Source organism: Zosterops lateralis (assembly GCF_965231275.1).
Source record: "Zosterops lateralis genome assembly, chromosome: 18".
Taxonomy (NCBI): domain Eukaryota; kingdom Metazoa; phylum Chordata; class Aves; order Passeriformes; family Zosteropidae; genus Zosterops; species Zosterops lateralis.
In genome coordinates, this window is record NC_139778.1 from 1428976 (window position 1) to 1489846 (window position 60871).

Here is a 60871-nt window from a genome sequence, read left to right on the forward strand (position 1 = left end):
GTTGAGGACAAATCCACAACAACAAAAACCATCTTTTCAAACCAAACCATGCAAATGCCAAGAATTACCTATCATCTACCTATCTACCTATCTGTCCAACTGCTTTGCAGCCAGATAGTGATCTTTATTTTACTTATGTTTTTTAGGGATTAGTTGATTCTGCTGAGAACACATAAAGGTGATGAGAGTTTCCTGTGCAGGACAAGAGGATGCCCCATCCCTGGAAGTGTTCATGGCCAGGCTGGGGGCATGGAGCAACCTGGTCTAGTAAAAGGTGTCCTTGCCCATGGCAAGGGGTTGAAATTAGGTGAGTGTTATGTTTCTTCCCAACCCAACTCATCATAATATTAAAAATCTCTTCAGTATCTCCTCATGCAGTTACCAGGCAAACCCAGTTTTTCTGAATCCCTCTATTTAGCCTCTTTACCAGCAGGTTTTTGCATAATGGTGGATATCCTAAAGTTCTTCCTTCCTTGAGTAAAACCACTGGATAAAATTAATCTTAATTAATTTCCCACAGCTAGAAATATGGCCCACCCCTGGATGGGCTCCAATGCCAGGCTGGATGGAGCCTCTGAATTATCTGGTCTAGAGAAAAGTGTCCCTGCTCATGGCAGGGGGGTGGAACGAGATGATCTTTAAGGTCCCTCCCAACGGTAAACACGGGATGATTCTATAATTCCCTCTATGATACATCGAGTATCATCGAGAATTCTCAATCAGCAATCAGCAGAGCAGGAGACAGCACACACTATTCACTTTTATATCCATTAAACATCATCTCCCCGCGGCTGCAGCGCCCGGGCAGCGGCCGCGCCCCGGAACCGGCTGTGGCGGCCGCGTTGTCACCGGCAATAGCGTCCCCCGGGCCTGTCACCGGCAATAGCGTCCCCCGGGCCGGGGCGGGCGGCGGCGGCAGCGGCCGGGGCTCCGCGGGGCTCCGGGGCCATGAGGGAGGCCATGAGGGAGGCGGGCGGCGGGGACATGGCGGAGCGGGAGCGGCAGGAGCGGCTGAGGGAGGCGGCGGCGCTCGGCGATGCGGAGGAGGTGCGGCGGCTGGTGGAGCTGGGGGTCGGCCTCAACTCCCAGAACGAAGTCAACGGATGGTAAGGGCCCCCCCTGCCCTGCCCGGCCCCGCCCCGGGTCTCTCGGGGAGCTCGGCCTGGGCCGCGCCGCCGGTTCACGGTTCACTAACCGGCAGCGCGGCCCAGGCCGAGCTCCCCGAGAGACCCGGGGCTGAAAGGAGAGGAGGGTGAATTGAGGAGGAGGAAAAAGGTCCATCTGCCTCCGAATAGTCCGGTATGGGGCTGTCCCTATTCCAGAGAGGATAACGGGGTCACAGACACGGTCCCCACTGCACCTCCTGCCCTGATTGTCCCTTCTCCAGGTCACTGTGGACATACTTTGTAGTGTTGGTTGTGATTTATTTATTTTTTCCTAGCCTGAGACGGTGTGGTCTGCCAGAACACAAAATCTCGGGCTTTACGTGCTCCTGCCTAAGCAGAAATATTTATTATTAACTGAAGTTAGAGAATGACTTTCTCTTTCAAGCAGGGAACTTATTCCATACAAACACTTGGGATTTGGCATCTCGTTCAGATCCACCCGAGGACACCAAAGCAAAGGCAGTTCTGCAATAGACACTTGTACAAGTAACACCGTAGACATAAACACACACATCGGTTTATTTGAAGGAGGATTTTACAGGGAAATTGCTCAGGCACTTTTGGACACTGTTTTCTGCAGGTTCAATTCAGTGTGTATTTACTGTGCTGGTTTGTGCTTGAAATTGTAAACTTATTTAAAAAAAAAAAGGAACAACTTGGCCAGCGTGGACAGAGCTTGGAGCAGCTTGGGATAGTGGAAGGTGTCCCTGCCCCTGGCAGGGGGTGGAATTAAATTAACTTTAAAGCCCCTTACAAGCCAAACCATTCTAGAATTCTATGACATTATAATTAAAAATAGGAAAAATAAAATTAGGAAACGAGCAGGACTTATAAAGATGAAAGTTCAATCAGCAGTTTTGAGAAGCATGGAATGCTTAACGACTTGAGCTTTAAATTGTGATTAAAATTAAAACTTGTAAAAATTTAACTGATTCACAGGACACTGAATTATCTTAGCGAGATAAAAAGCAATCTGTCATCAGAATGAATTTGTATTTAAAGCTGGAATCATTGAAATAAGTCTTGTAATAAAATGAGTTATTTTAAAAAATAATGATCTGGTAATTTTTACCCATGGCAATAAATGGCTTTTCACTGTTAAGTTTGTACAATTAAATTTTTTTGCAGTGAGCTTCTTAGTATGTGTGATGCTTAGAGGTGCTGTGCTGAGATCTTACATATCTTCTCTAAAAACTAGACCAGCAATTTTTGTGCTCAATGCAAATACTACCTTGTCTGTCTGATTTTGTAGTCTATTTCTGTAAAAAAAATCCCACCAAACCAAACTAAACCAAACCAAACCAAACCACCCAAAGTGGAAAAAGCTTTTTGGAGCTGGACTTCCAACTAAAAGTTTTTCTTTTCTAAGTTTATTTATCTCTGCTTAATTTAAATAAATCTTAAAAAAATAAATAAACAAACTTGGAGAAGGGTTGGGCATGTTTATTTTTCTGAAGAATTTCCTTCAGCTGGAGCTAGAGAATTAAAATAAAATATAAAAGCAAGAAAAAGGTCAAACATCACTAGAACATGGGATAGGAAAATATGGTACAACTCTATAGCAAGTTGTATGTGTGAGTCTGTAAGTCCTTAATACACACACTAAATAAGATCTGAACACTAAGCAGCTTTTAGGATTTTTTTTCAATATGTTTCTCTAGTCAGCAAGTGCAAATAATAATTTGAAAATACAGAAAAGGGATTAGTTCCGTGCATCACTTACAAATTGCAGAAAATTAGTTGTCTGCAGATCTGATCTGAGTAATTACTGATGCAGCAAATATCAACTGGGCAAAGAAAGGTTCTTAGAAACTATGCTTGCAATATTTTCAATGTCATTTACTTGCCAGAAAGTGCAAACACTTATGCATTAATTAAATTATGCATTAATTAAAGAGCACATATAGGATCCCAGGGAGATGCCAGGAATAGATCCCATGTACACACATACAAACACAAGTATTCTAAGTACAGCCAATTCTTTAAAAGGTTAAAATATCATACACAAACCTTATATTCATATTTATTTTTCCAGTAGCCTAAAGGCTGTAGCCTAAGAAATGATAAACTGAAAAGATCCTGAACTTTAAAACTTCTACTGCAGTAAAGAGCATTGGAACAAAGGGAAAATGAGATCAGCAGGTGCCATTGCACTCCCCATCAGGGTGAATTTCCAAGGAAGTTTGCAGCTCAAACCTATTTCACATGTGCATAGTGTGTTCTCCTCCTAACAGGCAGCAAGAATGAGTGGAGAGGAATCTGCCCTAACTCGGGGTCTGACCCAACCTTCACGTTTTCCATGTGCAGGACCTGTTTGCACTGGGCCTGCAAGAGGAACCACGCGGCTGTTGTGGCTTATCTGCTGCACGCTGGGGCTGACAAGGACATCCTGACCAAGAAAGGGGAGAGGCCAGCCCAGTTAACGTCCAAGAGAGAGATCAGGAAGATGTTGGGAGGTAACCTATAGTGACTGTGCCATTTCATCATCAAAGATTAGTAAAGGGTGTTCAAAGCATGTGTGGTCCAATCTTTGTTTTGCATGTGAAGATCCACATTTGCATGTGGATTTTAGTATTAAGACTTGCTTTCTAGAGTGTTTACATGGTAAGAAAACAAAGTTTAAGTAAAGGGGATTACCAATAAATTCCATACCCAGCTAGCCAAACTTTTTTCTAAACACTGAAAATTTAGAAAAACTGTATTTTGAGGAATGCTCTGTGCCAGGTAGATGCAGTTTCCAGTTTTCAGAAGGACAGCAGGAGAGAAATTACTCGAATTTATAGGAAGCTCTTGGATGAGCAACACCTAATTTTCCTTATGTTCTGTGTGGGATAAATCAAAAATCAGCAGCCCAGATAAATGGCTCATTAAAGGACATTGGCTGAGCATCTCTATTGTGTTTTGTAACTGCTGGAACAGAGCAGGTTTTGCTGCTGGAGGTGATAAGTAATTTGAAATGCAGTCGATTAACAACCTCTTGTCTCTCCTTTATACTCCCGTGTCTGGTTTTGTTTTCATTGTTGTCTCTCCAGCTGTTGAATGGGTCATGCTGCAGCTCTCCCAGTACTGCATGTTCTCTTCCCTTTATCCTCTGCCTTAATATCAAACAACATATGACCCTTTGTTTTTCGTTGCCTGATACATTATGAAGATGACAGCATTATTCCACCAAGAGACCACGTTACAATTTGCTGCTACAGATTAAAACAAGCCAAAAGAGAAGTTCTGCAGTGTTTAGAAGGAGTTGGCGCCCCCAGAATTACAAGAATCAGACTCAGCTTTTATGTTTGTATGGCAACACCTAAACATTCTGTTTATTGTAGGAACAAAAGACACGATGCTTCCTGATCCACCTTCTAATCGGTGATGCTTTTAGCACTGCATTTCCTCTGTGTAAAAAATAGGATTAAAAAAAAAAAAAAGAAAAAAAAAAAATAAATAAACCCCAACGCTCAAGTCAGTCTTGGAGAATGTTGTTTCTTTTTTTTTTACAGTGGAAGATGAACTCACGGACTTAAAGCAAGATTCAGATCTGCCAATCATCCCCAATTACCTGGCTAACCCACCTTTTCCATATGTTTACAACACCTCAAGTACCAGCCTTCCAGATCCTGCCCTGAATGGGAATCTCTCACACTTGGAGCCACACGACACCAACTCTCCATCCGTACCTGACTCGGACAGCTACAGACGAGCACGAGTAACCCCATTACAGCCCGGGACTGCTGCTCCTGAGGCAGCTCCCAATGGGGATGTCCCAGCCCTGCCTCGAGGCTCTGCTGGGCCACCCCACCCAAATCCTGTCCTCCAGAGAGCTCCTGCTTACCAGGCTTCCATGTCTTGGGGCAGGAGCCCCTCGCCAGCAGGATCCAACCAGCCCCTGCCCCAGCAAGGGAACGGCTCCTGCACGGGGCCTGTGCCGGCCTTTCAGCCCATTTTCTTCACAGGAGCTTTTCCACTCAACATGCAAGGTAACAGCAAACATCTCTTCTGCCTTTGTGTTGGTGTTCTGTCACCTTGGGCAGTGCAGACTAATCCCGTGTTTCCAGAGACTTTCAGATTACCACGCTTAGGCATTCAGGAAACATTTGAAGGGAATGAAGTGTGCTGACAGCCTGGTTTTGCTGGAACTGTTACTAAAATACTGATGTAAACATCTGCTGTCTCAATTGGTATAAAAGCATACAGACACCAGTGTAATCTAATTTTCTAGATAGCACAGTCCAAGCTGCAAATACAGATCATCAGCAAACAGCCAGTGGGCTCAAGAAAACCTCCCATGGCTCAGTCTGCACTGAGCTGTTCTGCAGGGAAACTTTGCCTACCCAGAGAGGGAAACCTGGAAGTCCAGTTACCATTCAGAATTTTGTTCTTCAAGTAAAAGACATTCTGATACCATGGGGTAGCAATGGGAAGTGAACTGAGAACAAGAAATACCAATAAAAGCAATCTTGGATTGCTCAGGGAATTGATAACCAGCATAAGCTGCTGTTAAATCAGCTTAAATCAGTTAAAGAGTATTCATGCAATGGTTCAGACATGCAGACATATATTGCATTAGATTTGCTATGATTTTTCATACAATTTGATGAAAATCCATGTCATTAAAACTGTGGTCATAAAATTCCAGGTTTTGCTTTCTGAGGATTCACATATTTTTACCAGTGACACAAAAGAGGTTAATAGAACATAGAAATACCTAGAAGTTGTTAGAAAGACATTGTTTCCAGTTCTTTATATCTCTCTTATTAATGTGACTTTTTATTTCTAATAGAACTGGTGCTTAAAGTGAGAATACAAACCCCTAATCTTAGAGAAAATGACTTCATTGAAATTGAACTGGACAGACAAGAACTGACCTACAAGGAGCTGCTCCGAGTGAGTTGCCATGAGCTGGGTGTGAACCCTGAACACGTCCAGAAGATCAGAAAATTACCAAATACAATGTTAAGAAAGGTAAGAGCTCTATCTTTTGAAGTGCAGCAACTTATAGAAGAGATTTTTAGGTTATAAACGAATAATTTGTTGATCATCTGCCTAGGCCCATGTTGGGGAAAAAAAAAAAAAAAGAAAAATCTGCTCAACTTGAAACACTCAGGACTTGTTTGGGATTTCTTAAGTAAAAAAATTCTCAAATATCTTGATCACTTCCTTTCATAATCATTTGGTGCTGGATTAATACCAGATTTTATGACTTCAGTGTAGAATGCAGTACAACACAACAACACTGTGAGCTGCCAACAGCATTTAAAAGGCCTTGCAGAGTTCAACCAAGCTCTGTGAGTTCAGCAAGGCCTGGCTGCAGTCCTTGCACAGAGGTGTTTGTCAGGATTATTCTGAGTGCAGGACTCTGAATGTAACTGTCCTTCTTTCAGTGACATCTCCCCTGCAGCCAACAGAGAAGGGACCTGCTGACCTGTTTCACCAACTAACCACTGAGTTTTCTTTCACTCTCAAATCCTTGTAGAGCATTGTTGGTGTCATTCATGGGGCAAATCTGATTAGGAATAGATTAACAGACTTCACTCTGCTGCATCTTCACTGACTACAGAATGTCTTATTCTGTGTTAGTCAAGGAGTGGAGAAAAAAAAAAAAAAGACATAATTCTGTCACTTTCCAACTTGGTTATTGTTGAAAGAACTTTTTATTTTCATTCCTAATCACTTCAGGAGCCCTTCTGTTCCTGCAGTGATACAAACCTGACTCTGCAGTCCTGTTGGCAGCAGAGCACTGGTGCAAGGCCTGCCTTGCTGGGTAGTTCTGAAGGAACAAGGGTTAAAAAAAGAGGATTTGGGTGGCATACAGTAGATCTTGACAAGTGTAATCCCGCTAATCACTTGCACTCACTATCAATGTTGCATTTCTTCTAAAAATAGACTTAAGGGAATAGCTGAGTAAGACCCCAGCAACAGGATATCTGCTTTCCAGTTCACTGTAGAGAACTGTCCTAGTTATGAATAAATACATACCTTGTGTTAGTATGAGATTATTATTTTAACTTACCTCTGCAAAATGAACAGACACTATTGCCTAACTCCTTATTGTATTTTTTGAAGGACAAGGATGTTGCAAGGCTACAGGATTTCCAGGAACTGGAGCTTGTTCTAACAGTAAGCGACAAAAACTTATTTTTCAGAGTCCCAACACTTTCTGAACAGAGTGGGTATAACAAGAAGGCATCAGAACTTACCTACTAATTGAGGAATAAACCAAAAGATTTTTATCTTTCGTTTTACAATTATGTTTGAAAAATAAGGGCTAATGATGTGAAAAAATCTATTTTGTTAACCCTGAAATAAACTGAAGTGGTTATGCACATTTACAGCTTCTAGTTAATCTTAAGAACAGTGAGTGATGTAAAAGTAACTCAATGCACAGGAGGTATTGGTAGAATTATCTGTTAATGCAACACTTCCTTACAAAAAGATAATGAAATACTGCAGAGTTAGCAGCTCTCAGGGAAAGGCTTACCTTAAGCTGTTCTAATAATTTGTTTGCTATAAAATAGCAGAGGTAATCAAGCTAAAGAACCTGCCATGAAGCCCATTTAATATTTGTACTGAGTCCATTACCATCAATGTTCTCTTTTTAGATCATGTTTATTAATCCTATCTTACTTAGAGGGAAAAAAAAAAACAAACCAGAAGGGTTTACATCTGTGGAAGCACAAAACTATGTCAAGTTTAAATTCTATCAAGTGACTTATTAGGGTGATTTCTTAATTCCCTGTTTACACTTTTCCCTATTTCTCAGGTTGAAAATAAAAGTGACAGTAATTATCCAAATAATAAATATGCTCTCAACCAAAATCCCTTTTAGTGTTGTCTGTCAATATATACATGAGCAATTGACATGTAATGACATGTGCAATTGAATATATTATTTTTGTTACTGTGTTGACATTTCTTCAATGCTGCTTGAATTTCCCCTTTTAAAAGCACAAAAAATGTAATTTTATTTTCCTTTGACCTCTACATTCCTGAGAAAAATTGCATCTTGAACCTATAAAGTTACCTGTATTAAAAGAAACTAGTGAAGTACCCAGGGTTTTTTGGGCTGATAGCCAATCTTGATGTTCCTATGCAATATCTTTTCTTTTTCTCACTGTGACTTGTGTTTACCCATGTAGTTTACTGAAAAAAAAAAATCACAATTACTTAAAATTCAGAATTTGACTACTTTTGCTGTGAAATTCTCAAATAAAGAAATTGGAAAGTATTTAAGAGCTGGATTTTATCTGATTTTTTTAGGATTTTAGTATTTAGTCACTTGAGTTTGAGGAAGAGGTAGGCCAGGTGAAAAGGAGGTGCTGTAGATTAGATGAATAAACTACAGTATGAGGTGCTGTAACAGGCAAACAGAAGCTAGTCTGAATTTTTTTCACCTCCCTCCTCTTTTCCCCCAATTTCTTTGGAAACTGCAGCTGCCAAAGGGATTTATCTTTAGTCTTGTCTCAGAGTTCAGAGCCTGAGCAGTGTCCGTGGGGCTGCTGTCCTGGGCTGAGTCCCTGTGCCTGGAGCTGGGACCGAGCACAGCCTTCACCTGTGCTGGGGGCTGCAGCTGCTAAGGGACAGCAGCTGCCTGTGTCACTGCCTGTGTCACTGCCCGTGTCACTGCCTGTGTCACCACCAGTCCAGTGGGAACTGTCCCCAGAGCACCCCAGGCTCGCTGCCCTGAGCTCATGGAAGTGCTCAGAGCACAGGGACTGAGCACAGCAGAGGGAGCTCCCAACCCGCATCAGGAGCACAGATCCTGCTAACAGCCAGTTCTGTGTGCCCACACAAGCTCAGTTTTCCCAGGTAAATACAGAAAGGGTTTGTCACACTGAAAAAGCCTTTTTTACAAAGTGCCAGAGGTCAAACGTAGTCACAGTCATTGGCAATGTCTGTTTTTATACCACATTGCTGGTGGAATATTAAGTTCTCTGTAATGGAATAATAAAATTGTCATTCCTTACGTCACCCTGGCTGCTCTGCTGCCTTCTCCCAGCACTGGATGGTTCAGGCATTGGCTGAATCCAGGAGGATTCAGTGTTAACCAGTAAGACTTTGTAGAGAAAAGCTCAGCTGTTGGGGCAGTAACCTTGCACAGATGCTGATCCCCATCTCTGCATTCCCAGGAATATTTTTATACCTTGTGCAGTTTATACCAGGAAGGTACTATTAACACTCCCCAATCCCATCAGTGTATAACCAATACATTCTGTGTTGTGATAAATAATTCATTACCTTGTGCTCTGCTACATGAAATGTTAATTTCTAATAAATGCTTGGCTGCAAATTTGGGTTTCTATTTAAGAAGTATAATTTGTAAGAATTAATAAATTATTATTTTTGTCTTCTCAAAATTTTTCTGCGCTTTTCTTCTGGTAAAACATAGGAACTTTTTCTTGCTGGGTGGTTTTCTGGAGTGCTTAGTGGAAAACACAAAATGAAGCAAAAGAGGTTCTAGCAGATTCTAGCAGCAAATGCTGTTTGAGGAGGTCAGGTTATCAGTAGTAAAATAGATTATTATTTCTGCAAAACAAACCACCCATTATTTCAGATGACTAAGTGTTGGACAAGATAAACTAAATACACACTTGTCTCATCATGCACGTTCAGCTTAAGTGGAGACTTAGTGACTTCCTACCCAAAGAAATACAGCAAAATTCTGATACTTCTGGTCCAATTGTGTCCCTGTGGGGTCTACTGAGCTGGAAAAAGCCTATGTAGGTAATGTTTCACATTAAACCATTTGTAGGTTTAGCTTTAAATACATGTTGCTTCTTAGGCTGAAGAGGAATTTTATAATGCTGAAGTGACCCTGGACAGGGATCTCAAAAGTCCCAAGACTCCCTTGTCCCTGGGGAAATATTGAAGGGAACAAGTTGGAACCACTCAGAGGTTACACAGCATTTCACTGTTACTCAGCTGAGTCACAGCTTAACTGGGCCTGTCTTTTCACTTCCATGAATCCTTATGCAGAAAACACACAAATCAGGTGTATTTTGTACCATTGATATAATTTACTAATTAAAAACCTGAATGCAATACATAATTATGCTGTGGTACATACATTTTCTTGGCAGAATATTTGTCATTCTTTGGGAAAAAGCACATAATAAAATAGTTTATGTATATAGAAAATATTTAAAAATATAAAATTCACTTCCTGGTTCTTATAATTGTAAAATATTTCCTTCACATATCACAAGTTTAGTCGACTACAAAAACTGTTTTGTAAATTACAGTACATTCACAAGTCACTTTTGTGGCAAGTCATTAATATTAAAAAGACACCAAACCAATACTCAAAGGGATCTTCTCTTCATGCAAGTCCAGCATCTCTGGCCATACTGTGGAAAATACCCTTTGCTGCTATGAGGTTTGCAGGTGTGTCAAATTCAGCTATGGTCCCGTTGTCTAGAACAAGAACCCTGTACAAAAAAAAAAAAAGATGGTGGGAGGGGAAAGATGTGTCAGGAAGTTCCTCAAAAGGAATGTGGTACCTGTTTGTGTCACAAACTTCTCTAATCTTTGCCTTGCTTTTGTTTTCCTCAATTATTTTCACGTTAAAACACGACAGATGATAAACATTCCCCCTGAGCTGCTGCTTGACTACAAAAGTTACAGGGCAGTCACTGTCTCCCAGGAGGAAGAAGAGGGAAAAAAAGCATCTGGAATTGAAACTACAGTTCCAGAAAGCCAAGGAGATAAAAGCTCATGAAGAATATTAATATATTTTCAGGTAATTAAAATGACATGCTGTTAGTGAAGAAGTTACAGCAGCTGCTGGTTTAACAAGGCTCCATAAGCTTTCAGACAGTGCCAAGAGTGGCCCTGGGCCACTGCACAGCTCTGGTTTCTGAATACAGAACCTGTTTTCTATGCAGCAGAGGCAAAGTCAGGGCTGGAAATTCTGGGATTATGTAGCCCATGATTGCTTACACACTGCTGGACAGGAGAACCAGTGTTCACGTCTAGAGACAAACCAGATCCCACCAAGTGCTACTTCACATCCCCAGCAAACCCATGAACCTGCCATGCACTGCTCAGAGATTTCACCTGGTGTAATCCATGATTGTGTTCAGCCTGTGTGCAATGGTCAGCACGGTGCAGTCCTCAAACTGTGTCCGGATGGTCATTTGGATGAGGTCATCAGTCTCCAGGTCGATGGCGGCCGTGGCCTCGTCCAGGATCAGGATCCTGGTTTTGCGCAGGAGAGCTCTGGCCAGGCACACGAGCTGCCTCTGGCCAACGCTGCAGGGACAGACAGACTTCACAGACACTTGTGCTCAGCAGGTCACCCAAAAAACCTGAAATATTTTACATGCTGCCTGGTCTGTCAGCCCCAGAGCTCACACGTGCAGGCTGCAGCATGCCAACACTAACGGTGAGAGGATCGCTTACTGCCAGGCAGGGCCACCAAATGTGCCTTTTATCACTCTGACAAAAGCCAGGGCAGCTAATGAAAACATCTCTGCCCAGGCTTTCAGAAACACTCACAGTTCTGATAACACTGAGCATATGCAAACTTGGGAGAAAAAAATAAAAAGGAGAAGAAAATGTTGTAAGACTGCAAGTCCTTTCTACCATAAAAAATAATATATATACATATATTGTATTAAAAATGTATATATGTATATATATACACACATATATATATATATTATTTATATAAAAATATATACATATATTTTTATCTGAGCAACCCAGTCTCCCCTGTCACAAACATAGCCCAGACTCAGTCTCTGAGCATCTGCAGGATGAGGAAGGAGCTGAACATTCATCACAGACCATCTGGTGACACCACAGCCTCAGAAGCCAATGAAGCATATCAAAGCATGGCATTTTATCATCCCCAGTCATGTCTTCATGGGCCTTCCACATAGTTATGGAAAATAAACACTGCTGAAGTGTCAGGCAGAGAACTCTTACTCAGCACAGCTGTAATGTTATCATGGCATTTCCCTTCCTACCAAAATGTGTTTAAGGGACTGCCTGTCCCTGGTATCCTGTCATCCTAAAACTTCTCTCTGACAAGATGGGATTTGTGCTTGGGAGAAGAATTGGATCATTTGTGGCAGAGGCAGAAGAAAAGGCAAATGTTTGAACATTGGTGGCTTTCCTGGAACAGAAATAGGTGGCTGAATAATTTCAGATATGACAGACCAGTGTCAGGCTGAGCTCAGGTGTCACCCACTGTCACAGCTCAGTGTTATGTCCTAGTCCAACATGCCTTACCTGAGATTCTCTCCACCCTCTGAGCACTCATAGTCCAGCATGGATGGCTGACTGCTGACAAACCTCTTCAAATGAGACAGTTCAAGTGCTTTCCATATTTCATCATCTGAATACTTATTAAATGGATCCAGGTTCATCCTCAGTGTTCCAGAGAACAGAACAGGATCCTGGATATAAAACCAATTGTCATTAGACAAGTGCTTTAGCTGTTTTAAGTATAGGTACTATGGGCTGCTGCTTCAAGGTGTTCACTGCACTGGAAGGAGGCCACCTCCCAATCCCATCCTCTCTGAAAATACATTACATTATTACAGTTCAAGCTCAGCTTTCAGCTCTAAAGATGGTTTATCCTAAATCCTGTTTTATCACCCAGCTTGTAAGGTGGCAGGATGAGACCAGTTAAAGTATAAATGGTTTGTTTTTCTGAAACAATTTTCTGAGTGTAACAAAACGTTTTCCTCTTTGGATAAAGCATTATTTATGGTTTGTTAAGCTGCTAGAAAACGTTCCTTTATTGTGACACACATAAACCATACCTGAGGAATAATTGTTAGCCTCGATCGAAGGTCATGGAGACCAATTTCTGAAATTTTCACACCATCAATTTTAATTTCCCCTTTTACAGCTTCCAGGATCCTAAAGAGGCAGAGTGTCATGGAGGACTTCCCTGCTCCAGTTCTGCCAACAATTCCAATCTACAACAAATTGCAGGTATAACAAAACACACAGTTAAGAAGAAAACAACACCCAACAAAAAACCTCCCAAACAACCCTCTGAGATTCCTCTAAGAGGTTTGACTGAAGATCTGAATCGAAGAAAGAATGTCCCATCCTTCCCTAGAAACCCTGGCTGCACTGTAAGGTACTTATTGCCATTCCTGTAATTGGAATGATACTTCATATAAATATCACATCATAAATATAATGAATAACACAGGCCTAGAGCCATCCTACATAACTCTGGATGATCTGGAGGACCCATGATAGGTCCAGTCACTCAAGGACAAGAAATAAAGGCTCTCTAAGGGCAATTCCTACTTCATGGTAAGCGTGTGTATTTCCATGCCAGAAGGATGCTGTCATCCTGTCTGCTTAGAATAAGGGCAATTCTGGTTTTCAGCAACAGACTGTTCAGGAAAAGACTTTCCCATGCTAATCATTCTGTCTCCAGCAGGCAAACCTCAGAACTTTCCACCAAAGCACAAAGAAATGAATCTCCCAGAATGAAGACTATTTCCTGATTAAGGAAACAAAGAACATCATTTCCTTCCATGCCAAAAATTTCACGTGGGAAGTCAAAGAGCAGAAAAAGCTGGAATTCCTTCTCCCATCTGCACTACTCCAGAAAAGCACTGAATTTTTGTCACTTGTGCTGGTGCCTCCTACAGAGCCTGATGCCAAATGAACTGGAAAGTCCAGAAAAGTCCCAAAAGTCCCATGCTATTCATTCTGCTGCTTTCCAGCAGGAGGATGCTGGCCCATGGACAGCTCAGGTGTCACTGCTGGCCCATGGACAGCTCAGGTGTCACTGCTGGCTCCTGCACTGACATCCTGATCCACTAGACCCTCTCCTCTGCTCCACAGCTGTCACTGGAGGCCCAGAGCAAAGTTCCAGCAAACATTCAGCTGGTAACTCACCTTTTCCCCACCATGCACTTGGAGGTTTAGACCCTTCAGCACCAGATCCAGCCCCTTCCTGTACCTCACTGAATAATTCACAAACTCCAGCTCTCCCTTGGATGGCCAGTCTTCTGGAGGCCTCTTGCCCTCAATGATCCAGGGAGCCTGAGGAGAACAGAAGTCAGAAATGCCTCACATAGGTTTGAGAAAAAAAATAATTCAAGCTCAGATAAAAGAATTTTATTTGATAAATGAAATCTCCATGATCAAATAAATTTATAATAATGGGGGAAAAACATGGGGTGATAAGTATTCACCCATCTGTCTTTGTTGTGATGTCAACAGGAAAAATCTCTGAGCAGAGAAAAAAGGGATGAATCCTCAATGGATATGAATATTTTCCTATCAACTTTAACAGTTTTCTGCCAGCTCAGGTTCTGATTTATAACACATATCACACAATTTGTCTAGCTAACTTTTTCCTTCCAGGTAAAATATTTGATCTCCAGAACCTTTTACTGCAGCTCTCCTCCATTTCCTAATTCTTAGTATGTACACAGGACTAACAAACCAGTGTGTCCAGAGAGCAGCTGTCCTGGCACAGCTCCATCTGCCACTTTCAAAAGTCTTTGGCAGCAAAGGTAGGAGATTGGATGATTTCCTGGATTAGCAGTACACCTCTCATGGGAGGTGAGGACTGATTAAGCTGATTAAATAGAAGTACTATTGAAAACTTGTGTAAGGCCTGATAATTGTACTGCAGCTCTGCTCATGAGCAGGACCATGGCACCAGCCATGCAGGTGAGACTGTGCATCAAACACTTCAAACACAAAGGGACCAATATTCTGATGTGAAACTCATCTCCTGTGCTACAGCCACTCACAGCAGCAGAAAATGAGATGCTAAGCACAGGCTGCATGACAGCAATAACAATTTGGAGCTGTGATAGCATAAATTACAGTTCAGAGCATGACATTTGTTCAGGTTAAATGATAACTCTCAGAGCAGGAACCATCTCTCAAGAGCTTCAAGAAAGACCATGTAAATGTGTGCATTAAAAATTTCAGCTTGTTTCTGAGCATGCTGGGCTCGTGGTAGCTGACCTCTGTTTCAGTTTCTGAATATTCTTTTATTCTTTCCACAGCCACAATATTGGTTTCAAGTTCAGAAGTCATTCGGACCATCCAATTCAGAGACAAGGTCACCTTGGGGGAGACAAGGAACAAAATATCACCCGCAGAGGAACAACACATGTAATAGAAACACACAACAAAACCAAAATGAATCTTCAAAACAAACAACCTCCCCCAAACAAAACCAAACAACTCCCTCAAAAACAACAACCCTCCAAAAGAAACAAAACCCCCACAAGAACAAAACACCAAAACCTCCCCAAAAAAGCCACAGAAAAACCTAACACAAAAAACCCCAACAACAGCAGACACTGCTATTAAGACATGGATTCACATTTATGTTACGAATGAGATAAATTACTTTAATTTGCATTAAAGTTAATACAGTTACTGTGACAAGAAATATACAGATTATCAAGTGCTTAGGTGAAGAAACATATGATGATGTTCTTGCTGATTAAACACTTGGATGGAAGTCATTCCCCAAATCATGTGTTTCACTGTAAAACTGCTAACAGCAACTTTGCAAACTGATGGTATCTAAAATGCTTCTGGCAAGAGCGAGGTCATTAAATCTGCTAAATTCTCCACAGCCTGGGTCAGTACAGTTTGCCTTGTCTAAATATAAATCCTACTGATCTGCCTGTAATTACCTAGACACACCAATGTGCAGGATTGATGGACATCACATTAAGCCCTGCTGCTCAAATGGTCTGTTCTTTGATATTTTGACACTTCCTGGGTGTCCCATGTGCCACTCCTGAGGGTACTGGGGTGCAGCACAGCCTTGATGCACTTAAAGAGCCTCCTTCATGTGAGTTTGCTGATGATTTCAGCCCTCAGTGTGAATCTCTGTTTTCCAAACATCCCACTACTCATTTTAATTATTTCCTTATAAACTCCAGCTTCAGCAAGCACTTAGATTATTGCTAATATATCCACATTATCTACAAAAATGTAAACCCCCCCAAATAAAGCTGTAACATGTACCTGCAACGCATAGGACACTGACAGTCCCACCAGGCCAGCATTCAGGCTGTTCCTACCAATCACAGCAAAAAGGGCAGCAAAAAGGACAATGCAGTTCCCCACAAACTCGACTCGGATGCCCAACCACCTGGGAAGAAGGCAGGTATAAGCAGATCAGGAAAAAGTTGCCTGGAACCAATTTTACAAACAGAGTTATCTAAGTGGAAACAAGAAATGACGTTTTACCTGTTTGACACTATGCCAGGATAATAACACTTCTGATTTTCATCTACCTTCAGATCACTGGTGTCCACAAAGGCTTTCCCTCTCCTGTAGGCTCTGATGACACTGGCCCCTGACAGAGTCTCTGAGAAGTGGGAGTAGATGGGGGATCTGCTCACAGACTCCAGGCGCTTCAGCTGGCGCGAGGTTGCGACGTAGAATCGCTGCCATTTTTCACAGGAAATTGAAAGGTTCATGAAATACTTCCGCTTTTTTAATTAACAGTGAGGAATTTCTTAGGTTATGGATTTAAAGGAGATTGCTACTAACGCACTTCAACCCTCTGAAATACTGTCTATAATTAAGAAGATTATCAAGAAAGTTACCTTTACATCATTCCACAAAAGAGCAATTTCTGTAGCCTTAAAGTTGAATTTATCTATGCCTCATTAAATTTAGTTAATATAATTTAGCAGAATGAATCTATTTGTAGGAGACTTATTTTCCAAGAAAACAAATTGTGCATTTGCATCTCTGCACCTCCATTATCAGGTCTCTATTTACAGTCTGTAAAATAAGCTTGATTATTGCTCAGAAATCAATAAAATTGATGCTTTCTATTTTCAACATTTTAATTCCTCACTACCTTGAAAACTTATCAGTATGTCAAAAATATCCACACTTTAATATATTGACATGCACTGCAGTGCTGCTTCTAGCAGTAGGTTTATTTTTTATTACTTGAAAGCTAAAAAAGTTTATGTCTATTTATTTCTCGGCCACATCTTGCAGGAAATTTCTTTTTCCGAAAGAAGTAAATCATGTTTTGTTTAAATGAACACACTGAATACTTCAGCTATTTCCATTTTTCCCCCAAATCAATGTTGTTTTTCCCAAGAAGAAAAGAAGTGGAATAATTGCAATAGTCATCATAATTTTTTCCAGTTACCTGAACAAAGAAGTAGAGAACTGCCAGTGGGACTATGACCACAGTGAAGAGCGGGGTGCTCGCTACGATAACGATCATGGTGGACAAGGAGGTGAAGAATGTCCCCAGGAACATGAGGATGGTGGGTGGGATGACCTCGTCGATGACGTAGATGTCCTTGGAGAAGCGGTTGATGATTCTCCCGGTCGGGGTGGTGTCGTAGAAGGACTGTGGGGTGTGGAATTTGTTCTCCAGCAGCGCAGCGTGGAGGGTCCGGGCAGCCTTGATGCCCCCCATGGCCAGGGTGAAGGAGGAGATGAGCACTATGAGCCCTGGCAGGTGAGGAGCAGGTGTTATCCCGTGATGTCCACGATTCACAGCTCCCTGACCCTTGGCAGTTCCTGTAGTGCTCCAAGCTTGTTTTGCTTCACTTTATTCCCTGCCCACCCAGTCTTCCTATGCACATCAGCATTGCATCCACTACTGCCTAAGGCACAGGAACATCCACAGGATTCACCATCCTGTCTATGGAAAACAGACACACAACTATCTTCCTGCTGTTTTCCACAAGCTTCCACAAAGTTCTAATGCTACAATTTCACTCCAACTCTTCATCCCCTTTTGCACTGAAGTTTTCATGTTTTATTTCCAATTTTCCTCTCTCAAGCTTCCACATTACCTGTTCAACCCCCCACACCTCCATGCTTCAAAACAAAATTTAAAATCTTGGGCTGAGCTCAGACTGTAGCTCCAGGTTAAATGAGTTCCCTTGCTTAGGATACGAGTTGGGGGACAATTTTCATAGAATCAGAGAATGGCTTGGGTTGGAAGGGGCTTTAGGATCACTCATTTCAAATCCCATCACCACTATCCCAGGTTGCTCAGAGCTCCATCCAACCTGGCCTTGGACACTTCCAGAGATGGGGCAGCCACAGCTTCTCTGGGGACCCCTGTTCCAGGGCCTCACCTCCAGCACAGTAAATAATTTCTTCATAATATGTAATCTAAACCTACCATCCTTTTGGACCACTAGCAGAGAGCTCTCTGACCTAACCCCTCATTCCTAAACATTGGGGCATGATGATTTTACTTGTCCTCACCTTGCAAGAGGCCCAGGGCAGCGTAGACCCCAATTCTCATGGCACTGTTCTGCTGAGTCCCATTTATTACTGGCTCGTTGGTCCAGTCACTGAGCCACACGTTGGCCCCGATGGCAGCAGCATTTTGACAGCAATACAGGAAACAGATCACCAAAGAAATGACAGGGCTGACAGCCTTCATGTACTGCCAGAACACTGTTAGCTTTACCTGCAAAATCACACACCAAAGATGGTTTGCACAACCCACACAAGAAGGAATTTAGAGAGAATTACAAGATAGAAAAATTCTTCGTGAGAGGATCTGCTGACAAAACTAACACACTCTGACATCAGCCTAACTCAAAACTGCCCGAACTCCTAAACACCACAGAGAAACGTTCATCTGCCTGAGCTCCTTGTCAGGGCTTTCAAAACAAGTCAGAAACCTCTCTCTGAAATACTCCTCTCCTCCATGTTGAGGATCTGGATTTCATTACTTTTGTGGGGTTTTAGTTTTTAAGACTATGCCAGAGCGAGGAGAAAATAAAAAAAAAAAAAAAAAAAGGAAAGAAAGAAGCCAGATCAAATAGCAGCAAAAGATGGGTAATAAGAATAGGAGCCAAGATTTTCAGGCAGAAGAAGCAACTGGCAGGAGTACCATACTCAAGACTGCTTTAAATGGCCTATTTAAGAAAAAGTGTTGAACATGTCTCCACTCTGTGTCTTCACAGCAACTTAAATGAGGTACCAAATGCTACTGAACCCCAACAAGAACATAAACAGATAACACTTACTGCAGTAAGTAAAGGTGGTATCTTTAAGGTAATGCAAAAAGACAGAGAAACAAAGAGAGACTCAAGACAAAACTCAGTCCTTAGAAAAAAGCATAAGAGGGAATAACAGAAAGAACAAGTGTTGTTGATTAGGGACTCTGAAGGCTGAAATAATCCAGAGAAAAAGCTGGTTTGTGCCATGGACATCAGACTAAACAGGACACACTGAGCCTTCTGAAGTGGAGGGAAGGGCCTTTTTTCAAAATCAAACCTCCCTGCTCATCTTCCATCTGCTGCTCCTTTCTTTTACTTTGGCATTCCCATTTTCTTTTTTCTTGTTCCCATTTCTCTCCTTGGCCCTACTCAGGAGGAATACAGCCTTTTGTACCTACAAGCACAAAGTGCTCTGTAGTGGGGTTGGCAGGTATTTAGGCATCCTTTTTTTTTTTTTTTTTCCTTTTTCCTAAGAATATAGGGCAAGCTAGGTGCCAAAATCTCTGCCAAAATCCCCTAATCTGAATGAACAGTGGCCACCAGATTAATGCCTAAAGCCTGCAGTTGTGATTTATACAATGCATTTAACAGAACTGGATCAAATGTTAAAATAAAGGGAATTTTCTTTTTCAAACAGAAAGAAAAGGTAGAAAAGGGGAGGGGGAAATCAAACCATACCGTGCCTGTTTCAGTGGTTTCAGCCTGAATAAGTTTCTCATTAGCATTTTTCCTTGGAAGAGGAGGCTCTGCTGGCTTCTTCTCACAGACTCTTCGTTTCGTTGACATTTTGTTGGGACATTCTCCTCCCTCAGAAGACACTACACTAAGTTGCCTAGTTAAAAACAAGAGTCATTAGCAGAAAAAGGGCATTTTGTGGCAGTGCTGAGGCAAGGCTGGGATGTAGTGAATTGGATTTATTCCCAGCTCTTCCATTAAGTTCCCATGCCAGCCTCACTCACAGCTGTGGGTGCTTCTAGCACCTCTCTGCATGTTCAGGGATGCCAGAAATACAGGATCTAAGAAAGGCTGTGGAAGAGCCTGAGCTCTTTGGGAAAGGCCTTTAGAGGCTTCATGGCAAAGCAGATATTTCAAACTAAATCCTGAGCTTCTTTGTTTTCATATCAGCAGTAGCTGGACAGCACCTATGGGTATGATCATAAAAACCTCCAAAGATTTCCAAGGCTCCCAATGCAAAGGGTTTATTTATCACACATCTGGCAGCAGTTCACTGTTGTGTGGGTAAATACACACAATGGCATTACCTGAGAACCAGAGAGCTGCTTTTAGAAATTGGTTCAGTCCAGACTGAAAAGAAGACTGAAGGAAAAGTCTATATTAGATGTTTGATCTTCCTTGTGTGTCCACATTTATTTTTAAAAGGATATTAAACCAATTTATTTATGAGAGGAAACTGAAGCCCAGATGGAGAAGCATCATTGACATCTGAAAGATGTTTTTTAGCCTAGACAAAAGACTAGAAACCCAAGGACCTGGTTTTTACCTAAGGAACTGTTTGCGGACCTCGTTTGCCACCGGCTCATTGTCGGCCAGGTCTGTGTGGATGCTCAGTGTGTCTTCAGCCAGCAGCACTTCCTCCTCCTCCAGCACTGCAAGACAAGATGGCACCTCAATTTTCTGCCACAGAAAAGCACAGAGAAAGGTGGCTATACAAAGGAAGAGCCATGAAAAACAAAACCCACACAGGAAAATCATAGTGCATAAGCTCCCTCCTAGCTTTACTTATATCCCTTCTGTGCATCACATCTCCTAACAAAATTGCAAAGGTCTTGTGAGGCAGGTTGGCTGCCAAATGTATTTATATCACATCCCTTTAACTCATCAGAATGCCAGGGAATAGTGTTAGAGCTGGTTCTAGCTCAATTCATTTATAGGGCACGTTCTAGGCATGATCCTGGGCTGGGGGAGTCACATCAGAGTCCTGCAAGCAACACAAGATTAAAATGTCATTTGAACTTTTTTACACGAAAAATGCCTCAACTATATATATTGAGAAAACACACCAGATTCTGGGTAGTCCCTTTGATAGCAAGCTCTGTTTGTTCTTGGCTACTGTTGAGCTTGACCTTTCTAATTGTAAAATAAATTCCCAAGTTTAAAATAATTTCAAAGACAAGAATTACTTTCTTCTAGGACAAACCACAAGAAATTTTGAAAGAAATTTGTGAAAAGATTTCTCAGCAATACAGACCTGGCCACAGACAATAATTTTCATGGTAGTACAGAAAGGCAAATGCCAGGTTGCCATGAAGAACCAGGGGACACTTTACAGAAAAAAATATCTGTAATACTTTTGACAGAGAAAGACATGTTTGAAGAAAAAACAATACTGTACTTGTTGGTTCATCCTCTTCAATTTCTTCATCTAGTGCATAATTCCGGAGGAATTCTGCAAAGGTCTTGTTTTGTTTCAGAAGCTCTTGGTAAGATCCCATTTCAGAAATTTTGCCATCTACTAGGACAATTATATGGTCTACCTGAGGTAGGAAACTGATGCCGTGGGTCACCAGGATTCGGGTCTGGATAGGGAAAAGGAAAAAAAAAACACATATCCTGTGTTTGCACTGTGGAGACTGACAGTACTTAGCAAGCCAAATTTTTGGGACAAAAAATGAATTATTGTGTCAAGGTGAAATGCCCAGTTGAAATAACACTATCCACGTTAGATAAATCAGCTTTGAGTTATGTACATGAACTCACTTTGCTCCTACTGCTGACAAAAACAGAGAGGAAAGTAAACACACTGAATTATCATTCTCTTCCTTCCCTTTTGCTGATTTTCTTTGCAGCCCTTCCCTTTTGAGCTCCAAGATAATCTGAGAGGATGGTAGCAGGAGTGGAAGGTGCAGCAAAGCCACTGCAGTTTGGGTTGTTGTTGCCAAAGTCTGCTGTGACATCCATCCATATTTGGTGCAGCTTCCTGGCTGTGCTGCCTCTGAGAAACAACACCACCAGCAGCCTGTGCACGTTCCAGCACACGCCTTGTTGTTTGGAGATATCATAGAGGAGATATTTTAAAAGACAGGGCAGGTTTCTGTCTCTACATGTTCTGACCAGACCACAGTGCTGCATGAGCATGCATGAGCAGTGTTTCACCACAGCCTGGGCTGTGAGGAAAGGCACCCACACAGAAAGGCAACACGCAGAAATTCAGGAAAAAGCCGGCACTCGGGACTGGGTGGTGAAACAGCTTCTGCGTTCCTGAGTTTGGGTGCGTTTTTAAGAGTATCTAAACCCCAGCTCACCTTTCCCTTCAGGACCCCATCCGGGCCAATGACCTTGTCGAAGATGTGCCTGGCCACGTGCGAGTCCACGGCAGAGAGGGGATCGTCCAGCAGGAAAATGTCAGCGCTGCTGTACACGGCCCGGGCCAGGCTGACACGCTGCCGCTGCCCCCCAGACAGGTTGATGCCCTGGGGGGAGACAGCACAGAACAAAACTCCTGTGTCACACCAAAGCTCTGACTTCTCACAGTCCTCACCCAGCCCAGAACTCGAGTACTAAACTGAACCATGAGATGCTGAAGAGAATAACCCAGCCAGAGACAGGCACAGAATACCTCTAGATCTGCCTGTTCACTGCCAATTTTCCGCTCACCCAAGAACCTGGAGATGGAATCTCTTTTTAATAGGCTCCTAAAGGGAGCTGTTAAAACACAAAACTATAAAAAGCAAAACTGTCAACCAGGATGTAAAAATGCAAATTTCAAAGCAGGGCTGTGGCACCTGGAACATCTTCCACATCTTTCATTTTACACACAAATCCCCATCTCCACACCATTTCATGAAATCTAGCTCAAACTTAGTGGCCTACAAAAAAATAATATCTTTGTTGGCAAACACAGATGTAAATGTTTCTCATTAAAATGTGTTAAGGGATGATCAAATAATTTTTTTTTTTTTTTTCACTTGAAGCACAACCATATGTTCCCTTCTTTTTTATCCCTACAGGAAGAGGCAGATCTTGAGTGATTCTGGACAGATGCACCTTTACAATTCATGACAAATAGAGGGTGCTATGATCTTCCAGGGCTGGATGTGTAAATCTGCATCACAATACACACAAACATAAAGTTAAGAAAAAATTCAAGTCAAATGCTTCCCAGAGAACTGCCCTGCATGTTTTGGTGTTGATTGTAGCAGAGATACCACTGTGAAGATCAAATCAAATCAAAACAAATCAAATCAAGCACTGACTTTTCAGTATTCTCTCTTTAGTTAGAGTAGGAAGCACCAGGCAGGTCTGACTTGGAAAAAAAAAAAATCGACCTAAAAACATTACCTTCTCTCCTATCTCAGTTTGATCTCCTCCTGGCAGCACCTCCAGGTCTGTTTTTAAAGCACAGACCTCCAGGGCATTTTGGTATTTTTCCTCATTAGGAGCTTGGCCAAACAAAATGTTATCTTTCAGTGTGGCATTCTGGATCCAGGCTTGTTGAGGCACATATGCAACAGAACCCTGAAAAAAGGAGAGAGAGAGAAAACTTCTGACTCCTAACAAGCTGGAATTCATCTTTTGAGTGAATGATCTTCAGCACATATAAAGCTCCTGGTTCCTGTACATTCACATTATATGTGTATGTGTCCTAACTGCTCATGTATTGTTGATGAAAGCAGGAAAGTAATTTCATATAAAAGTGGGCAAAACTCAAACATGCAGACCAGCTGCCAGAGGGGCAACCAGAATTCCCTGTGGAGCCTGAGGTGCATTCTAATCAAGGGCAGGCATCAGCAGCACATTTCCTGACCATCATTAAATGGTTTTATAAACAACACCAACCTTCACAGCCACTTCTCCTTCCAGCTTTTCCATCTCACCCAGGAGAGCAGACACCAGAGAAGACTTTCCACAGCCAACATGGCCAACAATGGCAACCAAAGAACCACTGGGGATCAACATATTTATACTGTGGAGAAAACAGGCTGGAAATTAATTAAACATTAGTTTACTAAAGACATCAGGGGATCTTTAAACCAGGGCTGAAATACACAGTCACAGCCTGACTGGATATAATGAGCAAAACTTATTATATGGTTTTCTCCTCCCTTTCTTGTGTATGATCAACTGTAACCAGAACTTGAGGAACAAACAAAAACCCAACATAATTTATCTTGCTGGTTGCTAAAGCAGTAGGATTGTTAACAAGCCTTCTAAAATTCTTTGCTGTGTTGTATCAATCCATCAGCAAGTCAAACTGGGTTAACAAGCATTTTGAAAGCAGTCAATCTTCCAGAAGTATCTTGGGGTTTAATTTTGAAACCAAAAGCAATTGTACAAAACTACTGAGTAAATACATCCCATCTAAAAATGTTCAAAACTAGTGAGTAAATACATCTAAAAATGTTCAAACCATTTTAGAACTGTGTTTGCTGTGCTGGTAAATAGGGCTTACAATGACACAAGAAGAACAGGACTTCCCCAATTAAAATCCTTTACTGTTTTCCCCACTGTGCTCTTAAAGGTACTTCTTTAGGGTCCTGAAGGTGAACTGATAGAAAAATGACTGATGGACACAGTCTCTTTGCTGCCAAAGTGCTTTTCACTAATGAAATCAAGCCAAACTTCTGTTTACATAGATCCTGATGCATAACAGAAGGTATATATGCTTCCAGGCAAATTTTGTTTCTGTTCATTCAAATGTACAAAATGTTCACCCCCATAGTCTGGAGATGGTCCTTCCATTGCCACAGGGATGAATCTGCCACAAGGCTCTTCAAGGAAGAGACCACTCCTGGCACACCTAGGTCCAAACACAGACATCTCAACTGTCTTTAAAATCCATCAGATCAATTTGATTTGTCCAATGCTTCAGTTAAAAAAATGCCTATTTAAGGAATTTATGGAGCCTGTCTTTCAATAGGTAATTATTTTATGCTGGTTGCTGTGGAGTTAAAGCCTTACAGCCCTATTCCATAAAGCCTAAAGATGATGAGGGACAAGCTCCATGTTTTAAAGGCAGAAGAGATGCTAACATGTGATGCATGATTTTTACCAGAGTCCTTTCAAAAAGGCCTCCCAAGAGCCAGAGACCAGGTGGATGTTGTATTGCAACTGCACAAAGAAATCTTACTCTTTCAGCGTTGCCTTAAGCTCCTTTCCCCAGCTGAACGTCGCATTTCTTACACTGATGGCACTGCCTGTGTGGCAAAAACACAACAGAGGGGCAGGAAATGTGTTACTCACAACAGCACAACTGAGAACAGGCTGACAGTGGGATCTTTATTTACACATACTGCACTTCCCTTTTCTGCTGGCATGGGAAGCACAGCCTGTGGGTCACAAGACAGGCTTGTTCAGAGTGAAAATCACTGACTGCAGCTTCAGCTATAGACTGTGACCTCACAGATCTGGGGAGCTGAAAAGATGCTCTGCTTCACCCTGCCCTGGTGGGGCTGCTCCCAACATGTTCAGCATCATCTAAACTTTACTTCAGAAACTCCTTTCAAATCAGTAGAAGATCACTGCCTGCTGTTGACTTTGATGTATCAGATTCACTGTGACACACTGCAGCTTTTTGCTTGCTCCACCTGGCTTGCTCAATTATTTGGGGATATTGTTTTGAACAGAAGTAATCAAAACTGTTGGCAAACTTCTTGAGCATTTGTGTGAAAGGTTTGAACAACTCTTGCTGTCCATAGTCAGTGGATTCACTCCATATTCAGTGCTGTTGGCATCCAGTACATTGCAGATGAAAACTGAGACCAAACCAGCTCAAAAATACGGCCAGAAACTTTTGTGGTTTTTACACAGCCTAAACACCAAACACTTTTCAGAGCAGCACTTTCTTTCCTCTTTTTTTTAACCCAAGATTGTTATCTTTTTTTTGCTTTTTTTCATAGCTCAACCAGTCCAAAAGAAATATGTCTGCTGTATTTGCATAGTTTAGAAAAATAGCAACATCTTTACCTGGTGCAATCACTTTTGTTTCCACACAATTTGGATCAAGTTCATCATGACTCAGGAACTGCTGAATTCTCTTTAGGGAAACGCTTGTCTAAGAAAAGAATGTGGCATTATTTCATCATTCTTTTAATGAGGACTTAGTGCTCTCACTACTGAGAAAGCAAGCATGCACAATGCCTTGAGCTTTCCCCCATGGGCTTCCTGAACAGTGAGTCATTCTTTCCCTGCAATGAGTCTTAAGCTGAGATTCAAGCTTTTAACTGAAATTTCTCACACCAAGCTGAGTTTATCTGAATGAAGCAAAATGGGCTCACTCAGAAGATAGCAGGCTTTCCAATGCAGGATAGCAGGAAAGAAAGGATATTAAAAGGATAACCAGCTAACAGGCAGATGCAAGGGATCTCTGCATTCCAGAAATCAAGGATATGTTCTTTCTGTTCAAGTTTTTCAGAACAACCTGTGCTCCAGGCCCTCCTTACCTGTGCAATGTTGCTAATGACTTGTGGAAGCATATTGAGGGGAAACTTCAGGATATTGAACAAGGACAGGGAGACAAAAGCCTTTTCTGCATCCAGGATATTCTTCTCATCCACAGAGACATACACAGCAAATGTTGTCAGTGCTACCTGAAAGCCAGAAAGGGACTTTACTGTGACATGTCTTGTATAGTCTGACATTTTAAAAGCACTCTATCCTGAAAGGCATCTTGGAAATAAAATTCCTTGTTTCTGACCTTTTCAACGTGCTTTAAGAGTGACAAGTCCCATGGACAAGTTAGTACAGAAAAAGGGCACACAGAATAGAAGAACTTTCAGTTTCTAGTGGTTACATTCAGTTGAACTACAGGACTTGGGTAAATAAAAAGGGAAAGCTGATATCAGGTCGTGTTTTTTTCCAGCTCCACCCAAGCAAATTTTCCCATTGTAAACTGCAGGTGAAGCAAATGAGATTCACTAATCAACAGAGAAGGAAGTGAAATCCAAGTTATTTGCTGGCCTGCTGCAGAAAGGGGCCATCCACTGTGGGAGGACCATCATGTTCAGCAAACTCATAGTGAGCAGGAAAAGAAATGTGCATTGAAGGAAGTGCAGTGACTTTAAGGAGCTATGAAAGGGGCAGAACCTCCAGGCTGTTCATATTATTCCTGCAGGGCTGGCCCTTAGATCTTGAGAAAAGTTGTCTGGGAATAGTTTTGACCACAGATTTATCTGAATGGTTTTATTCACCAAAACCTTTTCTGTAAAAGGGATCACAGTCCAGTCAAGTGGAAAATAGAGGAAAAGAAAAAATTGAGGAAAAAGCATTCCAGAGTTGGTAACATTATCATTTGGGCTTTAGTTTTCGTATTATATCAATCTCTTTTTTGAGTTGCAGAATAATTTAACAACTCCCTCTCTCACTAAAAGAAGCAGAGCACTGTAACATGAATGTAGAAATGAGAGCTAAAGACAGACATTGTCCTCACTGACTCAATTACAGTTTCTTTTGCTATTTTGCTATTCACAGATCTTTCTGAGGCTTCAAATTCTAGTTTCAATTTGTTATAGGAAGTACTTTGAAGTGGTTGGAAATTCTCCTGTGACAGCTATTCCCAGCTTCCACTGACAGGCTTTATCACAAAATACTTTTAATACTGATTAACAAAAAGGCTCTCAAGAACAGGGAACTCTGTATCAAAGCATATGAAGAATTCCTCCAAAAACTTTACATTTTATTCCTATGTACATTAGCAAGCAGAAATGGGTGTACTTGTATAGCTTAGAGAGCCATGCAAATTTAATTTACCAGGAAGGGTGCACTGATCCAGGCGAAGGTGGACACAGAGTTGAGATAGGCAGATTTTTTCAGAACCCTCAGCTCATTCTTCCGGATCTCCAGGACCTTTTCTGAAAAGGAGGGTTCCCAAGCATAGAGCTTCAGCACCTTGATGCCACCCAGGATCTCGTTCATTAATTTAATGCGGGAGTCTTTGTATCGCATCTGTTCCACCTGGTAAATGGTAAATACAGGAGACAGAGAGTCACAGCCACCACTACAGGAGAGTTTTCAACAGATGTCTCACAGCTGTGCTGGCCCTCAGGCTATTTTTGAGGAATATTTTTGATGCAAAAGGTAATTACAGAAAACCAGACTGCTGTCAGCTTACTGTGCAAGTTAAATTCTACCTCCAAAGACATGGAGAAATCAAAGGAAATGCCTGGAAAGCAGAGTACAAAAGCTTTCAACTAATTGTCACTCTTAAGAGCTACATTTTTAAACCAGCTTAAAGAAACGTTCAGCCACTTTATGAAAATACTACCCTACCATTTCCTTTGATTTCTTCAGATTTTTTTTCTTCCTTGTTTGAACAGTTTTATTTCTTATCCCTTGAAAACTGTGGCTACTCCTAGGATTGTTTTCCCTATGTATTAAAATACATAAAAAATTAAAATACATAGGAAATTAAAATACGTTTCATTCAGTTATTAAAATAAAGACATCCCTGCTCAAATTTATAGACAAAATTCACACACATATGCACAATAAGTTATGCAGCTCGGATCATCTCATAATAGGCAAGGGAGAAAAGGAATGTTACTACTAACATGTCAGTATCCAAGAGATTTAAAAAGCCTGTATGTCTCTTTAAGGCATATAATAATATCACTGTTATTAAGGCTGTGCTTGAATGTCATAATTTATATCCAACTCTTACCTTTTTTTACACCGACAGATTGACTTTTTATTTCTTTTTTAATCTTCCAAACAGTCTGACAGGCTGGATAGCACAAGCCAATTATTAGATTTTTTCGAGTACAAAGCCAGAGGGCACTGTTATATTGGTATTTTTTCAGCTTTACCTGACTAGAGACAACTAAGATTACAAAGAAAGGAATAAAGTATCATTTTACCTTAAGATAATAAATGAAATTTGGCCTAGCTCAGTAGCAGTGAACATCAACACCGGCTTTTAGCATAAAACTCAAACTGTCAGGTTTTAGCTGCCACCTCTGAAAACATTCATTTGCAGATTAAAGAACAGCATTTATTTGCCTTTCTCTAGATGCTCCTAGAGGAAGATACCAGGTGAAGGGATATGGAGACAAAGAAACCTCTTGCTAATCCCAAAAGCTGCTCCAGGGGTATGCAGAAGCCACTGGCTCAATGACATACCTTTCCGTTAAATTGCATTCAATTCACTATGGAAAAAGTATCTAAGATGATACAGTTATTAAATATATCAGTACATTCTTACTCATAAGTAAATTATTGCAAATGGCATCGTATTAACAAGCAGTGATGTCTTAATTTCTCACAGCACAGCTGCCAATTCATATAACATCACCTCCTCTGGAGGTAACTCCTTACCTGGAATGCCCTGGTTTTTATTGCTATTGCAGAGTTAAAAGGAATAAGTAAGACCATCACAGCAACTCCAGCCAGCACAGAAGGCCCTAAAGTCTTGTTTTAAAAAGAAAGAGAAAATTGTTGTACCCAAGTGTTCCCCATAGTCAGCACTAAAACAACAGTAAGTGATAGAAACAGAAATCAATATTGACAAGTCGAGCTTATCCCAGTGAAGTGTTGTGATTCCACAGAGCAACTGTGGAGACAAAAAAATAGGACAGGAACCCCTTTGAATAACAATAACAATAATAACAATTCTCCTTCTTGTTGTTGTATTGGTGCTAGGAATTTTTCTCTTGGTTTTTCTCGGACCAAGGTAACTGTAATTATGGAATTAACCCAGTACACTCAGTGTGAGTACAAACATTCAAAGTGCTGGCTACCAGAACTCGGCTTCCAGCAGAGCAGTAACTCAGAGCAGTGCTGCAATTTAATAGCTTTTGAGTTGAAATCAATATGGTTAAGTTGGTGCTACTGTTTTATGCAGTAAAAGACATTAATTGCACAGAAACAAGTCTGAAAGCCAGTGCTGAACCTGGAATAAACCTGAAACAATGTCACTATAGTAAATGAAAAATTATGGTTTTTCCAGGTGAGATTTGTTTCACATTGACATGCACAGAACTTCTTTATGTAGCAGAATAAAATCTCTACACATGACATTTCTTATGTCCAAGTTTTTGTTTCATTTGGTCCCTAAACCACTTCCCTCAGGCTCTCATTTGTATCAACTACTGGGAACAAGAGTCCAAGACTGAGCCCATCAAAGTGGAGTAAGGACAGGGGAAAGACAAAGGAAACATTCTGTTTCAAATGCCCATCTAGCCAACCAGCTGAACAAAATAATTAAGACACTAAGTGAGGGTGTACAGCAGTAAAAGCTATTTTACTACAGGACAGAACACTTAAAGTTTGTAAAAAATGCACTGGAGGGTCAAATTGACAATTAAAAAAAAAAAAAAAGGAAAAATAAAGAGCCTGCACATCATTTAGATGAATTGTGACTACAATTGTGACAATGTCTGTACCTCCCAGAGGAAATACAAAGCTAGAAGTATCTGGAGTGGTGCAGACCACACCATGTTCAGGAAAGTCACCAGGTCCATGAAACGTTGGGCATCCACTGACATCAGGTTGACAATTTCTCCAACAGTAGATGAGCGCTTTGCCGAGTTTGTGATGGCTAAGGACTGACAAGAGAGAGAGAGCTTCAGTGCACTCACAATCTTGATACACACAGAGAACAAATCCTCAATTATTAGCGAAACGACACTGTCCAAGAATGTGCGTCTCCAAAAAGAGTAAAATAATTTGCCTGCATCAATTCCTGATCTCCAAGGAACAAGACTCATTAAATGGTTTTGCTTATGAGCATCTCCAGCTGAAGCAGTGTGTAGCACTCTGGAGAAAACTCTGTTGGGTCTAATCCATTCATAGCATAAACATGCTCTTCTCCTGGATCCCTCTTCCAAACTGTGGAATGATTTGGGTGGGAAGGGACTTTGAAGTTCCAACCCCTCTGCCATGGGCAGGGACACTTCCCACTATCCCAGGCTGCTCCAAGCCCCACCCAACCTGGCCTTGGACACTTCCAGGGAGGGGGCAGCCACAACTTCTCTGGGCACCTCCACATGCAAGAATTTCTTCCTTACATCTAATCTAAGTCTTTCCTATTTCAGTTCCTATTTAAAGTGAACCAGTATTGGTATGTCTAGTAACCTACCAGAACACCCATATTACAATACTGATCACTGGAAAATTCTGTAAAGTATGAAAGAGGTACTCTTAAAAACTCACCAAACCTCCCATCTTTCATAATTCAAAATCCTCTCCAACATGCCTGACCTTCCCTAAATATGTCAGAACTGAACACACTTGCCTGGCTGGTGTTCCAGCCCACAAAATGCTTCCAGCCTTACCTTTCTGTATATCAGCCCAGTGATCCCAGTCCTCAGCCTCATCCCAGTAACAAAGCAGTACTGGAAGTGCTGGTGAAGAACCAGTGTCTGCAGCACAGCACAGATAAACATCAGAGCTGCAACCAAAAATCCCCACCAGGCTGGGGCGTCTTTGTTCTTAATGAAGCCGATTAATACACTGTTTGTCAGCAGAGTAGGGAGGGAAAAGGAAAAAGAAACAGAAATTTAAAATCCATGCAGCAAATTTAATGGGACATAACACAGCTTCTCCCAACTACAGCATCCTGCCACATCCTCTCCCTAACCACAAAAAGCAAACAGCTCTCCAGGACACAGGCTGAGTTATGATTTCAGTCAAACAACATTGCAAACAGCCAACAGTAAAACCTGCAGCTCTGCCAGGGAGTAAGTTCATTTCTAAATGAGCATGGAAATGAAATATGAAGAGAAACTCTTGGTTTCCCCCGAGATTCAGGGTTTAAACACACAGCACACTGTCTGAGCTCTGTTAGGCAGCCCCCCAGGGCAAGAGGTGAATTATAGGACAGAGTAAGGGAGTGCAGCAGAGCAGGCAAAACCAGCTTCTTACCCAAATCCTCTTTAAGCAGCCTGAGTGCTTCTGCTGGGGTGTTTTCCCACAAAAAAATAGCTAAATTAAGAGCCATCCTCCTGGATGGATGCATAAAGAGTCCTTCACTCCTACTTTTTTTTTTTTTTTTTTGTGAAATGGTACCATTAAGCTGGCTATAATATCTTTTATTAATAAGCCCTTTCTTACTCCTCACAGCTGCTCTCGTTGCCAGAGCTGCACACTAACACACAGCAAACAAGCTGAGTGACACACAGCAATGTCCAGTGCTCTCAAAAATCACATTTGTGATTTCAGCCTACTGACCAGGATACTGAACTGTCAAAATATAGGAGAAATAGAGATTTGGCTCCATAGTTCAAACGATTAGCAGGAGAACAATGGACCTGGAAACTACCAAAGCTTTGTAGTAGAAGCATGAGGTTGCTACATCTTTCTTCTTCCAGTCCAGAGAAATAATATTTCTTCACTGCTCCACTAATTCATGCTGCAAAAGGGAACAGCTTCAGGAAAACCTCTTCCTGGTAGTCTCAGGGATCCACCAATCTTTTTAGAAACACAAAACTGTCTTACATGCAGTCTGCCAGACAGCCATGGCTTTTTCATCTTCCCTTACTGTCAGAAGGGCATTTTCCCAGACTGGAGCAATTGAGACTTGAGAAGAAATTCACCATAATACGCCCTGAAATATCACTGAAATGTATTCAGGAATTCATGCAAATTTGAGAAATTCCCAGAATAGGTTACACTTAATGTGTTCTCAGGAGGCAGCCAGCAGCCTCCTCCTCAGCAGGAGATCTGGGAGAAGACACACTGTCAGCTATTAAATGTCACCACACTCGGTCAGACCCTCTTTAGCAGATTCCTGGTTTCTTTCACAAACCACCCACTGAACAACATGATCTCAGAACACAGGTTATTTTAAGAGATACTCAGATAGGAGCAGAGCCTTCTTTTCTCCCTTTCCCTACATCCACCTGTGACCCCCCACTCCTCTCTCATGCATTAATAGGACTATATGCTGTTCCATTAATAATTGTTAGATAGAAATGCTGGTAATTCCACTATTGCTTTCTTCCTAGTTAATGTTTATCTGGGAAATTCCTCAGTTTAAGAACAATAGTAATAGAGAAAAAAATGTGGGGATTGTGGCAATTCCTTAATAGATCTGGCTGAGCAGCTGACCCTCCTGGAGATGGGAGGTAGAGGTGTTCCTCATTCAAAGAGAATTTGAGGACAGACCACTTCTCTCATGATCTCCCTCTCTGTTTGGTTTTTTTTAACAGAACCATAATTTTCTTTCACGTGGAAATTCACTACAACTGTGCCTCTCACATTCTCATTGCTGAATACAATGAAGACCACATGAATTCATCTAAAAGGTCCAAAACCTTTCCCAGATGACAGCAGCATGGTCAGAGCACCACATACTGGAGCATCACACATCTATGTGCACATCAAGCCATGCTGCAGCTGCGACCACCACCCACACATGAGGATACCAGATGTCCAGAGAGCACTGGATCCAGACACCAGTGCTTCACTTGGATTTCACAGCTAATCTTTTAGAAATGGGGAGAAATTGCTTTGGACTGAAGCACGGAGCAACAAGTAATTTTTAATTCAAAGCTGCCCACTGGTGATGGGAGATTTAGAAAGGGAGTATTTCAGTGAAGCTCCTCCAATTTACAGCTGAGTCCACAACAAAGAACTCCTGTTTCACAGCACTGCAGGGGAAGGTGAGGAAGCATACACATGTGGAACTGTGAGGGAAACTAACTCTGCATTTCAAAAACAAACACCCTGTGCCAAAGCCAAGCCTCCACAGGGATTGCACATAGAAACTACTCGCAGAGTAAACCAACCTTAACAGCCGAGGGTTGACAAAAGAGAGTAGGTCTTGTATCAGCTTGAAGAAGGAGCCAATTAAGAAATATGGCCCAAAGGTCCTCAACAAAGCCTTGAGAAAGGAGGGTTTCCTATTGTGCTTTTTGCCTCTGATCAGGACTTCTGCTTCCTCTGGGCTGCCATCAACATGATTCAGCACGAGGTTTGATTTCTTCATGTATGACACATCCTCCTTCCTAGGGAAACAAAACAAGTGACAGGAGACAACTGGCAATGAGAATGGCACTGCCCTGTGTGAACAGCACTGCAGGAACACCCCAAAGTCTGCACCGTCCTCTGCTATTGACCACCAGCAAGACTTCCAACACCATCAAGGTTTGCTCAGGATCAGCCACTCTTGTGCAGTTGAGTCTTGTTTTCTTTCCTTTTTTTTCCTGCAGTAGTTATGGGGTGCAATCCACAGGTCAGAAAATCCATCACCATGGGATGAGAATGTGGCCCAAAGGAGGAGGAGAGGAAGGCTGGACTTCCTTAGAGGACAGACTTGACTTTGGATCTCCCAATTTCTTGTACAGGAATCCTCAAAGAAATGCTATGGACATCCCATACAAGGCATCCTCACCTACCCCTTCTGAGCCTGTGTTTGTTGTTTAATCAGTAGCTGTGCTAAACCTTCACCCTTATAGATTACACAGCTGCTTCCAGAGAAGACTGAATCCCCCAGGGGAGACAGGCACAGCACTCTCAAACTACAAAGTTTTGCCTTCCTGGAAACTTGAAATTGAGCACAAACCATACAAACCTCCAAAGCTGGGCCATCCCCAAGATCTGGATCACAGCTGTCCAGATTCTTCCAGGACAGAAACCTTAGGTTTAGGTATCTGAATTTTACTCAGTTGACAATTAAGGTATTTAAACCCTGTTTTTCTGCAACCATTTTGTTAACCATTGGACTCAACAATCGCAGGGGTTTTTTTTTTCCAGCTTTAATGATTCCAGGATTCCTTTCATACTTTTTTCATACTCTCTCCCTCTGCCAAGTAAGCTAACAAAAGTGTCTCTTCCATGAACTTTTTTAGACTGACTGATGAAAAATGGGCCCAATGTGCCCAAACTGCTCTCCAGGGCTCCAGGTACATTTTGCAGAAGCCCCTTTGGGGTTTAGGTGCTTGACTTCTGTTGCCCATCAACAAAGGGTCTGAGAAATTATTTCCTCCATGAATTGCTCTCAAACATCAGCCTGGAAACTCTTCTACCAGAAAGTATCAAATTGCTGTTGTTTCCTGGGGGCTATGGGACTAGAGAAAAAAAAAAATCCTGAATGTCAGACAGGAAAGTCAAGTCCAGGTGGAACAGGGAGAAGGAAATTAATCTGGGGCACATAAGCCTTACAAGAAAAAACAGATGGAAAAGACACCCTAGAAACAGTGAATATTTACCAGAAGGCATTTGAAAAATAACTTGTAAGTAGTACCAAGGTTGAATTTATGATTTTACATAAAGACTGTGCAGATTCTTGGAGCTGACTAGCTGCAGAGTCAAATAATTCCAACAGCCTGTGAGCGTTACTATGATCACTGTGGCTAACAGTCCACATGTATAAACTTGTCCACATCCTTTCAGAAAAATTCATTTGCAAATCCCAAAGTCTTTGCAATAAAGCTTGAGGGCAGGGGGAGAACTTAAATCAGACAATTTTTCTTCCCCCCAGACAAGAACAAACAGTGTTGTCTTTGTCTTCCAGTACAAACCTGGAGAGTTTATGAGCAAAGCCTTGTTTTTCTGGCAACCAGACTGTTAAACTCATTGAAGGATTTGAAGAAACAAGACTGCTTGCCCCTGACTTTGTGCTATAAAAATGTTTATTACACTGAGGTAACAGCAAAGCAATGGTTCTCTCGCAGCTAAGAGTCTCAAAGGGAGAAAATACACTTTTAGTGTTTTTAGTGTTTACTACCTGTAGTTAGGTGAGGTCAGGTTCTCAGCAGTGTGTGGGACTGCTCACACCCAGCTTTTTTATCAAAGCAAAGAGCATCTGTCTGGCTGCCATTATTTATAGCAGGGCAGATGATAGGTAATGACTTATCTCATGGGAAAACACACAGTTTCTCAATGGTGCTGCATCTTCAACATAGATCCATAAAGACAGTCTCTAAAATGAGAAGCTAACTAAAAATGAGGGAAAATGCATTCCAGCTCTCTCTTCTCCATCCAGCACAGCCCTAATTTTCACAGAAGAAATTGCATTTATCAGTAAAGTGAGTGAGTAGAAACTTGAGCCATATAAGCAAAGAGAGTAAGAGAAAGGAAAAATACTTTTTGTGTGATTTTTGTGTGTTATCTACAGTAACATTTTAAATCCATGCTGGTCTCTCCTGTAACTCACTAGAAACAAATGAATTTTTAGTGATTATTTAACAGTAACTCACAAGACAGCTGTGAAGCAAAAAAGGTTTGGGAACAACAGAAATGTGATAATCATTACCACAAAACAAGTTTAAAGCTTTAGCTGTGTCAGAGCTGCAACTGATTAAGTTTTTAAAAATAAATTACTACTATGTACACTACAAATATTTTTCATCACACTTTCAACATGTGTACAAATTGACACAGCATGTTTAATGTCATAAAAGCTTGCTCAGAGCAGATTTAATGAGAATTAAAAGGAAAAAAAGCATTTACAATGTCTCACAAGCAACTACCGCTAATGATATTTGACAGGAAGTAATAAAGAATATCTACTTATAACTGAAGAATAAGCAAAGCTTTTAGAGTTCTAAGAAACCCAGTAATTTGGAGTACAGTGATTTGCTTTGTTTTTGCTCTTTTCCCCATCTTAGAATCATTAATACAGTTGCCACTAAATTTTACCTGAGCTCAATATGACTCATAATTTATAGCTAAATTCATTGCCAACTGGCCCCAGTTTATATGAATAGTTTCCAAAACACAATGAATCCCCTGACAAAACTCCAGGCACCGTTTCTGGTTTCCTAGTAAAAGTTTTCCTGGACCCCATGCACTCCTGCATGATGGCTGTGCTCTTACTGTAAAATAGTCTGAAGGAGTAAGATCTATGTCTGTGCAAAAAGACCAGAACCCAGACAATGCACATTATGTGACACCATAAAAATAGAGACATTAAGACAATGAAAAAAAAAAACAAACCCAAAAATAAACCCTGAAGTAGAACTATAACATATCCACACAGAGCAATAGTGGACAGCTGCGGGTGTTAGTGCTGGAAATATTTCAGATTTTAGCTGCAAAGTGGAACTCTCCACATCATATTTAGGCTTGCCAAGAAAATTACAATTCTCTCCTAATATTATCAAATAATAGGGTCTTTCCAATTTGGCAAGGACATGCATGAAAAAGAACAGAGGAAAGCCTCCACATGGAGAAGAAATCTTCACAATGAAAGGAAATGGAAGCACAGGCCTCCTTCTTATGGACATTTTTCATTTGAAACACACTATTATCACATCTACTTGCTTGGAAATATTTTGGACACCAAACAGTGCGAGAAGGACATAGAACTGCACAATAGACAATTTTTTAAGATTAGATTAGGACAGAACGTGCAATAAGAAGGAAATCCTCTCAAGAAGGGGTATAACTGTATGCAAGTTCTGACCCTCATCCCATTTCCATCAGAGACCAAGACAATTTTGCTGCAAGTTTTCTAAGCACCAGCAGTAGGGTCTCAGCAATGAAGTGGAATGACTCTCCCTCCTCCTGCCTTTCACATATTTTGAGTTTCTTATCTTCACTACTGGGAAGTGAAGACTTGCTCACTGGTGACAACCTTAAGGCTAAAAATAATGCCAGGCCAAAAAAATTCATGATGGAAATGATGAGAAACTCCTTTTGGTTTATGTGCCCAGGAACTGTGCTCCAACATGCCTGGGAGGGATGCAATTATGCACTTAGAGAACTACCAGCTCAGTGGTGAAAAGTTGTTAATTTTCTACAACCCAACCAACTCAACAGCTTCTCCTCACCTCACACATCTCCAGCCCTTCTCCACATGAGAAGTGGCACCACCTGCCCACAGAGATTTTAAGCACCTAAAAAGTGTGTTGATGGCACACAAGCCCCACAGGGCTCCTGCCTGCCTCTGCCTAGATATATCAAAATAAGAAAGTTTGACTACTAATGCGTGAAGAACAGAAAGGCTGAAGTGGCAGGTGCATTTTTAGTTGGCTCATTTTTGTGGATGAGCAACTTATGAGTGTTGAAAGGACTCAGATCTCTCAAGTTTGCAAACTTGTTGGTGCACTTACTGTTTGCACTCTGCTTTTTCTCTCTCCCACTCTTTACTCAGTTGTTGCACGACAGTTTTTGAAGTGTCATCTTCGTTCAGTGACCACAAATCTTTCTCTTCGAGAGGCCTTTTGTACCCATGAATTGCCATGCTGCACATGGAGAAAATCAGTCCAATTCAGTTTGGAAAACAGTACTTAAAGCATTGCCAGTAACTCTAGGACTATTAAGCTAACAAAAGCAAGAAGATACTCCACAGGAAGGGAAATGGGAGAATAATTATCACCCTTTGTTCCTTTTATTGATGTTTGAAATTAAGGAAAGGACATGATGTATTTCTAATTACATGTATTTTATTGAAAACACCATTTCAGGAAAAAAAAAGACAATTAAAACCAACTACCAAAAGCATTTGGATGAAATTGTGGTGTCGAATGGAAACAGTGAAACTTTAGAAGTGAAAATAATAAAGTCGATGTGGAATAACTGTCAGAGGTGAACAAAATGCAAAAGTGGAGCTTACTGGAGTTAAAGGAAAATCAGATTTTTTTGAAAACTACAGTTCCTCAACTGTAAGAGGAATTTTGTCAAGGGATGCAAACATCCTAGTTGCCAAGAATCTCACTGGGGAAGCAGAAGATTCTGGAAGTTTAGAAAGTTCTCATCCTCTCCTGAAAAAACTTTACAGGGTTACCAGGACAATAAAGTTTCATGGGTGGAAGGATGAAAATCTCAACCACTGTGGGAAAACTGGGTCTTAACACAACCTTTGACAGCTGCTCCATTTCTTTATCATGGAGCAGCAGGCCCAATCTCAAATTTGCATCTTTGACACACACACCTTTTGTCTGCAGCCTCAGCTGGTGGCAGTAATTTAATATACATAACCCAGTTTACCTTCCCTTTTGCACAGAAAATGCCCTTATAAAAAAGCATTCACCCATGAACCTCAGCAGGAAACAAAATGCACCCTCAGCTGGGTGAAAGGCTGACACAATTTATTTTGTGGAGCACAGAGCTACATGTTGGTTTATATTCCATGAGCACAGCCAGGCTGCACATCCTATTTGTCATGATACTGCTGCTGCCACACTTTGCAGAGAAAAAAGTTTGGGCTCTGTGTTTCTAAAAAGGCAATGTTCAAAGTGCTGACACCATTGTGGATGAAAGAGCATCCAACATCAACTGTTCACAGAAGGAAAATCTCTGTACTGTTCACTCTGTGCAACACAGATCACAAGCAGGTTTTGGATTTCTCAGCTTGAAGAGAAAACTCACCTTGTAAACCACCAAAATGTCAATCTTGACAGGAAGCCTGAATTTAACTCTGGACATGGATTCTATAATGAATTTATGGGGGGAAAAACCAAAAAGAAATAAAGCAAGACATTTATCATTACTTTAATATGACAACAGTCTACTTTGATAATTTTTGGCATGTTATATGGTATACTACACGTACGTACCTATGTCCTAATGAGACATAAAATTGATTTCTTTAATTTCCCATGTCACACTGAACTCCTTTTACATCTAAAAACTGCTTCATATACTGCCTTTAAATGACACCTATAAAGTGAAATGTCATTCTATAGTTTCTGTGATGTTCATTTTAGGACATGAACTCAACTTCTCTCTCAGCTTGGTTCAAACATAAATCCAATTATAGAGACTATTTTTGAATTGGAGAAGAAATTTAACCTGTAACACTACTAATATCTTCTGTTATTAATGTTTTTTCATATCTGTTCTCAACACCTATAGAATTCATTTATTAAGACAAACCTCATAGATTTTCACTAATTTGAGATGAATGTTAAGCAAGTAGAGCCCCATATCCTCAAAAAACCCTCTTGAAACAATTATTATTACACTTCAATGCTCATAAATATAATTTACACTGCTGTGAAGCAGCAAGCAGGAGAGCTGCTTTCACTACACAGCTTCAAGCCATTTCTGATGACACAGATAATGGAAAAAGACTCCAAACCCCAATATTAATCTCCATACCCAGTGTTTTGTAAGAGGGTCACTAAGTACTGCCATCTCTATGACAATCCAAAGCTGCTTTCAATGACAAGTACTCTCAGTGAAACTCTCAAAACATCATACAGACTGTAAAATCCAAATAAAGCAAAGTGAAAAATACTTACAGCATCTGTATTAACAGGAGAAAAAAATGGAGGCTTCTCTTTAAAACATGAAAGTATCAGCTCAATGCTTATCAAAGCAAAGTAGATGTAAAATGTGGTAAACCTGAACCTTTCATTTACATGGCCCTAGAGGGAAGAGAAACACTGTAAATGATTGTTTTATTGTACTTCCAAGCTACCCCATACTCTCTCTCTCCTTTTTCACTGCTTCTTTTGGCAATTCCTTTCTTCCTCTACAGTTGAATACTGCAAAGCAGTTCCTAGCAGGAATTATCTCACAGAAGTAAGCTTGTACTCTGACAAGTGCCTAAGAACATGCTTATCTCCAAGCTTTTCATTAAATAATGTCAAGTTCAAAGTGCTTATACATCTTCACTGCATGCAGACACCCTCTGGAATCAGGTCTACATAACATCCTTTTAAATTACCTCTGGGGGTTCTTGCACAATCATGCCTTAAGCATAGGAGTTGTCAACCCAGATCAGAGAACATCCTTTTACTTTAATGTCTTGTCACTGACAAACAGTGAGTGTTAAATACTTTCAGAAGAAGCTGCAGAAAAAAACACTGCATTGCATAATAAGAGTTCCATCTAGAGATATTTCCTTTCCTAATCATGAGTCTACAGTTTACCTAAAACTTCATGCTGTGAGGGTATGTCCTTTACACAGCTCTTTCATGCCCTAATGCTGTTCTGAACATTCTCATTCTGAATGTTCTTACTGTTCACTTAAAATGTTCAAACCTTAAGTGCAAGAGAAGGAATATTTGGTTCTGGGCAGTCACAGGAGGAGCAATGTTACCCAGACTTGTTTTAAGGCTCTGCACCCACAATTTCAAGATGATTACAGATTCTAACATTGATAGTCCAATATTTTCATTTATTAAAGCTGCCTCTAAGTGGTGTTTGAAACAGTCTCACCAGATTGCAGCTATTATCTGACAAAGTTCTGCCCAGGCTCTCAGTTAAGGTTTAATTCAATCTCTGCTGGAATATATACAACAGCCTGCTACAGGGAAATCCCTGCCAACAGGATAATGCTGCTAATGTTACAAAGAAGCAAGAATAAAAACAAGAAATCACCAAACAGAATCAACACTGATTTCACTGAGGAGAAGTAATAATCCTAATGTTTTCCAAGCACTCTTTTTCTCTCCCAGGCTTTGATGATCTAATCACTGGAGCAATTTGCCTTGCCCTACTTAGTGAAATTTGTTTCTGTGAAAAACTCAACAAGGTTCTTACTGTGGGAGAACATGCTATGCTTTCAGACAGGAATCACAACAGCCCAGGGTTTTTTTTTCTCTCCCTCCAACTTTCTCTCTATTTCCAGCTCCAGTGCAGTCAGAATGCTGTCCTCAGCACATCAGGCACTGATATAAGGAAGCTCATGGAATTGCCTAATGTGGCCAGGCTGCCTAAGTAGAAAAAACACTTTACATATTAAAATGTGTTCTCTTTGATTACTACTCATCCCCATTTAAGCAAAAGGCTGCAAAAGGGAAGGAGATAAAAAGACAGGAGTCTCTTCACATATACACAGTGTTGGTGTCTCTCTCTCTTATGTCTATCAGGTTACCAGTACAGCCCTGGGCTAAGCAAAATCTGCTTTTTGACACTGCCTGAGACATCCAGCTCCCTCCCAGTTACACACATCTCAGTCAAGACAACAGAACCACACTCCTCTCTCTCTCTGGCAAAACCTGGGCTCAGATCTGACTCCAAACTCAGGTGATTCATTCTTTTCACACAGATGTGGATGCTACATTTCCTCCTCTCCCAGTGCTAACAAGGATGGCTTGTTACCTGTGCTGTTGTAGTCATGATCTTCGACCGGAAGGGCCCCACGGCACAAAGCACAGACAGAAACCAGAAGATAATGAGCACTCCAGAGGACTGAACTCCTCTCAGCCTTTCATACTGGATAAGCATCGTGGCTAAGAGCTGGAAAAGTAAGTACAGGAACATATGAACACAACCCCAGCCCAGTGCTCTCCCTCTCTGCACTCTCAGTTGGCATCCCAGTCAACAGAACAGCACAACCTCCTTGAAATGAGACCCATCATGACTTCCCAGAGGCCAATGGCAAAACCTCCATCATCTAAGGAGAGCAGCAAATAACTGCAAAATAATTTGTTTTGGTGTTTTCAGAGCCTCAACTTCAGAATTCAATTTTTAAACCTTTGCACGTAGGGCTGGGAACAATTAAGTATTAGCTACAAACATTTTAAACAAATGTAGGAGCTGCCATTTCTCCAATCCAGATGGACCATCATGACTTGTCTAGAAAATGAGACTTTTAAAAAAAAATTAACCAAGGGAATTAAAAAACTTAATGGGGAAATGTTACTGCTTTGTTTTTCATACAACAGCCACAAGTCTGTTTGTCATCCTAGCCAAAACCAACTTGTTTTGTTTAATGGAGGAACAACCACCAGACAACAGACACAGTTTTACAAAGTCCAATACTATACTGAACAATGCACAATCCATGCTCTATTGTATCTCTCTATTTAGGCAAAGTCCTATTCAAATTCTCTCCAGACCTGGATGACAAGCCTGGGGAAATAGGTGAAAGCAGGTTGGAAGGCAGAACAATCTCTCCATTATAAATATTTTAATTTACAAAGCTCAATCTACTTTGTGATTCCTGTATTTCCGGTAGCAAAATTTGCTTCAGTGATACAAATACTAATAATTCAGTTAGAAGAGGTCCAGATAAGGCAATGAAGGCAAAGGGGCTCTTCACCCTTCATCTATCTAAGAAAAAGTCACTGGTCATAGTGAACAGAAGCAGCTACAAACCACAGTGATGCCAACGACCAGTGGAGTTATAAAATACACTGGTGGAGGGGTTCTGTTTTGCAGGAGCTCGTGGAAGGAGTAGAAGAGATCTGCCCAGCTCACACACCACAGCAGGACACCAAACAGCTGAGAGGAGACAAACAGAAACAGCATTTGGTAAACTCCTCTCCAGGGGCAGCCAGAGAGCTAAAAAAACACCATTCTGATTCACAGATTCTCAGCAAAACAAAGCTGTGTAAACACAATCACAGCACTGATCAGCTGCAGTTTGATGAACTGTCCCACTGCATTCAAACCAAGGAGCTCATCTCAACTGCTTTCTGAAGGATTTGCAATCACAATCAGCAGAATGACTAATGTATTTGCCTGGATTTCCCCTCCTATTTAATTCTGATTGCAAACACAGGCAGCATCCAGAGTAAAGGTAGACATGCCCTGAAGCAGAAGCCTGGTATTTTTCTCCAGGAATAACCCGAGTTATTTAATGGCCTATGGAAAGAGACTTTCTTGCTTTTCTTAGATCCAGCCACTCACAGACCTGAGGGGCTGCTGACACCAGGAACATTCTAAGCACAAGGTGCAGAGGAAATCATGTTGCTATTACATGGGGAGAGCGGCTTGAAAAAACCCTTCTCAAGCAGACTTTCACAATTCCCACTAGACCTACCTTAACATCATTGTTTTGCAGCTTTCAGTGCTTTAATTAAACATTAATTAAGGGTGAAGCAGCACAGTTTTGGCTCACAAAGGGGGATTGCTCAATACAGAGCAAACAGTTCTTCCCTCCACCCAGAAAGGTGGGCTCCTAGGATGGATTTCCCTCCTCAGAGAACTCTATGTACACTGTTTGTTCCTATGATCTATCTCTTCAGTATGATAAATCAGAGGGAAATTAGTTTAAACCCTACTGCAGCACTTCCTTGGATGCTGAACTAATAAAAAATGAAGTCTACATGGCATGTGAGACACTGCAAAGGGCTCTCACCATCTTGAACCTGCTCAGCATGGACAGCACGATGTAACCTCGTTTGTTGTGCTTCAGGTAGAGAAGGTAAAAGGGTAAAGCACTCCACAGGTAAATGCTGGGGATCCACGCCAGGACAGTGTTCTGGAAACATGGTGTTAGGTCTGGGTTATCCGTGTGTACTGTGAGGTTTGAATCCTGGAAGAAGGACAAGACACATTTATTAACAGAAAAGTAGAAGTGCTGCCAACTGGAATATCTGCTTGAATGAAGTTGTATTCAGATCCTGATGGAGTTAACACATGGCCTAAGTAAGAGCCTTCCCAAAATACTTACCCCAAGCACTTGTGGTTAATCTGCTCTGGTGAAAGGGCTAAGTACAGCTATAAATAGGGCAAAACCTAAAAGAGAAGGATTTCTGCCCCAGTGTATTTCAGAGATGGACATACATTTTGTAGCAGACTTTTGTTTGTCTTGCTGAGGCTTATTACAGGGGCTGATAAAATCACATTCCCCAGGCATTGCAGCCTGGAGTGCCTCTGCTAAACAAAGCTCTTGAGGAAAAATCCCCATCTGAGAACTCATCCAGCATTGGACAAAATGATCAGATTTAGACCAACCTAATGCTGACCTGGGAAAATCCCCTCCATTTATGACTAACACTTTGTCCTTCTAACTCATATGCTTCCAATTTTAATTACTTCCCTATTCTAAACAAAGACAAAAGGAATGTACTGAACATTCAGGTAGGAATCAGGTTTTTTTGGAAACATTTCAAGTAATGCTTTGCAGCTGTGATCCTGGGCACCATAAGTCACATATGCACTAATACCTAAAGATTTGTAACTGCACACAGTTACACAAGTTCAGACTAAAATTGAACTTTCAGTGCAGTGAAGGGGAACTTGGTTTTAATCAAACCTCCTGGAAATTCACAACTTGGATTTTGCCATCTGATGTGTCTCTTCCATGTGGTAGATAAATACCTACTTGCAGGGATTGTAAAATGACTTTGTTGTACTGCCATTAACAAGAATTAATTAGATAAAACTAAGATATCTCTCGTTCAGATATACCTTATCTCTGCACTACAATAATTTACCTAATTATTTTTGCGTGTGAGCTTTCTGCAGAAGTGTTTTCAGTTTCACTGAGCCACTTCTCATCTCTTGTGACAGACTGCTCTGAAAATCAATTCCTCAAACCAATTCCAGTCCTTCTTTTGTTTACCAATACAAAAGAGATCGAATGCTGAAAGCAGTGGGTGATTTTAGGAGAACTGAAGATCCACAACTCGCAGAAAATCTTTCAATTTCTTTGTTTCTGTCAGAAGGCATGTGCATTTCTGAACTCATCCACAAACACATGAACAAACTTGTTAAGTGTATTGAGACTACAAAGCCTTGGCTGGGTGCAGGACAGTTTGGCTGAGCTGTGACACATTTGTCATTCAGTGTTTCAGCCTTGGCAGTGGTGAAGGTTGGCACAAATCCATCAGCTCCACACCTGAACTGTGCCCTCTGTGCAGCTGCTGCCTTTCCAGCCAAGAAATGGCTTTTTTTGGAGGCACTCAGGCACCCAGCATGGGCCAGCAGAATAAAAACAGCCCCAATTACCTCAACAGGTTTGTTCAGACCTCTGGCAACCTTCAGCCACAAATCAACAACATGGGGCAATTACACAGCAATTCAAACACAAGATCAAAACAAAACTCCAGCCCCACATTCAAACTATTTCTGTCTTCCTCCAGCGAGCAGGTCTGTGGCACCAGAATGGATAATAACATTTAAAGAACACCCATTTTTTGGCTCATCATCAAAACATTTCAGCATCTCTTAACATAATAAGCTCCTCTAGCAGCTACCCCGCCTTGGGCAGGAGTTGCCCTGTAGAAGTTTGGAGCTCTTTAGCTCCCAAATAGGAGCTTATCTACTCTAATTTATTCAACAAAATACTAATTTCCTCTTTGAATTACATGTGGTTTAGCAACGTCATGAGCGTGTTTGCAATTGTGTTCCTTTTGCTTATTGGAAAATATCCTGGAAAAGGAAAGCAGAAGAAGAATAGCAATAACTGAAGCACAGAATAAAACGATTCTGTTTTAGGGAAAAGACATTGAGAGGAACCCTTCCCCCCTTTTTAATTTAAACCTTTCCTATAAAGCCAAAATGTCCACAAATAGCTTTCTGTCTGACAGCAAGCTAGAAACAGCCCCAGATGTCCATTAACTTCTGAACTGAACACAAGCTGCCTATTGTATCCAAGACACAGACTGCAGGGCTGCCAAGCCATTGGAAGGTTTGCATTTACTCTTATTTAAACAAGGCAAAAGGGTTTGCACTTCTGAATGTAAAAATGCAGCTGGCCTGAAAACAAAAATTCTGTCCAAAAAAAAAAAAAAAAAAAAAAAAAAAAGAGTAAGATTTTGAGATTTGGTAAAATTATCCCTGAGAATAAAAGTGGAACCTTTCCAAAGCTATGTGAAAGTACAGGAAGCAGCACCCATGTGTTGGCCAGCAAGAACCTACTCCTTCCATAGGACATGGGAACAGTGAATGTGGGCTGAAGGAGAGACCAGTGGCCAAGGTAACAGGACTGACTTACTGGCTTCTTGGTGATGCTTTTCCAGGTCCAATTCCACTCTGGATCAGATAAATAAGCTTTCCTGAAAAAGATCTGTTTCTGTAAGGACCTGCTTCTGCTCTGAGAGCAGATTGTTCCCATACTGAATAGGAGAGGGGTCACAGTGCCCAAAACATTTAAGTTGAATTCTATACAAGTAACTTGCTCTCCCTGAGACCAGACTGGAGTGGACTAATGTTGCTGTGTGTCCTGGGATAGAGTTCTTAAGTATTTCTTTTTTAAAATACACTTTTATTTATTTTCTCCCTAGTAGCTGATGTATTGCTCTGTCTCTCTCTTTTTTGTTGTCTCTCTTTGCATAACAATTATGTTAATATAATTATATTTTATTTCAATTATTAAATTCTTCTTGTCTCAACCCATGGGATTTACCTTTATTACAAATCTTCTCTCATCCCAGCAGGGAAGAGGAAGGGATTAGTGAGCAGCTGCTGGCTGGGGTTAAACCATGTATGATGATATGCTTCATGTAGCAGGGACTCTACAATGAATTATTACTTTTAAATCAGGGAGTCTTCAAGTTGTGTTTTTTATCAAGCAGGAACTGTCTTCACAGAGCTGGAAGATTTACAGCTTTATAAATCACTACACTGACAGTGTGTATTCCAACAACCACTTCAACCCTAAACAACTCATTTTGAGTCAGAATTCGACACAAAGGTCCTGACCAAGCCAACTTTGTTACATATTGCTAAATACCCTTCAATGCAGCAGTAAAGTTATGGAACTCCACCCTGCAGAACAAACACAAGAAGCAACGGCTGGAGGGACACACCAGCCCTTGGCCTCCTGTCTTCAAGGCTCCTGCTTTAATTATGGCTTTGCCTTTCTGAACTCTGTCCTGGGAAAGAGAGTAAATTGAAATGTTTCTTGTGTCCTGTTCTGGTTGAGGGTGAAAATATCCACCTTGGACTGTCTGGGTGTAAGGGTTTTCTTTGGACTTGCTGCTGAAAGAGCTCTGACACACTGATGTTGGGGAGCACCCCTGTTCCTTGGCTCTGTGCTCACCTTTCCCTGGACACCACAGCTCTGCCCTTCAGTGACAGCCCCCTGAAAACACTCTGCAGGCAGCTCTAAGACCTGGGGCTGTGGTGACCCAGCAACAGACACTTCTCCCTCACAAGGTGAAGTACTCAGCAGCAAATGTTGGGAAACGCAATCTTCTCCACAAAATTCATCCCAGAGAAACCACAAGAGCCAGCATTGCTGTCATCCCACTTATCCACAAGCAAGTGTTGAGGGCAATAACCTGTGATGTGTCATTAATCCAGACTCACTGTGCTCTGTGGCTTCTCCTGACTGTCAAATGCAGCAGCATTCCCATGGATCTCACTCTGCTGGTGAGATACAGGACTGCAGAAATCACCAGAGCACTGTACTGATCTCCCTGGGCACACGATTTATTTAATCCTCTAGTACTTAAATACAATGCAAAAAACCCACGGGAAAAGATTAGAGATGCTTGTTACAGCTTCACAGCAGAAAAGGGATTGGTTGGAGTGTAAAACCTACAAATTAGGGGGGCTTTCTCCTGATCACTTTAGGGTATCATTGACAGGAGCCCTTGCCACAGCTTTCACTTACACCCATCACTCCAGTCTGTCTTTGGATAAATACAATTCTTGTATCAAGGGCAATCTGGGCAGCAGAACTTGCATTTAAATGACTAGTTTTAAATACATTATCTTCAATTAAGGGAAGGTCTTCCAACAGGGGAAGCTCTGAGAAGCATTAAATCTGCTCTAATACTTAGTACTTTCTATTACATTCTCTCCTGTGGAAAAGAACATTGCTATTGAAAAAGCCATCCTTGAAACTGATAATGCCTTTAAAAGAAATAAAAGTTCAGTGCCACGTATCTTGGGATTTCTGCACATCATCCATTACAGCATTTAAAGACGAAACAGAAAGCCTAAAACTTGGCTGCAAAACAGAGACAGGGAAATTCCTGTCTGTCCCTTTCCCAAAATCCTCAGATGATGTTAAAGAAGCCTGCTGAAAAAGACCACTTGGAGTTTTGGTCTTGAGTTTAAGTCTAAATCAACTCCTACTCCACTACAGAAACTTAAAATAAAGCTGCTTCACACTGGCTTTACCCTGCAGTAAAAATAATTGCTGATGGTGCCTTGGAATGGCTACCTAGAACAGAGGCTAGACGGAGTTAAGATAATAAAGTGAGTATTTATTAAAGGCCTTCAACAGATACATCTTGAGCAGTGCAAACCCTCATGGAGGCTACACCCAAGATGGACAATGCTCACAAGTTTTTTTTGGCAGATATAAGTTTGATCTATTTAGATATCAGAGGTTAATTGTCCAATTACAGCTTCAGGTAATGAAGTCATATTCCCCCAGTTTGTACCCCCCCAGTTCATTTTTGTTTATTCAGGCCTGAGGCTGTAGAATGTCCTTGTTCTCAGGCCTGGAAGGATTGTTTTGTCTGACCAAAACATGAAGAGAGCTTAATAACACTCTTTATGGAGTTCAGAGTTATACACTAAAGCAGTACAGGATCAGAAAAATATAAAAGCTAAAATCTTGAGGCATCAACTGATGCTGCAGTAATGTTCCTCAAACAGCAACAGAGAGCATGCAAACCTTAGAGGAGACTTACACCATCTCTGCAGTGTCAAGTAGTTCTTCTTTATACGTGCTTCTCTCTAGAAGCTTCAAAATAATGGTGAAAAGCACAGGAAACACAAAGCCAACCTTTATCTGCTGAAAGGTGAAGGTATTAGGGCTGATGTCATTCACACCCTACCCAAGGCTCACAGAAACCCTTATCAGTAATTCCATGTCAGTTATCAGTGGTTTGCATGTTATGGAAGATTAACAACCAAACTGGAAAGCTGGCCAGGAAGGTACACATCCAGTATGGAAGACAGGGAAATGAATAACTGAAGGTAGCAATGCTTCCCTGTGGTACATTAACATGGGAATGCTTTCTCCTGTAGAACAAATGTTACTGGGAATTAAAATGCAAAGCAGACTCTTCCTGACTTTTTGTCTCCCTACCCTGCCAGGGATTTCCACTTCCACAGCCTGGGAACGGTAAAATAAATTAAAGGAAAAATATCAAAAGGAAAGGAAAGAAATAAAAAGGATGTCTTTTTCTTGGCTCTACCACACTGCCTCCTGCCAGGAATGAGAGTGGATCTGAACTGCAACACTAAAAACTACCAGGGCTCAATCTCAGCCTCTCCATGTTTTACCTCCCATTTCTACCTGTTGTCCATCTCCTCTGCTTGGTCCCTGTTAATAAATTCTTTGAGACCTGCTCTAATAGTCATTTTAGAGCATAAATGCCAGCAGATACAGCTCCAGGTGAGTGCCAGTTTCAAATGGGCTTTTCAGAGCACCATCATCCATTTACACTTCTGAAGGAACAAGTGTCACCTTACAGAAGTTGGATTCTTCATTAATCCCGACTGGCTGCTGCACAATTCAATTCTTGCTCATATTTACAGAACAACTTTCCCCCCACCTGGTAAAGGCAAGAGGTAACAACATTCTTCAGTGCAGCAACACTGCTCAGAAAGAAGGTGGGCTTGAGGGACATAAGCTTCTGCATGGACCACACAGTTAATAACCAGAAATGGTATTTTTCTGTTTTACAAAGCACACTGCACCAGTTCTCTACATAAGTGAGGGATGCCGGGCAGGATGCTGAACTTTCTTTTCAAGCAGTAAAAGGATCTTTAGTGGCTTATTTTGAGGCATCAAATAGGCCTGGCACAAGGTCAGAGCCTACAGGAGTTAGTTTATGATTGTGGAGTAGCCTGCTACAGGTTTTTGCTCAGGTTGAAGTTTTATGATAGAAATGCTACTAACCACGCCTGTACTTGAGGACTAGACATCAGTACTAGGCAGTAATTTCCTTTTTTGTTCTCCTTTCAGTTTTTGAGTTTTAAAGATTAGAAGTTTGGAGCTTTGTCGCTGTCAGGCACAGCATAATAAGACAGGACAAAAAAAAAGGCAGGTTTATATTCCCCACAGCCATGGGAGACCAAGTAAGAGGCTTTTTGGGAAAAAAACAAAACAAAACAAACTAAACCTAAACAAACAAACAAAAAACCCCCCAACAACAACAACAAAACTGTAGCCTCAGAGAGACACTGAAGGAGACCACACTATATATATGGGTCTAAGACAACACACACCTAAAATAAACTAAAATCCACCTACTTCAGCTGTTGCAGTAACACTCAGTCCTCTTTCTTGGACAGAGGGACATTTTTTACTTGCAGAGGGGAGGGCATGGTGCAACCATTCAGGTAAAAATGCTCAAGAATTAAAAGCAGGATTGAGAAGAAAATTAAACAGGATTGTTCCTACACAAGGAAGTTCCCAAGTGTCTTTTTAAATTGACCAAAGCTATGTACTGCTGGGGAGAAAACTTCCTGTTAATGACATCCTGACAGCTTTTCCTATGGCTTTGTGCAAGCAGCAATAAAAGAATGGGGTGCCCTGTTGCAGACCAGTGTGATAACGGCTGTCGGGGGGGGGAAATATCCTTGATTTAAGCCATTCCATCTCCTCTCAGTTAAAGGAATTGGGTTAATTTAAAGGATCATCATAAATGTAGCTCAATCGAAGAGACAGGAACAGCTCAAACAGCTGCAAATGACACAGTCCCACTGTAATGCCATTTTAAAGGCAGCCCATTCAGTTGGGCTGATGTATACTAGTAATAAAAAGGATTATCACAGAAAAATTGCCATCAGTGCTGCTCTGAGAGCAGTTGTAAGGTAGTTTAGAATAAAAATCATTCAACTAGGGGGAAGAGGAGAGAATTTTAATTGCACAAATGTCAAATGCATTCTCAGTTTCAGAGTGAAAAAAATGAATTATTTTTTCTGAAACCAAATTACTTTTGACCATTGAAACAACTCCCATGAAACAGTTTCTTTTCTTCATCTCCTTCATTCTTCATTCTGTTCCAATTCAGAGCTTTATGACACTGGCACGTGACATTACTGTAAATTATCTAAATTTTATTGCACTGACTTCACCTCTTATGGTGCCATGAGATTAGCACAGGGACAGGATGCCAGCTCACACAGGCCCAGCAGGGAATCAGGGCTGTTGGTTGTTCAAAAGCCTGGGCACGTTCCTGGGAAGATCTCTGGCTCATGGCCACTCTGCTCTCCACAAGCTCAGCCAAGGATTTTGCAAGTGGATAATGACCCATCACAGTCAAGGGGGGATCAGGAGACAAATCAACAATGAACATACTGAGAAAAATCAAATACTTCATTTAATATGCTTTTCAAAATAATTTTTTAAATTAAAAAAATCTAAATTTAAACACTAATAGTCTCCTTATTTTAATACATTACAAATTTGCACATGTTGAAAGGAAAGAGTTATTATCTCTCCCATGACACAGCAATTTGCCTACCAGGGAGGTGAGGCCCGTCTCAAAACACTTTATACTCCTAAATACAACAGTTAAATTTTAGCTACATTTTAAGGAGCTCCTCATACGACTCAGATTTACTTCCAGTGTAATTTCTTTTAAGGAGGCAAACTTTATCACATTCCAAAGTCCCAGACACCCCAGCTACCAGCTGTGTCACATAAGCTAAAATGGCCCAGAGAGGAAGAGTTGTGTTGAAAGCTGAAGAATTTCATTAATTGGCAATGTCACCAAAGGCCTCACTTGATACTGGCAGCTTTCAGCAGTATCAGCTTTTGCCCACAGCTCTCAGATCCATATTTTGTCTTCCCCAAAGTGTCAAATCCAGGATATTTGACTGTACAGTCTTGCCATTTACACACAGATGAACAGTATCAGGTCCTGGCTAATACTCCAAATCCAATGCTAAATATTTATATTCATACTGCTCCTGACACTGAGAATCTCTAGGCCCAATCAATTAGCAACAGCTTCCATTCAACTCAACTTTAAAAAATCTGAAAATCTTGGAGAATTTGAGCTTGAGTACTAAACTGATTTAAAGTTCAGGATGTTGCCAACCCAGCTACCCTTTTGAGAGGGCATAAAATCACAGATCTGATGTCTGAAGGGACTATTAAAATCACCTGGTTTGATCTCCCACCTAACATGAGAAAGAACACAGGTACCTCATGCAGTTATTTGTGAAGTGATTTATAGAAGTGGGATTCAGCTGAAGTTGGATGCAATCAACAAAGATTATATAGAGATCTGTTTCATGTTTAAATATCTATAAACATTGAGCATTCCGTGTTTAGCACAGGGTGGCAGAAGGGGAAGCTAAAATATAAACAACGACTGCAGGATCCTTCCTTGGCAGTGATCTCCTATCACTTTCTGCTTCACTCATCCTCTGCTAGAACTGATTTAGCTGAAAATATAATGGAATTGTTAAAATTAAATGTTTTAGTATTAATTTAGGGCCAAATCACATAACTTGTGAGGGGGGTTTAAATAGGCTTGTATACATGCTACAAGTGTACACTATTTGTCATCTTCCTTGAAAGAAATATTTCTGCCTTACTACAGCTATCCTGAGTCATCTTCAACTACAAAAAAAAGAAACATGATGCAGCAAAAGAGGAAGTTCTGCAGAAAGGAAACTTTTGGCACTTTGGAAATGCCTTTTCCTGCTCTGCTGGTTCAGAGAGCAGTATGACTTTTAGCCCAAGTCTACCAAAATTGGACAGAATGACTCAAGGCGAGGGAATACCCATGAACCTAAAGGTTAAAGGGGTGCTTTGTACAGGATTATCACAAAGCCAACACTGAGGTATTGTTTACTCTTGAGAATTGCTGCAACTTCCTGCTGGATTACTCAAGAGCCTCTGGATGAAGAAGGAGCCGGCACTCCACATGGGATGGGGAATAGCAAGACATCTGTCAGGATACCAAGGCACAGAGAGGAGGAAACAGAGCTGCCAGCTGAGCAGAATCAAAATGAACTGAGAACTTGTGGTCTCCCCTTTGAAAAGTCCTATCACTTGATCTTTCATTTCCCATTTATGCTGTTTAAAAAAAAAAAAAACACACCACCCAAAACTCAAGCTGCTGGTTAAAGCCCAGGCACTTTGCTTGTCTGCAGACCAAGGTGTTTAGTTGTCCCCCATCCCAACTTCACTCAACAGCAGTGCTGAGCACCCAATGTTTTAATCTCACTGTGCCATTTCTCACTCAGAGAGGCTGAGCTGCAGAAAGACAAGGTTTCACTCCACTGGAACAGAATTCAGTTTTTCTAAGTTTGTGCTCTTTAATCACCAGGCCAAAACACTTGTGTAGCAAACACTCCCCAGGAGATCACTTTGCTCTCCACTCAAAGAAGCCACTCATGTTTTACTACAGTGGAGGACACGAGCAATAAAAAAGTGATAATTCACTGGTATCTGCTTCTCAGAATGGAGATAGTGGACCACGTTCACTGGCACACCTCTTTAGCACTTTTACTATCACACAGTAAATATGTGACACAATAAATGGGAGGTAATTATGGGCACTGGTTAAGAACACACCTAAGGCCTGCCTTGTGTGGGTATGTGCTGTCACATTCATCTCCTCTCCAAAGGCATTATCATGGGAACAGTGCTGCTAGATATTCACAGCTGAAATAGACAGTATGATTCCAAGTGTTCATAAAGCATTATGAAAACACATTATTCCACTTGTTCCTCTTTTATATATAAACGACCTAATAAATAATCTACATTTGTATTAGCAATTTGCTGATTCCGTGTTCAACAGGTAAAGTAGCTGGAAGCCAAAAGCTTTTATAGATTTCTAATGTGATCTACAGTGTTCCCTTTTATTTTCTTATTTCTGAAATGTGTTGAACAGGAAATTATTTTGCCTCTGCAAAAAAAACCCCACAAAAATCCAACTAGCAAAATTTCCAGCAAAATTCCCCACCCTGAATCAGGGTGAGGAGGTGAAACCTTAAAACTTCCAATAAGCCAAAAAAACCCAACATAAATCAATCATCTGTTTGATATATTTCAAGATAAACATTTTCACGAGCTAATTCTGAACAATTCCAGTTTTATTCTGATCCTCTTCTAACAGAAAAGTATTGTAGTTGATTTAAACTCCAAAACAAAGAACTGTTTAAATTGGAACAGCATGTCTCCTTTCACTCTAAACTGTTTTAAAACTGACACCAATATGGCATTCAGCTTCCAAAAATATCTGGATTCACTTTGACAAAAAATGGGGAGTTTAATGAAAAATTGAACATTAATAGTGGTTCACATTTGATCACATTCTTATTTTGAACTGCAAAGCTGGAAATATTCATTAGTTTGGTGTACAGGCTGGGAACTGCCTTTGGCTTTGTTCTCCCTTCTTCAAATGCAGCAAGAAAAAACCCAACTTTTGTGGGCAGATTTCAGATAGAAGCCCCTACCTACATTTTCTTATGGGACAACATATTTGCACAGCAAATCATTTCAAGGTGTCTGTCACCTACCTGGTCATCACTTAAAACATCCTATAAAATCACTGCACTGTGTGCACTCCTGCGAACAGAAAATACTGCCAAAAATAGAGTGATCACTGAGTTCAACCTGCTGGTCATGGAGTCACAGTGTTACATTTCTCAGAGTTGTTGAATTCCACTTTTAAAAACAATTAAGCAGATGGAAAGTTGTTCTGACCCCAAGGAACTGTGGAAGAAGAAAGGAAACGGATCCACAGAGAGCACAGATAACCCAGAGAGGAGCACAGGGGGCACCAGGCTGGTGCTGGAGCATAACACCACAGCAGAAAGTAGAGAATGATACACTTACTTCATCCTTCAAACCAGGAAATCTGTCTGGATATTTACATTAACATATCAATAAACTGATACAGGAGTTGTTACACTACCAGCCTTCCTTGAGAAGCCAAAACCTGCTTCTGGAGGCAGCCAAGAGATCAGGGAGCAGGGCTGATCTGTTTGCACTTGTTCCTGCTCTGGAAGTGTTGATGGTAGAAATAATACACAAAAATTCCTGTTTGAGCAAGCTTATCTGCCAGCTGTTGTGGCAGAGAGTGCAGAGCACTTGGAAATTAAATACAAACAAAGAAATGCAATCAAGGGGTTTAGGAGCCAAACTCTTCTTTTAAATAGTAATATTGGGACAGACATTGGAAGGTAATTGGTTATCTGAGGATGGAACTCAGCATAAAGTGCTGGGAGCCAACTCTTGTTCTGTCCTGTAGTAGTTTCCTAGCAGTGATGCAACTTCAGACATTCCTTTTCATTCCTGCTCCTCATTTGAAAAAAAAAAAAAAAAAATAAAAATCTCCCTTGAGCTAAAGCAGTGTAAAAAAAAGGGACACACAAAAATTCATTGAGGGGCAGTTCCTCATTGGATTCTGCATAAGTGCTCAAATCCCATGGTTTCTCACGGTGTGCCTGCCCACACAGCAGAGAGGAGAACACCACGCTGTAACAGCACTTACACACTCTCACCATCAGAGCAGAGCATGGCAGCAATTTCCAAACTTTTGTGCTTCCAAAGCCAGCGCCCGCTGCAATCAGCCTTTCCAAGGGGCTGAGGGCTCCGAGCACTGACAGAACTCACGGAATCCTCCGGGGCCGGTGACCACCCTCAGCTGCCACGGACCCAGTAACAAAGCACTGAAAGGGGAGCACTTTGCCACTCATAGAAATCACCCCGAACGCGCTTAAACAGAAAGGAAGAGCCCCAGGTTGGCTAACAGGAGATCCAGAGGCGGAACACGCCAGGAAAGCCGCGTTCCCTGTGGGATGCTCTCTGGGGAGGGTCCTGGCTTTGGTGTGGAGATGCAGAAGGACGAAGAGAAGGGAGAGGACCTGCTGCCGCTGCTGCCCGGGGGAGGCACCGCACGGCCGGTTCTGGGCCGGTCCCGCCGGGCCCCTCACGGCCCCGGCCCCTCACAGCCCCGGCCCCTCACGGCCCCGGCCCCTCACGGCCCCGGCCCCTCACGGCCCCGGCCCCTCACGGCCCCTCACAGCCCCTCACAGCCCCGGCCCCTCACAGCCCCTCACGGCCCCGGCCCCTCACAGCCCCGGCCCCTCACAGCCCCGGCCCGGCCCGGAAGACACAAGAGAAGCCCCCGGCTCCTCTGGAGGTAGGAAGGGGAAGAGGGAGAAGCTTACCCAGAAGCGGGACCCGCAGAAAGCCTCCATGGCCGGGGCGCAGAGCTGCTGCCGGCGTGTGCCGGGCACCGGGCGGGGGAAGGAGCCGGTTCCTGCCCGGCTGGGCTGGGCTGGGCTGGGCTGGGCGGGCCGGGGGCGGGGGCGGCGGGGCCCAGCCCACCCCACCCCACACTATTCCCACCCTGCCCTGCCCTGCCCGCCCCATCCCACCCCACCCTGCCCGCGGGCGGCGGGAGGAGCCCGGCAGACGGACCGCGGTGTGCCCCGGGCAGTGATGGAGGCGGCTCCGGCCAGGGGCTGTGGTTCCTCTGCTCCTGAGCCCGGGCACGGCACCTCACCGGGAGTGACATCCCAGCTCAGAGTGTCCTGCACAGACACAGCCCTGCTCATGGAGGGGCCTCTGGGACAGACACACACACCCCTGCTCATGGAGGGGCTCTGGGACAGACACAGCCCTGCTCATGGAGGGGCCTTTGGGACAGACAGACACACCCCAGCTCAGTGTGTCCTGCTGGGACAGACACAGCCCTGCTCATGGAGGGGCTCTGGGACAGACACAGCCCTGCTCATGGAGGGGCCTTTGGGACAGACAGACACACCCCAGCTCAGTGTGTCCTGCTGGGACAGACACAGCCCTGCTCATGGAGGGGCTCTGGGACAGACACAGCCCTGCTCATGGAGGGGCCTTTGGGACAGACAGACACACCCCAGCTCAGTGTGTCCTGCTGAGACAGACACAGCCCTGCTCATGGAGGGGCTCTGGGACAGACACACACACCCCTGTGCATGGAGGGGCTCTGGGACAGACACACCCCTGGGACAGACACAGCCCTGCTCATGGAGGAGGCTTTGGGACAGATACACACACCCCTGCTCATGGAGGGGCCTTTGGTGGTACCCCCATGTCAGGAAGAAGCCGTGTAAACTTCCATCCCTGGAAATGTTCAAGGCCAGGTTGGAGAAAGCCCTGAGCAACTTGGTCTGGTGACCCATAGCAGAGAGTTGGAATGACATGATTTTAAGGTCCTTTCCAGCCCACATCATTCTGTGATTCCAGTGTGTGCTGAGGAGTGCACAAAGCTGGACCACTTTGCTGGCTTTGGGCTGACTGTGTCCATCCATCCAGACCACTCAGGCTAATGTTAACATCATGGAGAGGCTTCTTGTCTCCCCTTCAGAGTGCTGTGGAGTGTGATTTTCCCAGAAGGACTTAAGTGAGCATGACATCGCTTCTCCATCCATCTACATCCTCTTTCTTGAAGCTGATTGCTTCTGCTGCAGAGCCGTGATTAAACATGTGTCAAGGATCCATTTTCAAAAGGCTTCAGTCAATATATTTTCGTGATTATGTGTAACTAGCAGGTTTTGTAGTGTAGCACCTTGGACACAATCTGGATTTCACCTCCCTGTGATGCAGAAGCACTGTTTGCTTTCCTCTTTATTAGGACTTCTACAGTATTACTGACCTTCCAACACCTGCTGTTTGTTGACCCACTTGCTGCAGCATCTGGTTCAACTTACATCATCTCACACAAAGTAACCCTGCGGCCACACATCTATTCCAATATTTTAGGAGTCTGAGTTCCTTTCCTTTCTGTAACATGCGGAACTTGCAGGTGGAAGGATGTGGTAAAAAATGTTCACCAGAACAAAAAGGAGTAGAATGGAATCTAGAGAAAAAGTCAGAGAATCAGAGAATGGCAGAATGGTTTGAGTTGGAAGGGAGCCTAAAGCTCATCTTAGTTTCAACCCCCTGCCCTGGGGGACTTGATCAGGCTGCTCAGGGCCCTTCCCAACCCTTGTGTGAAATAATTGAGAAAAACTCCTGTACTTCGAGGAGAAAGTGAAATAAAGGTTTGCTCCTCCCCTGCTCTCCAATGCTCTATTGGAGGGTACAGACAAAATTTTCAACCCTCTCATCACTCACAAGACACTTGAACACTTCCAGGTATGGGGCATCCACAGCTTTTTTGGGCAACCTGTTCCAGTGCCTCAAAGAAGGGCAGTGCTGCTGTGTCCCAAAAATATGTCATCCCTAAAGAAAAAATATTCTGCTAATCTTTTATGGAGATACTGGGACTGTTTCCCACCCAAAGTACTATCAATCAGAGAAAGCCAGCAGCACTGCTAAGAATTTGCTTTAGACATTTACTATAACCTGGCTAAAGGTGTGCTGTTCTCATTAGTGTGGAAAGATAAGCTCTTTCCCGAGATAAGGTTCACAGGTGATTGCCTACAAGATCTGAAATGTTGGATTGAGCCAGTCTAATCAACACTTATCACATTGCAGCCCTGTGGAGCAAACAGTAGAGTAGTCCTGGCCAACAGGGTGAATGAGAACTTCTGAGGACACAGTGGGTTGGCCTTGCAAGTCTTACCAGGAAACTTTTGTTCAGTGGAACTGCGCTGCAATAAAAGTTTTAAGAAAACTCAGAAATAGCTGGGAGTTACTCCTTTATGGTTTTTTAAATCTCCTCTCCTGCAACAACCTCTGAGAGCAGCTGCTCCAAGAGAAGTGCTGAGAATTTCATGAGACATGGACATGCTCCACTGGGTTTTTTGCACCAAGGAGCAGGATTGGGTGCAGTTTGAGAATGTGCTCGAAATTAAGACCAGATCTGACATTATGTCATGTCAGAGGTACAGAGGCACCTCACAAACAGGCTGTGTGTACAGGAAGGGAGGGGTTTACACTATCAGTGTGCTGCACAGTCCAATTGACATGTGAATTAATTCCTGTTAAATTATTGACTTAGGTGGTTCTGTTGAACCTCTTGTTTTTTTTTCTACCATATCCATAGAGGAAGATCCTAAATTGGGGTATTTCCCTTGGTCTCTCAAGACTCTAAATAAGGAGCCCTAAAAAATTCTGCCACTTGTTTAATGTTCCTAATTTATGCTTCTGCTGTCAATTGGAGTTAATGGCATTAAAGAGGGATGATAGTGATGAGTGGGTGCCAGCTCCACCTGCATCCCTCCTGAGCTTGAGGGGAGCCACTGGGCAGCCTGGTCCTCACGATAGACACTGTGACTTGCACTGGTTTTGCACTGACTTCCATGCACTGTCTGGCAAAGCAGACAAGCAGAGAGGGAAAAAATCAAAGGCAGGAATTAAGGAAGTATTAACTTCTCAGACAGACAAGATAGAGGGGGAAGCTTAAAAGCTCCTGAGAAGGTCCATGGTAAAGGATTCTGCTGCCACTGGTGCAAAGCAGAGCCTGAAGCACTATCATGAGCAGCTCACTTTGGTCCTGCCTCCTTTTAATGATGGGAATGGAGATGGAGGTACCTAGAACATGTTATTTCTCCTGTGGTGTTCCCTCAAATGCAGGCTGGCTCTGCAGGAAAATGAAAGGGCACCTTTGCTCCAAATGTCAGGGAATCGTGAACTCTCCTCTCACTGGGCATTTATTCTTTATTCCAGGGAGTGGCAAGATCTGAGCAGGATCCATTCAGCAATAATGCATTCAAATCTTCTTTGTCATGCCAGCTGCACAGTAAAGGACTTTTCACCTGCTAACACCTTGAGCGGGTCAAGCCAGAGGAGTCAGGAAATGCCTCCAGGCACACCCGGGCCATGCAGGAGAGCCTAGATATCAACTGGAGTGATTTACTGGGGCACGACAGGAGGTAACATGAGGGAGAAGCTGTTTGTGTAAGCACAGTGCCAAGTATGAGGCAGGCTGCTTTCCATGTCACACTTCATGCTAATTCTCAAAGCATTAACAGCAGGATGAAGTGTGGCCGACTCCTGAAGAGACCTGTATAAAGAAGCACATTCAGAGCTGAGGGTTGGGGATATCTTGAGCGTGTGCAGCTCTGAAAGTCGCAGTTTTAGGGTTAGTTGACTATAAATATCACCTTCTTTCTCTGCTTGGAACAGCAGAGGCTCAGCTTCCTTTCCAAGACCCACATAGGTGTCGTATTTTACAGATGGTAAGAAAAAGAGCCTGCCAAAGAGGGTGCATTTACAGCAAGGCCCTATTTACTTCATAAAAAAGGGGGGGACACCTTGTTTTAACATATATAAGATGAGAAATTGTAACAAAATCTGCTTAAAGTTAACACTGAATGAGTAGCAGCAGACTTGGGCTTTCTTCTCAATGCTCTTGCAAATATGTGCATCTCCCTTCTTGCAGGAAAGGATTTAATTTCCTCATTTTTGGCTCATGCAATGAGCAATTTAGAAGT

At 42.0% G+C, this 60871-nt stretch overlaps 2 protein-coding genes across 3 annotated transcripts; one reads left to right on the forward strand and one right to left on the reverse strand.

The window, feature by feature from the left end:
• Positions 1-960: 960 nt before the first annotated feature.
• ANKRD40 (ankyrin repeat domain 40) lies at positions 961-7483 on the forward strand (the record flags this gene model as incomplete). Its single annotated transcript, XM_083874436.1, has 5 exons — positions 961-1106; positions 3474-3622; positions 4661-5137; positions 5941-6122; positions 7224-7483. 5 exons carry the CDS (start codon positions 961-963, stop codon positions 7362-7364), a joined length of 1095 nt encoding a protein of 364 aa, XP_083730562.1. The 3' UTR covers positions 7365-7483.
• Positions 7484-10201: 2718 nt separating this feature from the next.
• Positions 10202-56773, reverse strand: ABCC3 (ATP binding cassette subfamily C member 3). Of its 2 annotated transcripts, none has more exons than XM_083874657.1 (31): positions 56681-56773; positions 43986-44162; positions 43001-43126; positions 42002-42139; positions 40195-40320; positions 39320-39381; positions 38062-38193; positions 33793-34011; positions 31339-31516; positions 30448-30609; positions 29381-29473; positions 27818-28021; positions 26512-26658; positions 26036-26123; positions 25200-25266; positions 23909-24035; positions 23411-23587; positions 22375-22542; positions 21465-21648; positions 20613-20718; positions 19790-19943; positions 18366-18573; positions 17287-17597; positions 16362-16561; positions 16137-16263; positions 15117-15218; positions 14031-14177; positions 12929-13087; positions 12393-12559; positions 11214-11408; positions 10202-10585 (listed from the first exon to the last, which is right to left on the reverse strand). In XM_083874657.1, exons 1-31 carry the CDS (start codon positions 56708-56710, stop codon positions 10477-10479), a joined length of 4590 nt encoding a protein of 1529 aa, XP_083730783.1. In that variant the 5' UTR covers positions 56711-56773; the 3' UTR covers positions 10202-10476. The 2 variants fall into 2 exon arrangements, with proteins under 2 accessions (XP_083730783.1, XP_083730782.1); XM_083874656.1 differs by having other exon boundaries at positions 30499-30609; positions 56681-56749.
• Positions 56774-60871: the final 4098 nt, after the last annotated feature.

Excerpts from the sequence above, each read along its gene's own strand:
- ABCC3 (XM_083874657.1), bottom strand. The coding sequence starts at position 56,710 with ATGGAGGCTTTCTGCGGGTCCCGCTTCTGG. Across the intron at positions 39,382-40,194 it reads CTCCTGTTAATACAGATGCT|AATCCATGTCCAGAGTTAAA; the intron begins GTAAGTATTTTT and ends AATTCATTATAG. Across the intron at positions 20,719-21,464 it reads TGAAGAGGATGAACCAACAA|TGCTGGAGGAGGAGGAAGTG; the intron begins GTACAGTATTGT and ends CTTGTCTTGCAG.